The sequence below is a fragment of the Convolutriloba macropyga genome, unplaced genomic scaffold (genome assembly GCF_964194025.1).
Source record: "Convolutriloba macropyga unplaced genomic scaffold, txConMacr16.3 SCAFFOLD_213, whole genome shotgun sequence".
Taxonomy (NCBI): Eukaryota; Metazoa; Xenacoelomorpha; order Acoela; family Convolutidae; genus Convolutriloba; species Convolutriloba macropyga.
In genome coordinates this window covers 42,525-114,613 of record NW_027450457.1, presented here as the reverse complement: position 1 = coordinate 114,613, position 72,089 = coordinate 42,525, and the positions used below count along the sequence as shown (strand labels likewise).

The 72,089-nt window shown below is 37.2% G+C and overlaps 1 protein-coding gene across 1 annotated transcript; it reads left to right on the top strand.

Annotated features, from left to right (window-relative positions):
* Positions 1-33,009: 33,009 nt before the first annotated feature.
* Positions 33,010-51,039, top strand: LOC142355913 (two pore channel protein 2-like). The gene is made up of 6 exons (XM_075407932.1): positions 33,010-33,662; positions 39,349-39,857; positions 40,637-41,155; positions 48,848-49,084; positions 50,090-50,245; positions 50,485-51,039. The coding sequence occupies exons 1-6, from the start codon at positions 33,059-33,061 to the stop codon at positions 50,950-50,952; spliced, it is 2,493 nt and encodes an 830-aa protein (XP_075264047.1). The 5' UTR covers positions 33,010-33,058; the 3' UTR covers positions 50,953-51,039.
* Positions 51,040-72,089: the final 21,050 nt, after the last annotated feature.

The following is a 72,089-nucleotide window of genomic DNA, read 5'->3' as shown; positions in this document are numbered from 1 at the left end:
CAGCACTTTGGAGGTGAAAGGAATCCTCTACTACCACAATCAGAGCTTCTACGATCTCATTTTTGGCCAACAGCGAAGTTATCGTGGACGCTTGTCTTTGCTTCGTGCAAGACCTTTTGGCTTGTATTTTTGCCACCCATTTGTCCATCTTGAACTGTGTAAAAAAGTAGAGTCGATGGCATCTACGAAAGTCGCTGTGCTACAAGTGGTTAGAGGGAGGGAAACACAGTGAAAAAGTGAGACGAGACGCCGCTGCTAAATTCACAGATATCATCACCACAGTGGCGAGAGGGGAACACTGCTGCAAAAAAAGCATTGCAGATTGTCCATATACAATGTACTTGCTGTTCCTAGTGCATTTTGGAAGTTTAAAAACATAAAAACGCTAAAATTTGAAGAATTTTGTACATTTTCTCAACTTAAAAATTTGTACTTAAATCTTTGAAAGAAATCACTTTTTTCAACTTTCAGACCTCTTCCATGGCAGGAAAAGGTTGGTGTTGGTCCCCTGAGAGAAGCTAGAACAATTTTAGTACCAAAGTTTATGACCAAAACAACTAGTTGAGGCTGGAAAATAAGCATTTATCAGCGCGGTCTGCTCTCACTAGTACCAGAACTCCCAGATCAGTACTTTTTCTCAGATAGTGTTGCTTGTGTTGTTTTTTCAACCTAATCTCATACAGTAGTCACATACGAGTCTTTTTGGATAAATTGCATGATACAGGAACCCTTTGATAGGTAATGATGAGCGAATTAGAGTTCACCGGCCATTACTTTTTTGACTACTAACTCAGGCCACCCCCCCACAGTGCCTAAAACAAAACCAATCGAAGTTTTCAATAGCGCCCTAGATCCTTCACTAGCAACCACGTTGATTAGGCCATATCAGTTAACTCCAAGAAAACGGGTTTAAAAATCTCCTGTCATTGCAGGTTTAATTAGGCATAAGCGCTACAGCTATTCTTGCTTCCACAGCTCTGTCCTATTGTTTCCAAAGTGCCTAAATAGGCGTATGGAGTCGAAAAACTACCCTAGTTACTGTTCGCAGTCTCAAATTTCCCCCTTTTTGGGGAAAAAAGGCTCAGGAACGATTTAGCAACAAAAATTTAGCACGGACCCCGCTGTCAGCCTACCTTGATTTTTAAATGAGTCAGGAAAAGGGTAGAAAAGGATCAAGAGGAGACATTAATTCAAATGTTGGGGCTAGATCTTTTCTTCTATTGAGATCAGAATTAGAGACCAATATTTCAAGTGGATAAGTGCAAGAAGTGGGGTGACTACCCAGTAGTGGCTATCAGTAGGCTACGTGATCAATTTTTTGATGAATTTTTGTGTCAGGTGTCACTGTTATAAGTGAGCACAGATTTCGCTCAGAGGCTTGTAGAAACTTTTTATACTTTCTTGCAGTGTCCATACAGGTAGGTTGTAGCTCTAGACAGTGAAAAACATGTTGTGAATCAACAACATGTTGAAAATGAGAGAAGTTTTTATCTTCAATATTAGCAGTAGGCTCCTCTCTCTTTCCACAACCACCGCTATGTAGGTACCACAAATAATGATTTTAGATACCTAATTCCTATACTAGGATGTCTTTCTAGGCCAAAACAATGATATTGGTGCAAAAAAAGTCATCCAAAATGTAAATTGGGAATCTCACACACGTATAAGCACTAGCAGCGTGGTCTGCTCACCAACCTACTACTAAAAAGTTAGCCCATCTTTATAGCTTGAAATTTGAAAAAGCCGAAAACACAAATTGTAGTGGTGCTAGAGAGCTTTCAGAAAAACTTTAGATCACTTTCAAGAGCCTTAGGAATGTGCAGAAATCAGCCTATGGAAAAATATTATCACTCACGTCTGTGCTAAAAAGGGGTGTAGCAGCTAGGTCTGATCACCCACGATATTAGGGTCCACTACTAGGCCGGTAGTGGGCATTTTTCCGTCCGGCAAGTTAAATGTTAAGGTCTTATCTAATAGTAGCGATGTTGAGCTACCCTCCCAGCCAGGTTTCCGCTGTCTAAGGCCCCTAGTCTAGGCTCTGCACATAGGACGTAGTTGATCACACTGAGGAGCGGCGTCTGGGACAGCCGCTGATACGGACCCCCGCTGCTCCAAATAGCACGAAGGTCCCGCGCTCATACTACTACTACTACTACTACTACTACTACTACTACTACTACTACTACTACTACTACTACTACTACTACTACTACTACTACTACTACTACTACTACTACTACTACTACTACTACTACTACTACTACTACTACTACTGTTTCAACACTTTAATTCCAAATATGAAATAAAGGCACGGTTGGCAACAAATACAAACAAAACAAGAAGAGTTATTTGTTTGGTTATTCTGTGAAGTGCTGTACGACGAAATTGTTGAAGGCATTTTTTGACCTGGTTGCTGCTTTCTCCTGCAATCTGGTGAACGATACTTTGTTTCGTACACAGTCTCCTTCGATTTGACTCATCCACGTTTTCCGTTGCCCCCCAGGAGCGCGTCTAGCATGGACGTATTGATCGGGCGGGTCCCAATCGAAGGCACTGCGGGCTAATCTTCCTGGTTCCATTCTTTGGATGTGTCCGTACCATTTTATCCGTTTGAGCATGATCATCGTGGATAGTTGGGGCATTCGTGATCTTGACATAATTTCTTCGTTCGTTGCTTTCTCCAGATATGACACACGTAGAATTCTCCGAAGACAACCACAGTGGAAACTCTGAAGTTTTCTCTCCATCAATTGCGAAAGAGTCCAAGTCTCTGAGCTGTACAGCACGGCTGATAAAACGAGTGCTTTGTACAAATTGCACTTGAGGTGCAAGCTGAGCTGCTTGCTCTTCCAGAGATTTTGGAAGTTAGCAAACCGTTGTCTACCTTCTGCAAGTTTGCAATTGACTTCCTGCAGGTCTCCATGCTTGAGGCTGACATATGATCCGAGATACTTGAACGCTTCTATGTTTTCAAACTCGTTTCCGAGAAAATCTTGTACTTTGCAGGAAAACACGCGTGTGGCAACTGCTTTAGGTTTGCCACAGTTTCTCGATTGGTGAACTTTTCGGCCATTGACTGTTACTACTACTACTACTACTACTACTACTACTACTACTACTACTACTACTACTACTACTACTACTACTACTACTACTACTACTACTACTACTACTACTACTACTACTACTACTACTACTACTACTACTACTACTACTACTACTACTACTACTACTACTACTACTACTACTACTACTACTACTACTACTACTACTACTACTACTACTACTACTACTACTACTACTACTACTACTACTAGTACTACTACTACTACTACTACTACTACTACTACTACTACTACTACTACTACAACTACTAATACTACTGCTGCTGCTGCTGCTGCTACTACTACTACTACTATTACTACTATCACTACTGCTACTACTACTACTACTACTACTACTACTACTACTACTACTGCTGCTGCTGCTGCTGCTACTACTACTACTACTACTACTACTACTACTACTACTACTACTACTACTACTACTACTACTACTACTACTACTAGTACTACTACTACTACTACTACTACTACTACTACTACTACTACTACTACTACTACTACTACTACTACTACTACTACTACTACTACTACTACTATTACTACTACTACTACTAATACTACTACTACTACTACTACTACTACTACTACTGTTTCAACACTTTAATTCCAAATATGAAATAAAGGCACGGTTGGCAACAAATACAAACAAAACAAGAAGAGTTATTTGTTTGGTTATTCTGTGAAGTGCTGTACGACGAAATTGTTGAAGGCATTCTTTGAACCGGTTGCTGCTTTCTCCTGCAATCTGGTGAACGATACTTTGTTTCGTACACAGTCTCCTTCGATTTGACTCATCCACGTTTTCCGTTGCCCCCCAGGAGCGCGTCTAGCATGGACGTATTGATCGGGCGGGTCCCAATCGAAGGCACTGCGGGCTAATCTTCCTGGTTCCATTCTCTGGATGTGTCCGTACCATTTTATCCGTTTGAGCATGATCATCGTGGATAGTTGGGGCATTCGTGATCTTGACATAATTTCTTCGTTCGTTGCTTTCTCCAGATATGACACACGTAGAGTTCTCCGAAGACAACAACAGTGGAAACTGTCAAGTTTTCTCTCCATTAATTTCGAAAAAGTCCAAGTCTCTGAGCTGTACAGCACGGCTGATAAAACGAGTGCTTTGTACAAATTGCACTTGAGGTGCACGCTGAGCTGCATGCTCTTCCAGAGATTTTGGAAGTTAGCAAACCGTTGTCGTTGTCTACCTTCTGCAAGTTTGCAATTGACTTCCTGCAGGTCTCCATGCTTGAGGCTGACATATGATCCGAGATACTTGAACGCTTGTATGTTTTCAAACTCGTTTCCGAGAACATCTTGTACTTTACAGGAAAACACGCGTGTGGCAACTGCTTTAGTTTTGCCACAGTATCTCGATTGGTGAACTTTTCGGCCATTGACTGTTTTGAACTTTCTTTCACACTTGTCACGGGTAAGGTTCGCCTCTAGTTGCTCGAACTTTGACTTGTCGACGACATTCTTTGACAGACCGGCTTTGCAGAATCTTGTTTGGTGCACTTTGCGTCCGGTAACTGTACTGAATTGCCGCTGTCAATTCTGACATCTTAAAGACTCTTGGTCAGCCACCACTGACCGACTCTCATTTTCTAGCGACTCTGAATCTGCTACCGCAGATTGTTGTTGTGAAGCTACCAACGCTGGCTTAGCCACCGCTAAGCTTTTCAATCTTAGCTTCCGGCCATCTTGTGTTTCGAACCAGCCCGCTTTCTTTTTCCTTCCCAGCAGCACCTCCGTGCTGATGGTTAGTCGTGACTGGCTAGATGTCTCTGCCAGGAGTCCTAGTCTGCCTTTATGTGTTCCAGTGAGTATCTCCACGTTCTGTTGGATACTAGGCACTGCAACAACATTTGGGCTGTCGCATTTTACGCCCATATTCTTTGTTTTGGCCACATTAATCTTCAGACCAGCGGCTTCCGCAAGGGCCTCGATTCGATGTAGGTTTTCTTGCACCTCACTGTCAGAGACCCCCACGAGAGCAACATCATCAGCAAAATCTAAGTCAGCCACCAATCTCCCAATGTCTAATCCTCCATGCACCGAGTTAGCCAAAATGTAGTTGATGACAAGGCCGAATAGGATTGGGGACCACACATCACCCTGCCTAACGCCCGTTCTGACATCAAATAAGCGTCCTTTCTCACCTTCGGCTTTGACTCGACATTTGAATCCATCATAGCAGTTTCTTATGATGTTTATCACTTTTTGCGGAAGACCATAGTGTTTCATTATCTGGTACATCTGCTCACGATCGACAGAATCGAATATGAAACAAAAGCTAATATCCAATTGAAACGCCATTGATTTCTCTATTGAGAATAACGGAAGCGAACACTACTCATACTACTACTACTACTACTACTACTACTACTACTACTACTACTACTACTACTACTACTACTACTACTACTACTACTACTACTACTACTACTACTACTACTACTACTACTACTACTACTACTACTATTACTACTACTACTACAACTACTACTACTACTGCTACTACTACTACTACTACTACTACTACTACTACTACTACTACTACTACTACTACTACTACTACTACTACTACTACTACTACTACTACTACTACTACTACTACTACCACTACTACTACTACTACTACTGCTACTACTACTACTAATACTACTGTTTCAACACTTTAATTCCAAATATGAAATAAAGGCACGGTTGGCAACAAATACAAACAAAACAAGAAGAGTTATTTGTTTGGTTATTCTGTGAAGTGCTGTACGACGAAATTGTTGAAGGCATTCTTTGACCCGGTTGCTGCTTTCTCCTGCAATCTGGTGAACGATACTTTGTTTCGTACACAGTCTCCTTCGATTTGACTCATCCACGTTTTCCGTTGCCCCCCAGGAGCGCGTCTAGCATGGACGTATTGATCGGGCGGGTCCCAATCAAAGGCACTGCGGGCTAATCTTCCTGGTTCCATTCTCTGGATGTGTCCGTACCATTTTATCCGTTTGAGCATGATCATCGTGGATAGTTGGGGCATTCGTGATCTTGACATAATTTCTTCGTTCGTTGCTTTCTCCAGATATGACACACGTAGAATTCTCCGAAGACAACCACAGTGAAAACTCTCAAGTTTTCTCTCCATTAATTTCGAAAGAGTCCAAGTCTCTGAGCTGTACAGCACGGCTGATAAAACGAGTGCTTTGTACAAATTGCACTTGAGGTGCACGCTGAGCTGCTTGCTCTTCCAGAGATTTTGGAAGTTAGCAAACCGTTGCCTACCTTCTGCAAGTTTGCAATTGACTTCCTGCAGGTCTCCATGCTTGAGGCTGACATATGATCCGAGATACTTGAACGCTTCTATGTTTTCAAACTCGTTTCCGAGAACATCTTGTACTTTGCAGGAAAACACGCGTGTGGCAACTGCTTTAGGTTTGCCACAGTATCTCGATTGGTGAACTTTTCGGCCATTGACTGTTTTGAACTTTCTTTCACACTTGTCACAGGTAAGGCTCGCCTCTAGTTGCTCGAACTTTGACTTGTCGACGACATTCTTTGACAAACCGGCTTTGCAGAATCTTGTTTGGTGCACTTTGCGTCCGGTAACTGTACTGAATTGCCGCTGACAATTCTGACATCTTAAAGACTCTTGGTCAGCCACCACTGACCGACTCTCATTTTCTAGCGATTCTGAATCTGCTACCGCAGATTGTTGTTGTGAAGCTACCAACGCTGGCTTAGCCACCGCTAAGCTTTTCAATCTTAGCTTCCGGCCATCTTGTGTTTCGAACCAGCCCGCTTTCTTTTTCGTTCCAAGCAGCACCTCCGTGCTGATGGTTAGTCGTGACTGGCTAGATGTCTCTGCCAGGAGTCTTAGTGCAAAATGATAACAACTTTTCCGAGTTTTCATTTTCTTCACCCATTCCAAACGGGCCTCTGCAGCTCATGGTGTCATTCAACTGGTATCCAGGCTCTGCATTGAGGTCACCGATGACACAAATACGCTCCCTATGTTTGAAGCTGGAAACTAGGTCTGAAAGTTGACTCCAAAACAAATCCTTCTCTTGTAGACTAGCTTCATTCGTAGGTGCGTAGCAGACAACAACAGCTAGATTGGCTCTCCTCCGAGCCGCGAACTTGACGTAGCAAATACGTTCACTTAGAGCCACTTGTTCTACGATGCTGTTTATCAATGACTTCTTTACAGCAACGCCCACTCCTCCTTGTCTCGACTTTACACCAGACAACCACGAGTCAGACAGGTAGAGCTTGTGGTCTCCGAGATCAATTTCTTGCTCCTGCAATCTCGTCTCCTGCACTACCACAATATCCAACTTGAATTGCGCCAGATCCATTTTCAAAGCCTCTAAAGATCCGGCTTGGGTCAGTGTTCTGACGTTTAAAGTTGCAATTCTGAATTGGTTCCTCGGGAGATTCTTAGCACCCCTTACCCGGGACTCGGGGCCATGGTTGAATGTACTCATTGCTTTGGTGTTTCAAGGCTGAGATACGACTAGTTGCGCCATAAACTAGAAGACCAGTGCCTCGTTAGCTCGACCATGTGAGCGGAGAGCCGCAGCACATGACCTACCACCAGGGGACACCACGTGGAGGTGAGGTTGGATTTTGTCCCCCGCTATTACTAATACTACTACTACTACTACTACTACTACTACTACTACTACTACTACTACTACTACTACTACTACTACTACTACTACTACTACTACTACTACTACTACTACTACTACTACTACTACTACTACTACTACTACTACTACTACTACTACTACTACTACTACTACTACTACTACTACCACTACTACTACTACTGTTTCAACACTTTAATTCCAAATATGAAATAAAGGCACGGTTGGCAACAAATACAAACAAAACAAGAAGAGTTATTTGTTTGGTTATTCTGTGAAGTGCTGTACGACGAAATTGTTGAAGGCATTCTTTGACCCGGTTGCTGCTTTCTCCTGCAATCTGGTGAACGATACTTTGTTTCGTACACAGTCTCCTTCGATTTGACTCATCCACGTTTTCCGTTGCCCCCCAGGAGCGCGTCTAGCATGGACGTATTGATCGGGCGGGTCCCAATCAAAGGCACTGCGGGCTAATCTTCCTGGTTCCATTCTCTGGATGTGTCCGTACCATTTTATCCGTTTGAGCATGATCATCGTGGATAGTTGGGGCATTCGTGATCTTGACATAATTTCTTCGTTCGTTGCTTTCTCCAGATATGACACACGTAGAATTCTCCGAAGACAACCACAGTGGAAACTCTCAAGTTTTCTCTCCATTAATTTCGAAAGAGTCCAAGTCTCTGAGCTGTACAGCACGGCTGATAAAACGAGTGCTTTATACAAATTGCACTTGAGGTGCACGCTGAGCTGCTTGCTCTTCCAGAGATTTTGGAAGTTAGCAAACCGTTGTCTACCTTCTGCAAGTTTGCAATTGACTTCCTGCAGGTCTCCATGCTTGAGGCTGACATATGATCCGAGATACTTGAACGCTTCTATGTTTTCAAACTCGTTTCCGAGAACATCTTGTACTTTACAGGAAAACACGCGTGTGGCAACTGCTTTAGTTTTGCCACAGTATCTCGATTGGTGAACTTTTCGGCCATTGACTGTTTTGAACTTTCTTTCACACTTGTCACAGGTAAGGCTCGCCTCTAGTTGCTCGAACTTTGACTTGTCGACGACATTCTTTGACAAACCGGCTTTGGAGAATCTTGTTTGGTGCACTTTGCGTCCGGTAACTGTACTGAATTGCCGCTGACAATTCTGACATCTTAAAGACTCTTGGTCAGCCACCACTGATCGACTCTCATTTTCTAGCGACTCTGAATCTGCTACCGCAGATTGTTGTTGTGAAGCTACCAACGCTGGCTTAGCCACCGCTAAGCTTTTCAATCTTAGCTTCCGGCCATCTTGTGTTTCGAACCAGCCCGCTTTCTTTTTCGTTCCCAGCAGCACCTCCGTGCTGATGGTTAGTCGTGACTGGCTAGATCTCTCTGTAAGGAGTCCTAGTTTGCCTTTATGTGTTCCAGTGAGTATCTCCACGTTCTGTTGGATACTAGGCACTGCAACAACATTTGAGCTGTCGCATTTTACGCCCATATTCTTTGTTTTGGCCACATTAATCTTCAGACCAGCGGCTTCCGCAAGGGCCTCGATTCGATGTAGGTTTTCTTGCACCTCACTGTCTGAGACCCCCACGAGAGCAACATCATCAGCAAAATCTAAGTCAGCCACCAATCTCCCAATGTCTAATCCTCCATGCACCGAGTTAGCCAAAATGTAGTTGATGACAAGGCCGAATAGGATTGGGGACCACACATCACCCTGCCTAACGCCCGTTCTGACATCAAATAAGCGTCCTTTCTCACCTTCGGCTTTGACTCGACATTTGAATCCATCATAGCTGTTTCTTATGATGTTTATCATTTTTTGCGGAAGACCATAGTGTTTCATTATCTGGTACATCTGCTCACGATCGACAGAATCGAATGCCGCTCGAAAGTCTATGAAACAAAAGCTTATATCCAATTGAAACGCCATTGATTTCTCTATTATTTGACGCAGGGCAAAGAGTTGATCGGCGCATCCTCTGCTTTCTCTGAAGCCGCACTGCTCTTCCCTTAAGACGCGATCCACTGAATCTTTGCATCGATTGAGAATAACGGAAGCGAACACTTTGCCTGGTACTGACAATAGAGAGATCCCTCGGTGGTTCGAACACTCTGACCTCTTTCCTTTACTCTTGTATAATGGGACAATTTCTGCTACCTTCCAGTCATCGGGCAGAACTTCCGTCGACCAACACTTATCTATAATGTCCCAGAGCCACTCGACAATACCCTTGTGTGCTTTCAACATCTCACAGGAAATGTTATCGGGTCCACTTGCCTTGCCATTCTTCAACCTGCGGACAGCTTCAAGCACTTCTTCAAATTGAATTGGGCTCAGGTCAATCGACAAGCTTTCAGCTGCTTCTTCGGGATCCAATCTCGTACTGCAACTGGATGTTGAGGGATTCAGGAGTTGACTAAAATGTTCCGTCCAGCGTTCAAGTCGTTCCTCTTTCGTCCGTAAGTTGACGCCAGTGCTTGAAACTAATTTGGTCAACTGGGGACTCCAGTTTCGGCAAATCTGCTGTGATGCCCCAAAAACCTCCTTCAAGTTGCCTCTGTCCGCAAAGCTCTGCACTTCTTGGCCTTTGCGTTCAAGCCATGCCCGTTTGTCTGCACGTAGAGCTTTTCTGACTTCCTTACAGCAGTTTGTGAACTCTAACAACGCCACCGCGCTGCTGTGTTTCTTCAACTGTAGATCAGCTCGTTTCCGGATAAGTTCCAGAGAATCTGGAGAAATCCAAGGTTTGTTCACTCGCTTGTCCGGAAGGAGGCATTTCACTGCTGCTTGGTTCAGGGCTTCTCGAAAATTGTCCCAAGACTGCTCTTTATTCTCGAAATCGCCGCTCTTATCAAGATGTAACTTGACCTCCTGCGTGAATAAGTCACGCGTTGTTTCATCTTGCAGCTTTGCAGAACTGATTCTGGGCGTGAAACATGGCTTTTTAGACAAAAGTTTCATAGATACTTCCGCAATGACCAGTTAGCACCCCTTACCCGGGACTCGGGGCCATGGTTGAATGTACTCATTGCTTTGGTGTTTGAAGGCTGAGATACGACTAGTTGCGCCACAAACTAGAAGACCAGTGCCTCGTTAGCTCGACCATGTGAGCGGAGAGCCGCAGCACATGACCTACCCACAGGGGACACCACGTGGAGGTGAGGTTGGATTTTGTCCCTACTACTACTACTACTACTACTACTACTACTACTACTACTACTACTACTACTACTACTACTACTACTACTACTACTACTACTACTACTACTACTACTACTACTACTACTACTACTACTACTACTACTACTGCTACTACTACTACTACTACTACTACTACTACTACTACTACTACTACTACTACTACTACTACTAATACTACTACTACTACTACTACTACTACTACTACTACTACTACTACTACTACTACTACTACTACTACTACTACTAGTACTACTACTACTACTACTACAACTACTACTACTACTACTACTAATACTACTACTACTACTACTACTACTACTACTACTACTACTACTACTACTACTACTACTGTTTCAACACTTTAATTCCAAATATGAAATAAAGGCACGGTTGGCAACAAATACAAATACAAATACAAATACAAACAAAACAAGAAGAGTTATTTGTTTGGTTATTCTGTGAAGTGCTGTACGACGAAATTGTTGAAGGCATTCTTTGACCCGGTTGCTGCTTTCTCCTGCAATCTGGTGAACGATACTTTGTTTCGTACACAGTCTCCTTCGATTTGACTCATCCACGTTTTCCGTTGCCCCCCAGGAGCGCGTCTGGCATGGGCGTATTGATCGGGCGGGTCCCAATCGAAGGCACTGCGGGCTAATCTTCCTGGTTCCATTCTCTGGATGTGACCGTACCATTTTATCCGTTTGAGCATGATCATCGTGGATAGTTGGGGCATTCGCGATCTTGACATAATTTCATCGTTCGTTGCTTTCTCCAGATATGACACACGTAGAATTCTCCGAAGACAACCACAGTGGAAACTCTCAAGTTTTCTCTCCATTAATTTCGAAAGAGTCCAAGTCTCTGAGCTGTACAGCACGGCTGATAAAACGAGTGCTTTGTACAAATTGCACTTGAGGCGCACGCTGAGCTGCTTGCTCTTCCAGAGATTTTGGAAGTTAGCAAACCGTTGTCTACCTTCTGCAAGTTTGCAATTGACTTCCTGGAGGTCTCCATGCTTGAGGCTGACATATGATCCGAGATACTTGAACGCTTCTATGTTTTCAAACTCGTTTCCGATAACATCTTGTACTTTGCAGGAAAACACGCGTGTGGCAGCTGCTTTAGGTTTGCCACAGTATCTCGATTGGTGAACTTTTCGGCCATTGACTGTTTTGAACTTCCTTTCACACTTGTCACAGGTGAGGCTCGCCTCTAGTTGCTCGAACTTTGACTTGTCGACGACATTCTTTGACGAACCGGCTTTGCAGAATCTTGTTTGGTGCACTTTGCGTCCGGTAACTGTACTGAATTGCCGCTGACAGTTCTGACATCTTAAAGACTCTTGATCAGCCACCGCTGACCCACTCTCATTTTCTAGCGACTCTAAATCCGCTACTGCAGATTGTTGTTGTGAAGCTACCAACGCTGGCTTAGCCTCCGCTAAGCTTTTCAATCTGAGCTTCCGGCCATCTTGTGTTTCGAACCAGCCCGCTTTCTTTTTCGTTCCCAGCAGCACCTCCGTGCCGATGGTTAGTCGTGACTGGCTAGATGTCTCTGCCAGGAGTCCTAGTTTGCCTTTATGTGTTCCAGTGAGTATCTCCACGTTCTGTTGGATACTAGGCACTGCAACAACATTTGGGTTGTCGCATTTTACGCCCATATTCTTTGTTTTGGCCACATTAATCTTCAGACCAGCGGCTTCCGCTAGGGCCTCGATTCGATGTAGGTTTTCTTGCACCTCACTGTCTGAGACCCCCACGAGAGCAACATCATCAGCAAAATCTAAGTCAGCCACCAATCTCCCAATGTCTAATCCTCCATGCACCGAGTTAGCTAAAATGTAGTTGATGACAAGGCCGAATAGGATTGGGGACCACACATCACCCTGCCTAACGCCTGTTCTGACATCAAATAAGCGTCCCTTCTCACCTTCGGCTTTGACTCGACATTTGAATCCATCATAGCTGTTTCTTATGATGTTTATCACTTTTTGCGGCAGACCATAGTGTTTCATTATCTGGTACATCTGCTCACGATCGACAGAATCGAATGCCGCTCGAAAGTCTATGAAACAAAAGCTAATATCCAATTGAAACGCCATTGATTTCTCTATTATTTGACGCAGGGCAAAGAGTTGATCGGCGCATCCTCTGCTTTTTCTGAAGCCACACTGCTCTTCCCTTAAGACGCGATCCACTGAATCTTTGCATCGATTGAGAGTAACGGAAGCGAACACTTTGCCTGGTACTGACAATAGAGAGATCCCTCGGTGGTTCGAACACTCTGACCTCTTTCCTTTACTCTTGTATAATGGGACAATTTCTGCTACCTTCCAGTCATCGGGCAGAACTTCCGTCGACCAACATTTATCTATGATGTCCCAGAGCCACTCGACAATACCCTTGTGTGCTTTCAACATCTCACAGGAAATGTTATCGGGTCCACTTGCCTTGCCATTCTTCAACCTGCGGACAGCTTCAAGCACTTCTTCAAATCGAATTGGGCTCAGGTCAATCGGCAAGCTTTCAGCTGCTTCTTCGGGATCCAATCTCGTACTGCAACTGAATGTTGAGGGATTCAGGAGTTGACTAAAATGTTCCGTCCAGCGTTCAAGTCGTTCCTCTTTCGTCCGTAAGTTGACGCCAGTGCTTGAAACTAATTTGGTCAACTGGGGCCTCCAGTTTCGGCAAATCTGCTGTGATGCCCCAAAAACCTCCTTTAAGTTGCCTCTGTCCGCGAAGCTCTGCACTTCTTGGCCTTTGCGTTCAAGCCATGCCCGTTTGTCTGCACGTAGAGCTTTTCTGACTTCCTTACAGCAGTTTGTGAACTCTAACAGCACCTCCGCGCTGCTGTGTTTCTTTAACTGTAGATCGGCTCGTTTCCGGATAAGTTCCAGAGAATCTGGAGAAATCCAAGGTTTGTTCACTCGCTTGTCCGGAAGGAGGCATTTCACTGCTGCTTGGTTCAGGGCTTTTCGAAAATTGTCCCAAGACTGCTCTGTATTCTCGAAATCGCCGCTCTTATCAAGATGTAACTTGACCTCCTGCGTGAATAAGTCACGCGTTGTTTCATCTTGCAGCTTTGCAGAACTGATTCTGGGCGTGAAGCATGACTTTTTAGACAAAAGTTTCATAGATACTTCCGCAATGACCAGTTCGTGATCGGTAATTGTGGTTTTCCCTCTTCTGGACCTCACATTCGTCAGACATCCTCTGTATCTCTCTGCAAACAGAATGTGATCCAGCATCTTTTTTCGACAACTCGGATCGGGAGGGTTGAAGGTGTACCGATGCACTTGTCGATGCTGGAACCATGTACCACCTACGAGCAATTTGTGTGAAGTGCAAAATGATAACAACTTTTCAGAGTTTTCATTTTCTTCACCCATTCCAAACGGGCCTCTGCAGCTCATGGTGTCATTCAACTGGTGTCCAGGCTCTGCATTGAGGTCACCGATGACACAAATACGCTCCCTATGTTTGAAACTGGAAACTAGGTCTGAAAGTTGACTCCAAAACAAATCCTTCTCTTGGAGACTAGCTTCATTCGTAGGTGCGTAGCAGACAACAACAGCTAGATTGGCTCTCCTCTGAGCCGCGAACTTGACGTAGCAAATACGTTCACTTAGAGCCACTTGTTCTACGATGCTGTTTATCAATGACTTCTTTACAGCAACGCCCACTCCTCCTTGTCTCGACTTTACACCAGACAACCACGAGTCAGACAGGTAGAGCTTGTGGTCTCCGAGATCAATTTCTTGCTCCTGCAATCTCGTCTCCTGCACTCCCAGAATATCCAACTTGTATCGCGCCAGATCCATTTTCAAAGCCTCTAGAGATCCGGCTTGGGTCAGTGTTCTGACGTTTAAAGTTGCAATTCTGAGTTGGTTCCTCGGGAGATTTTTAGCACCCCTTACCCGGGACTCGGGGCCATGGTTGATTGTACTCATTGCTTTGGTGTTTGAAGGCTGAGATACGACTAGTTGCGCCACAAACTAGAAGACCAGTGCCTCGTTAGCTCGACCATGTGAGCGTAGATCCGCAGCACATGACCTACCCCCAGGGGACACCACGTGGAGGTGAGGTTGGATTTTGTCCCCCACTACTACTACTACTACTACTACTACTACTACTACTACTACTACTACTACTACTACTACTACTGCTACTACTACTACTACTACTACTACTACTACTACTACTACTACTACTACTACTACTACTACTACTACTACTACTACTACTACTACTACCACTACTACTACTACTACTACTACTACTACTACTACTACTACTACTACTACTACTACTACTACTACTGCTACTACAGCTATTACTATTGCACTACTACAGAGTTTGCAGCATTGATTAATAACCAAAGTGAAATAATTGATAGCAAAGAAGGAATTTTTCGTAAACCGTTGCAAAATGATTGACAGATGCAACATTTAAAAATTACGTCGAATAGCAGTACCTTTTTAATCGAGACTTTAGCAAATCTAAGCGAGAAGTTTAAATTGAAATGTTTTATAAATTTGAAAGATTACGTCAATAATGGAGTTTTATACAAAAATAGTTTTATGGGAAAAATATCAAAAAATGTCGTTCTGTTGAAAAATAGGAGGAATGCAAAACAAGTGACAGAGAGAAAATTCACAAAAATAATTTCAAATTTTTGAATTTGAAAACAATTACAAAGGAAAAACAATTGCTGTGGAAATGGTTAATTTTCGGCACAAATTAAAAACCTTTCACTCTAGAGCATTTAAGTTGAATGAGAACTCTCAAACTATCGATAAATTACCCGAGAAAACTACCGGGTCCTGGATTTTCCAAAGCAATGGGCTCTCAAAGCTAGAATTACTGATTTGGATTGCATCTGCACATTTTTTAACAAATGTATTCACACTGCTGGTTTTCCACATAGATTTAAAAATGCATCAGTTACATTTTTCCGAGGGAAAGGAAAAACAACCATCTTAGCTGACTATCTCCTTTTTTTTATAAATACCGAACGGAAACTTTTTTCGAGAATACTCACCCTTATAGAATATGTGAAACAATTGGATAGAATATGTGAAACAATATGTGAAACACCCTTATAGAATATGTGAAACAACCAGTAGTGGTTCAGACCTATCATGTCCACATTGCTCGTCAACAGTTGATGAAACTACAAATTCTATTGGGTGCGACAAATATGGTTGCTGGGTACACCACACATGCACAAAGATTCCAACTCAAGCGTTGACATTTATGTTCACCGAAGGCGTCTTCTGGTTTTGCAATGAGTGCATGCACTAAAGCCGTGAAGAAGCTTGTTAAATTGAAGACAACCACAGAGATGGAAATTAAGGAAAACAAAATCAACAGTCTACAGGAAATCAAATCGACACTCTCAGTCCTGAAAGCTAAGTTAACTACTCATGTAATTCCTCCCCAACCAAACTTGCTTAATGTCAACAATGAAAGCTCCCCAAAGATAGATACCGGATTCGAAATCAAAACTTCGGGTATACCAAATTCAAAATATTCGGACATTGTGCAGCATGAGATTAAAGAGACTAAGCGAATATTGATTTTCTTGGAGAAAATGAAAACACAGTTTCGAATATCAGACGATTAGGTAAATTTACCAAATCAAGTTCCAAACCAAGATCGCTGCTAGTGACTTTCAACAATTCCTGGACGGTAAGAAAATTGATCGCAAAGGCTCATAAAATTTAGTACTTTATTCAAGACAATGGAACAAAGATCTTTTTTAGCAAGTCTCTGACCTAGGAAGAGCAAATCAAAGAGAAGGAATGTCTGATCAAACGGTATAAACTGATTAACGAAGAAAGATACCTGCGCAACAATTTTTGAATCTTCAATCAGAAACTTTTCTATGATGGGACTGAAATTGAGGTTTGTCAATGGTGACTAAATGTTAAACAGGAGTCCGAGGAATATCTCGAGTCATTTGTATTCAACATACGTAGTATAATCAATCGAGATAAACGAACTAAACTTGCTAACTACGTAAATTCGAGAAGTGTAGACTTCTTCATACTTACATAGACTTGGCTTCATTGCTCATTTCACGATAACGAACTCTTTCTTCCCAATTATGCAATATTTCGATCAGAAAGAAAAGCTGATAATAACACATCGAAACACGGAGGTGTTTTGATTGCTATCAAGAATACTTTTGTCTCCAGACAAATTCTTCTTTATACAAGCGTTGATGGAGGCGTCCTAGCATTTTCTCTCAGTTTTAATTCTCGGGATATTTTACTTGTGTGTTTTTATACCCCACCGAACTCATCATGTCCCAGTCCTTACGCTATATCACCTCAAGATCGTTATCTACTGTTATCTACTGTTTGAGGAAATCTTTACGCTGTCAAAGTCCTTCTATTCAACAATTGTGTATGGTGATTTCAATTTGCCGGAAATTGATTGGCACGATTACTCAGCTAAGAACTCAGATACACAGAAATTTGTTTACCTAATTAGCTTTTACAGCTTTCAGCAAATCATTGATTTCCCTACTGCAGCCTCAGGTATCCTCGATCTCGTCTTAGGAAACCCAAAAAGAGAAGTTATATCCTGCAAGAAAATTAATCGGGACATTAGTTTGTTATCGAATCATGATGCAATTACCCTTAAAGTTAGAGTCAGAAACCTAAGCTCCTCATATCTGAGGGAAACAAAATCAAAGATAGTTTACAGCTTCTGTAAGGCTAGATTTGATGAAATGAAAAAACTGATAACTGAATTACCTTTTCATGGATTTTGTTTGAGTAATATTAATGCTCTGCTTGAACAGTGGCACGATTGGATTAGACCCATAATATTTGAAAACGTTCCAAAAAGGACAATGCATCGATCTCAATTATCACTTTGAATTAAACCGCCTACGGCAAACGCCATTAAGCGCCTTGAAACAGCTGGAAGGAACAATGCAAACAATAAAAAGAAAAAAGCAATGCTAGAGGGCTTTGCTGAAACGATGATTGAAGAAGACGAAGCAAAGTTTGAATCAAATTTAGCAGCATCCCGATCCACTGAGAAACTTTTCAAATACTACAGAAACTTCATGTCGACCGCCATTCCAAGCTCTGTCTCCTTTAAGAACGAAATAGCCAATGATCCTTTTCGTCAATGCTCTCTTTTCTCACAATTTTTTGCTTCAATTTTCAAAATTTCTTCCAGCTTCGTGCCAAACAATTCGCCTCCGTTGCTACCTTTATTTACAAATTTTGACATTTCCCAACAAACGATTGAAAAAAAATGCAAAATTTTAGATGTTCACAAAGCAAAAGGTCCGGACTAAGTTCCTGCAATTGTATTCAAAACATGTTCGAGGGCAGTCAGTAAAGCCAAGATTTCTGCAAAATAAAACAAAATATTGTTTTTCCTGGCAGCTGCAAAAACTCAATAGTCGTTCCCACCTACAAAAAAGGTTGTAAGTCTGATGTAGAGAATTATAGTCAGGTTTATCTTCTTACAATTGCATCTAAAATTTTTGACCGTTGTTTGTTTACATGTCTTTACCGGCACTTAGAGCCAATTTTCCATCAAGCTCAATATGGATTACAAAAAGGTCGCTCTTGCGTCGTTCAACTCTTAGTTTACCTAGAATCTATCTATGAAACAATTGATTCAAAAGAAAGTAATGACATAATTTATACAGACAATGAGAAAGCGTTTGATAATGTCGATCACGGTATTCTCTAAACAAAACTATTCAATCGTGGTGTTCGCGGAAAAATTATCAAACTGTTGCAATCTTATTTAATCGGAAGGACGCAAAGACTTAGAATCAACAGTCATTTTTCTGAAAGCGTTAAGCTTACAAGTGGAGTTCCGCAAGGATCTCTTCTGGAAACTCTCTTCTTTGTAATCTACGTCAACAATTTACCAGAAACTTGCAGAGCTGTTGTTCTTCTCCTCTGTGCCGACGACGCTAAATTCATATCAGTTAACAAGTCCAGTCTAATCTGTCAAATGGATCTTACTAGAGTGATGAAATGGAGTGAACAACACAAACTTCCCTTAAACGTTGAAAAATGCTCTCATATCTCAATGTCTAATTCCATGCATCACTTCAGTTTCTCCGGAACCCTGATAAAAAAATACACATACAGAAGGATTTAGGAGTTTATGTAACAAGGGATCTCAAATGGGACATCCACATAAAAAAGTCCTTGAGCAAAGCGCTCGGAGTTCTGTTCATATTAAAAAGAAGCTCACCACGCCTAACTCCGTCAGTTAAGTTAAACTTGTTTAAATCTAGAGTATTGCCCATTTTGCTATACGGAAGTGTTTGTTGGTTTGCTAATGTAACAAACAGAAAAGTACTCGAAAGGGTTCAGAAAAAGAGTTTGAAATGGATCAACAACACGAGCAATAACAATTATAAAGAAGAACTTTATTTTAGCCGTTTCTTACCGCTTTCTTTATATCTACAATTACAAGATTTTCTTTTTCTTTCAAAATCTCTTACGGGTCATTTCAACTTTAACATTGATCAATTTGTCTGCATGAGGAACACCACACGCTCATTACGTAGTGACAACGATCTGAAAATCGACTATTCCAAACCACGTCTTGAAATTGAAATTTGCCAGCAAAGCTTCTTCTATAGAACTTTTGCTCTCGTGAACAGACTTCCACAGAGTTTACAATTTGGAAATGCAGCGGGTTTGAAAAGTCGACTGCTCAATTTTCTGTGGCATCATTTTGAAACGAGTTACAATGAACTAGTCAGCGATACGTGGAAAATTTAACAGCAACCATGGACAAAGAAAAGGGACACGGTCCCCGCGTCCGACGACATCGAAAGGCCAAATCCCTACTACTACTACTACTACTACTACTACTACTACTACTACTACTACTACTACTACTACTACTACTACTACTACTACTACTACTACTACTACTACTACTACTACTACTACTACTACTACTACTACTACTACTACTACTACTACTACTACTACTACTACTACTACTACTACTACTACTACTACTACTACTACTACTACTACTACTACTACTACTACTACTACTACTACTACTACTACTACTACTACTACTACTACTACTACTACTACTACTACTACTACTACTACTACTACTACTACTACTACTACTACTACTACTACTACTACTACTACTACTACTACTACTACTACTACTACTACTACTACTACTACTACTACTACTACTACTACTACTACTACTACTACTACTACTACTACTACTACTACTACTACTACTACTACTACTACTACTACTACTACTACTACTACTACTACTACTACTACTACTACTACTACTACTACTACTACTACTACTACTACTACTACTACTACTACTACTACTACTACTACTACTACTACTACTACTACTACTACTACTACTACTACTACTACTACTACTACTACTACTACTACTACTACTACTACTACTACTACTACTACTACTACTACTACTACTACTACTACTACTACTACTACTACTACTACTACTACTACTACTACTACTACTACTACTACTACTACTACTACTACTACTACTACTACTACTACTACTACTACTACTACTACTACTACTACTACTACTAAACAACAAAGAGTTTTAAACACAAAACAAATCAGTTTTCAAAACAAAAAAAAACAGTCAACAGATGCTGTACTAGATCGCATACAAGTAATGGAGATTTTTTTGTCCTCTAGGCTTTCATTTCTGTTTTCGATTGCTTTATCTCTGGAGAGGCAGATGAATATATTTCCATGATCACACATTGTTGAAATTGGTTGCACTTTCTTCGCAAAACTTGCAGTCAATCATGGCGTTCTTCAAAGTATAATTTTGGAAACTTCTGTTTTATTTATATGCTCATGGCATCTTGCAAAGATATTTTTTTATAGTATTGTCACAAGCGATAATGTGAAAACAATTTTTTTACTAAATAGGAAAAATACTTGCAAGCAAAAACAGCTGACATTGATTGCTGATGTGACGGCACTGATTTGTTTTACAAGCAAAAACGCAGCACTTCTGGAATTTTTCATACAAAAATAAAATTTTGGGATGCAATGCCTGGTATCTGGTTCCAAACTGTCTGTGGAAACTAATTTAAACACCTTCCTGAGGAGCATGACCATATCTATATGCCCTTTTTTCCGTAACTTCTTACATCACACCATAGACGAGGTCGAAAATACTCAATTTGATCGTTCACTCTCAGTTGTTTTTACAATCTTTGTCGGCACATTGAAAGCGTATAAATCGAACGTCAAATTACCCAAAAAGTTTGTTAAATGATCAAAAGAATTTCTTGACTGCAGAGATAGCTGACCAGATTAAAGAATGATAAATTTCAGAAAAAACTAGCACATTGGTAATAGAAAATTTCAATTCGCATGTAAATTGAACGGAACAGGAGAACGAAACAACTTATTCTATTGAATCAATCAAAAATCATGGCGAAAAAGTGTTTTTGTGGAAAAGAGTCCTAGAAGGGAATAACATGCATGTAACAGAGGTTAATTGGTTCAGTTCTAATTAATCTCAACATTGATGGATAAAATTTTTGGAAAAGCAGCAGAAAGTGTTCCATTTAATAGAAAGTTGGACAACCAATGTCATATTTTTTGTATTAAATTGAATAGCCAAACATGAATTATCCTTAAATTTTTGTTCCGACCCCACCACTTGTGAGGGGAGGAATTATATACTCAAATGGGTTTTCTTTGTTCAGACAATTTTGGCCGACCGATATATTCATCGTAGAGAAATGTGAGTGGTAACATTGAAAAGCTCGTGCAGCGTAGAATTCGCAATTAACAAGATTTTTTTAATTTTGTTTTTTTTTCGAGGAGTTATCGAGGATTGAATTTTTGTATGAACGCGGGATATTTGGCATGATTTTGTTCATATTTAGTGTACTTTTCCTTTTAGTGTAACATTTCACGCAACAAAATAAATCAATTTAGTGTTCCTAATAGACGAAAGGCTATGAAGAAGACTAGTTCTGGTCTCATAGAAAGTTTACTATAAAAAAACGAATTCTATTTGAAAGCTCTCTTCTTTTAGAAAGCTTTTCATTTTTTTAAATTTTTTAAGTCACCTAGAGACTAATCACTTTTCATATCGAGGTTCTATCAATCACAAACCTCATTTACAATCAAGTGAAGCCCAATGAATGGGAAATTTGTTTTCAAGGAATCACTCATGTCATGGCTTCGACTCTGAGTTTTCGTTAATTTAAATGAAATTTTGATGTTCTTTTTGAGGTTTTACAAAATTTTTGGAGTCCTATGTTATAAACTCGATAACTTAGAAAGCAAAAGATTTTGTAGTGAGCATTAGGCGAATCTATCCAGTGCTTTGAGTGGACAGCTAATGACTTTTAAGATTTTAAAAATAATTTTTGAAACTTTTTTAATATTAACCGATCATAAATTTAATTTTGTAAACTGTAAGTCAGTCTCAGTAATGACAGGTCTCTTTTTTTCTACTGAACCAAAGTTAAACTGCTTAGCTGTCTTATCTTGTAACTACTGGTTATATGACTTCAATCCCATAAGATTTCAAAAAAAAGTAAAATTTTTGTTTGTTTTCGTTTCACTGGTTCTCTTGTTATTTCATCCTATATTTACAATCTTATCACATTATCCTTACACTAATAATGAACATTAGTTGTTAGACGAAGATCAATGAATCATAGATAATTTTTTCAGAGCAAAGCTTAAGGTTTAGATGGCTTCGACACTTTCTTCTCGCACTTTTCTACTGATTTTTAGCCTGTGTTTGTTGTTGTTTTCATAGTTATAAGACTTACTCTGATGTCATATTGATGTCCTATGCCTGACAAGCATCCTTGTGCATTCATAGAGGAAAAACTGAGCGTCTTTATTGACTTCTGTTGAAAGCTACTGAATTTAATGCCTGTTTAGATTTTGAAAACTATATTTAAAAATTTTTTTTGGTCAATAACCAATCTTAAGCTTTTTTTCGTGAACTGTGGGTCAGTCTCAGTAATAACCGCATCCTTTTTTCTACTTCAACAAAAAATAATCTAGAAACCGGCTTTATGTTCTAACTGCTGGTTTTATGACATCGATGCATGAGTTTTCAAAATTGTGTTAAATTTTTGGATACTTTTTTCGTGTCTTTGGTTCCTTTTGAACTCTTATCACATTATTGTATTGATGATAGTTCTCATTGTCTTAGAGATGACGTTCAATGGATCGTAGATAACATTTTGGGAGAAAAACTTACGGTTTAAATGGCTTCCACATTTTTTTCTCGCACTTTCCTAATGAATTTTTGGCTTTAGCCTGTATTTGTTTTCTATTTCATAGTCAATGACTTATTGTACTGTCTCATTGATGACTTATGAATAATAAAAAACATCCCTGTCATCCCATTGACGCATGACTGAGCGTCTTTATTGGTTTCTGTTGAAAGCAATTAAATTTAATTGCGTTGATACTACAGGTTTTCTCAAAATTTTCGTGGTTTTAATGTATTTGTTCAAATTCGTTTTTAAATTCATATTGTGAAAAAACAAAAACATTGTTTTTAAATTAAAAATCAATTGAAAATAAAGAAGTTTCTACTGAAGATTTCATTTCTTAATAGCTTCGATACTTCTCGCCCAATTTTTACTGAATTTTCTGTTTTCGCTTATCTTTTTAATTCTTCAGGTAGCCGTAAAAACTGAACGTCTCAACAATTTGTAATTGAGTATTGAGTGAATGATGTTACCCGAAGCACTCAGTTTATAGCGAATAGCCCAAAAGTTTATGATAATGTACATTTCTAATGATTTTTCGAACTTTTCAGTTTTTGTTGTTCTTATCGTCAACTTGTAACTTATTCTCTCCATTGAGAGGTCCAATCCATTTCTTTGTATTTCAAAAAGTAACATGTCGACTGATCTTATGTTGTAGCTGTTTTTTTGTTTGTTGGATAATATGCGTTTTCATATACGTTTTGTGAGTGGTCTATATGTGTTTCTTTTTCTCTTCTTTAGCACTTAAAAGATGTCTACATATTTTACAGAGATCTTTTTCAATTTAGTTATCTTTTGATGTGTTTTCACATTGAGTGCTTTTGCAAAGAAAATCCGCGAGTCTGCCGCTTAAATTTCTATTTATTCGACGTTTTATTTAATACCAATTCTCACATTTCTCGAATTCAGTGGCCTTGCTAATCCAAGCCATAACATTATGATGATCGGGTCATCTTAGTTTCCAAATTTTTGTTTCTCCAAAGCTCATTTCATCCACATGACTTAGTTTTTTCGAAATTTTTTCAACGAAACATTGAACAAGATTAGTGCCAAGGAATTCCCTTTTGCCAAACCCTCTCTTTGACTGCACCGCCTTTCCTTACTTTTGCAAAAAAAATTAGAAGCTTAACTGTTGATTTTTCAATGCCGGGAGGGATGTCATTCGAAAAAAGCCTGCATTGGGAAACTCCGATAGCTTTTGAAGCAGAAATTTTGATTTAGAAGTCTCAACTTGAGGCTTCCGACACTTTTCGATGATGAATTCCGGCACTTTTTCAGGAAAAGGAGTTAAAATTTTGCTTAAATTGTGTTGTTGACTTCCCGGAATAGAAGAAATGGGGCTTGTTGGCATGTTTTCTTCTTATAATTATGTCATTTTTTCAAGTTGTGCTTGCGATGTCCACGTTGTTTCTAAATTTAAGTAATTTTTTCTGTAATTATCCCTTTTTTATACATTTTTGGAAAAGTTCCGTAAATATCTTTTTTCTTTCGTGATGATTATTCCGTCATTTGGTACTTTTATCTTGGAAAATTGAGGGAAGACCAGTATTTGATTGCTTTTTTTCGCTAGTTATTTGGTGTACTTCAAAAAGAGAATCAGGTACTTTCAACAAAGTTATCATTAAATTTTCAGTTTCTAGAGGAATGTGTTCCACCTCGAATGGTGTTTTTCATCGAATGGTGTTTCCTTGAAATTTTTTGCGTTCCAATTAGTGGCTGCTTGTACCTGACAGTGTTTTTCTACCCACACATTTTCTTGCATACTATTTAATAATATGTTCAATTCTGCTAGAAAATTAGTTTCTATTATTCTGTCTTTTTTCTATATTTTTGCCAGAGTCATAGAAGGTCTTCAACAAATAATGTAGTTCTCTTCTGTCTAGAGCTTTGACTGCGTCGTTGCTTTCTTTTTAACGTATATGATGACGTTGAAATTGTTTTCCAAGTTTTAGAGTTAATTCTTTTGAATTGTTTTTCATCAATATGCGAAATTTGTGCGACGAAAAAGGACTACAGAGGCCAGACAATTATTATTAGGGGGCACCTGAATTTTCGCCTAATAATTTTTCTTCTTGTTTCATAAGGTCAACTATGTTAATTTCAATATTTTTTGAGCTCGTCGTTTTAAACTCCGCGCTGAAGTAGTTACGTGACTCTGCTTTGAGTCACTGAGAACTTCCGGCGGTTATTGTCCTTAGATGAGAATAAAATTGCTGACAAAGTTGCTGTTGCCTTGTCTGCTAAAATCGGTACTGAAATACCAAAAATTATTGAGCTAACATTGCCTAATCATATCAAGGACAATTTCGAAAAAGTTTTCAACGAGACTTTGCCATCTTTTCGTGATGCTGTTCTAACGAATAAGAAAATTAAGGGGCACAAAACGGCTAATGAGCCAATGCAGTTTCTGATTAACGGTCTGCCCGAAAATGCAAATTCTTATAACAAACTTATAGAGTCTGACACGAAGCTTCTTGACGAGGTTATCACTTTTATGGGTCTAAAATCAGACGGAAATATTGTGCAAGCAAGACGCCTTGGAAAGTTCAAAAACCCTGCTAACAATGAAAGACGCCTTTATAGACCAATTCTGATTACAACAAACAGTCCACATTTCATGGAAAATTGTTTTGCACGCAGCCATTATCTAAAAGATTTTCGCATTCCAGTGTATATCAAAAAGTTTTTGACGCAATCCGATCGGGAATTGGAAAAGAAGATTCTGTCAAAGAGATTTCAGATGATCGGTGAAAGCAAAAGTAAAAAGGATTTTCGAATCAGAAATTTACAACTTTTCTACCAGGGAAACCTGGTGAACTTGAATGAATCGGTAAATTGACTAACAACGAATGCTAATTGTCTACTTGTAAATTGCCAATTTAGCAATTGTCTTGAAAAACGTTTAAAATTGCTGAAAGTAGTGCCGTTGGAAAAAATTAGCTTAATATTCCTTACAGAAACTTGGCTCGATAACCAGATCACAGATTCTGAAATATTTCCTGGTGGATCACACACACTGTTATTTCACGCTTAGACAGAAAAAAAGGTGTACATGGCGGGGTTTTAATAGCAGCATCGTCTGCTATGTCCCATCTAGTATTTGATTTATCAGAAGACAGTTACCCCTTTTCAGCTGCTTGTGCAGTTGTCAAAATAGAAAAAGCTGTGTTCTTTATTGTAGTGTACAGACCGCAACCGTCTTCGAAATTCTTCTTTAGCAATCATATTTTGATGGAATCGATTTCATTTTATATCAACAATTTTAATACATTCTGCCTTAAACGTGGTTTGAATTCAAATTTTGAGCTCTATGTTGTAGGTGATTTTAACATGCCCAAGGTAGCTTGGGCATATCTCTCCTCGTCTAGTTCTTCAGATAATGTTTTATTGGATTTTTTCACGAACTTAGGTCTAAATCAAATAAATAATGAGGCTACGCACATTCGTGGGAACTGCCTAGATCTCATTTTCACTTCTCTAGAGTCAATTCCATTCCATCTCCCAAAAGAGCCTTTCTCAGATCACTTTCCAATAATTTTCCAAGTCCCACTCATCAATAATTACAGAAGTATACGCATCTCTACTTACTCGAAATCAACTTTCAGTATTCAAGCGTTTAATCAAGAGCTTTCTTCTCTGTACGAACTTCTAACTTTCCAAATTAAAGCCTCTGATTTCTTTTCATTATGGTACTATGAGCTAAAAAAAGCGTTCTCGGTTTCGATAGCTAAAAAATGCCAAAGGCGTGTATCAGCTCCGTTTTTCTACTCTTCGCAAACCATGCATTTGTTAAATAAAAGCGAGACGATCAAGAGAAGGCTGGAAAAAGATTGGACACTATCGGACTCATTGAAAATGAGGGAAAGTCAGAAAGAGCTTTCAGAGTCAATTGAACTTGACACGAGTCTTCTTATTGAGAAATGTAATTTGACGAGCAGGAATGACTGTTTCAAGCTACTCAGGACTCTCAAAGAGACTAGCGCTTTTCCGCCTGTGATGAATTATGACGGTGTCAGTTTTTCAACTGACGATAAAAAGGCAAATATATTCAATGATTTTTTCAGCTCTCTCTATAGTTGTAAAATTCTTGAAAATGTTCCAACAGCTTTAGATTCGAGTATTAAATTCCAAGATGTTACGTTTTGGAGTTCTGGAAATTGAAAAAATATTGAGCAAATGTGATGACAGTTCTTCCATGGGCTCAGATCAAGTACCATCTTTCTTGCTTCGTGATGGCTGTCAAGTTTTAGCCCCAGCAGTTATGGCATTATTTCAAGTTATTCAAAAGTCCTCGCATTGGCCTAAGGAATGGAAAACCTCATATATCACACCACTACACAAAAATTGTTCAACAAGTGACGTTAAAAACTATCGTCCGATCAGCTTGCTTCCAAAGCATTCTATTGTTTTTGAAAAAATGTTCAATTTTTTGTATCCACTAGTTAGGCCGCTAGTCACAAACGCTCAGCACGGTTTTATGAAGAGACGCAGCACAACTACTCAACTTATTTCGATGTTCTTTACAACAATATTTTGATGTTCTTTACAACAACCTTGACAAAAATTTTCCTTGTGCTAGCGTCTATTTTGATATCAAAAAGGCATTTGATTCCGTTCCGCATCATAAATTACTAACAAAACTGGCAGCATTTGGGTGTGACGACGCTTTTCTTCATCTTTTTTTGGATTATCTCGAAGATCGACACCAAATTGTCCGTATAGGATCTTGTTTTTCTAGGCCCTCCGTTGTAACATCTGGTGTCCCACAAGGAAGTGTCCTTGGACCACTTCTGTTTATCTTGTACATGAACGATCTTGTTGACCATGTGCAGAACTCCCATGTTTACTTATATGCCGACAACCTAAAGCTGCTATGCGTTAATTGTTTCGAAGGTCTGCAATGTGACATCAATGGTATTTATGAATGGTCACGCAAAAATCAACTTGAATTTCATCCAGAAAAGTGTAAAGCGATGAACTTTAAATGCAGCCAGTCTCCCTTATTTCTAGGAGAAGCGGAAATTCTTTTCACTAGAGAGATTATGGATACGGGAATGCTAGTTACTGAAGATCTCTGTTGGACAACAGATGTTAAGACGAAACTTGCGAAATGTAATAAAATTTTTATTTTTTTTGAAAAGAAGCATACCGTTTCAAGTTTCTATTCTCCGCAAGAAAACGTTGTACCAAATGATGATTTTATCTGTGCTACTTTACTGCTCCCAAGCTTGGTGTGTTACAACTGGTATTTTGAAAGTGTTAGAAAAGTTTCAGCGAAAAGTATTGCGCTGGGTTATTAGGTCTGAGGATTACAAAGAGACACTTTCAAAACTAAATTTGTATCCAATTTGCTATCAAATTGCGCGAACTGACCCTATTCTACTATGGAAAACTTGGCATGGAACAATGGAGAGTGACTTAAAGCTACATGTCAATAGTACGACACTCAGCTCCCGAGGATCAGTCAAAACCTTTTTTGAACAACCGTTGAACAAAAATTCAAAACTGACAACTGTTTTCTTAGTCGAACTATCCACTCCGCCAATTACTTAATTTCTATCAACGTCAATGACTGTAGGTCATCTTTCAACGTTTTTCGTAAGAATTCAGATAATTTTCTCATAGCCAAAACACGTTCTTTTAATTACTATCGGCCATGTACATATTTTCCTAAATGTCGCTGTGTGGACTGCAGATCTTAATTTGCTACTGTGCTTTGTTAATTTGTACTGTCATGTCTTTCTTTTACTATGTATTCCTCTTGTTGGAATTTAAGTCTTTTGCTACTACTACTACTACTACTACTACTACTACTATTGAGAACAGCAAAGAGGATCAAGATATGAAGTCAATTTTAGAGTGATTTCTGCAGAGTCACGTAGCCATGCTTAAAACACGAAAAGCGCAAGTTCTGAAATGACGAAAAGCAACAGAAATCAAATACTGACTAAGAAGGAACTTCTAGCATCTTTAAATGTGGCACCGCAGACTTTTGGCATTTTAAAATGTCTAAGTGAGTGTTTTCAGTTTTAAAACCGTCAACTCGGAACAGCCATTTTCTGGAACACAAAATTCTAAAAAAAGTCCGGAAGTAAATCATAATCCATACATTTTCGTTTTGACAGCTTTCAAAATTGTTTTCAATTCAACATAACGCCGACTCCACAAGTTGTGTAGCCAACTTCGGGCTAGAACCATGCTGTCAATCAAAAACATTCAATCAAGTAAATAATCGTAAGATTTCCTCTCTGGAAATGGAAAATAAATTTAACGAAAAAGCTAGCTGAAACTGCTCACATTGTGAATAGGAAGCAGTTGCAAAAGCACTGCGAAAAATAATTAGATAGACACTTTCAAGAGTCGAATCGGCCGACCGGCGTCAAAAAATCTACAGATTTTTAAATTTTGTGTCGCAAAAGGTTCAGCTGTAAAACTTTGTCTTGTCTAATCATAAAAAATTAGGTACTTAATTGCAGAGAAAGAATAATTCTCAATCAAAAACAAAATTTGATTTCCGAAGCCCAAACGTTATTGAACATTGCGATTACCGTCAGGTTTACTTTAAACTGATTCACAGTCGAATAAAATTTTTTACAAATTATATATACTTGACAATGACCATCATTATTGAATTCTACGAAACGAGAGAAAGTAGCAGCGATTTTTTGATAAAACATTTTGGACATTTTCTTTAAATTTAGAACACTAAAAATTTAAAATCTTTTTTCTGGAGTTTATGAAATTCCAAAGTATTTTATTTTCATTTCCAGAAATGGCTTTCTTACTCTCATTCCTATCTCTTGTTATCATTCAATTGTTAGTGTTGACAACATTTCGAAATACCATGTACCCGAAGACTTCTTGAACTTTAAGAGTCAATATTTTTACTTTTGAACTAACTCATCAATAACAATTCCCAACTCCGCTACTACTGGTGCGTTTTTAGTTGTGGCTTTAACTATTTGATGTAGATCGATTCATTTTGCTAGTTTTGCAACCCGCAGCATGCCTTGAAAATATCCCATTCAATGTTTTGCACTGCATCACGACATACATCAACGTGCTGATCTTTCTTTGACTGTTTTGAAGTTCTAGACGTAAAATGATGGTTGGCTTGGCCAACATAGATGAAATTGTTTCCATAACTTGTGACTCTTTATACTTTATGTGATTTCAATTTTCTATCAAATACTTGATTTCAGTTAGGGCAACCAAGTTCTTAATTTTCTCGTTTTAAAAATGATTTGAAGGTCTCTCAAAATTTATTGTCTACTCGCAAATTTTTAGTCACATTTTTTCTGTATTGAACAAAATACATTAGTTTAATGTCATTTTTGTTGAGACTTTTAAATTTTTTGAGATGTCGTTTTTTCTCGAATGGTTTTGCGGTAACCTTGCCCTGCATTCGTTTTGTGCTAGGGACGATAAACCAGACATACCTAGGACAACAATGAAACTTCTGCTTGAATTAGCTGTCTCAAACGTCCATTTCAAATGCAAAGAAAGCTGGTACTGTCTGAAAGACAGGTTTGCAATGGGTGCCTCTTTGGAAGTGATTTTGGCTTACCATTGGATGACACCTAAACGTAAAACCAAAGCACAATTGAGCAGCTGTCGTAATTGCGAACACCGTGTAATCACAAGTTCCAAGGGTGTTGAGTGTGAAATTTGCAATAGATGGTTCGACCCAAAAATTCAAGAGTCAGTAACACCGAATAGGAGAGCATGGAAAACAGGTTCTGGTTGTCCTCATTTTGCCGTCAAAATGATATGACTGACATTAACCATTCGTGCGAAAGAAAAGTTATTCTAAGATTTGTTGACGATATTGTGAAAACAGTTAAAGGTGAAACCAAAGAGCTGTTAGATGCCGTCAATAACCTCAATTCAATTCTTCAAAATACATTAGAAACAACGGATGACAAAACAAAAACAGTTTGCATTTCTTGATATGTCAATTAAAGTACAACTGCAGGGCACAATTTTCTGCACACGGTATCAAAAACTATCACATACACGAACGATTCTGAATTATCGTAGCTGTGCGTCCCTTCAGCATTAGAAAAGCATTATTCAGAGAACAAATCTCCGTTGGTTCCGAGGCACTGGGAATTCGGAAGCGTTCCAAGAAGCATTGACAAGAAAAAGAAAAAACTTGAGAACGTAATCAATATCCAAGGCATTGGGTAGGGAACATTGTCAAGGATACAATTAACCAGCTGCAAATGAAAGAACAAAGAATATCATATAACGCTGGCGTAGCCTTATAACCACAGAAAAATACTGAGAAACAAAAACTTGTATTACAGTACAGAGGCAACATTTCTATAGAATTTGTTAAAAAGCTGAACAAAATTCATCGTGTACAGACAATTTTTAACACTCGCAAACTTAAGAGCTGTTTACCTAGCCTTAAGTCTGGCTTTGATAAAGACCTCAAATCCCAAGTGACTTATGAACTCACTTGTAATCCTTCTATGTAGGTCAGACATGCCGAAATTTTACCACAGGGGCTGCAGAACATGCCAAGGTGGACTCACCGATGGGAATACATGCAATTGAGTGCAACGGTGATAAAACAGCTTTCCAGTGGAAGGAAGATATTAGACCAGTGCTGCAACCAATATATGTTAATAACACTTGAGGCGCTTTATATAAGAACCTTGAAACCAGACATCAACACGCGCGACGAATACCGATTACAAGAATTTACACCGAAAGCTTTGGATACCGGTTTTTAGTCGCGATCTCCAGATTTTTATTAAGAGCTAGATCAAAAGATTACACACCACTGGTGGCATTGAAAATCCTATGTACAGTCCCTCGAATCACATTTTTCTTAAATTTTAACGGTGAACAGCTACGGAGAATTATGACAGTTTCGGTAGATTTTTGGTACCAATTACTGCTATTTTTTCTGTTAACGTTTATGTTCAAATCTAGGAACGCCATGTTTGCATTGCAGTTGGGTGTCTCAAGAGTGGATTTTAAGTTTTTGTGAAGAGAATTTGCCTACTCAATGTACTCTAGCGGACTCCCCTTAACACTGCCCACTTTGTCAACCACATGCCTCTTGAATAATTTAATTCCTGCGTGTCCTCTGTTGTACCGTTTTCTGCACAATAGGAACAGATCCATACAATGTTGTGCATGTTTTTATATTCCGTGTCATTAATACCTTGGCGTTTTGCATGAAACCAGCTCTTAGATTGTTCATTTCCCTCGTAAAGTAACGCCTCGGTTACAATCAATGCACATTCCCTTCATGTCAGGAGTTTTGTTCTCCCTTCCCTCATATAGTTTCTGCAAGGATTTTTCAAAAGATTTTATCCACAAATTTGACAAAATTACGGCCGACGAAGCACCCATGGCTAAACCGTCCAATTGTGTACCACTTTTTAATATATAGTTAGGTTAATTACCTAACAACGGAATCGCTAATTTCTGTTTAATTCAATCTCGAAAGAAGTTTGAAGCAAGTATTGTAAACGTTGGTCTTCATGAAAAACTTTTGCTTGACCGTTTTGAATTTTTAAGTGACGTGTGCCTGGGGGGTGCAAATAATATGCACCCACTAAACTGGGGGCCACAAACGGAAAAGATCCTAAAAGTCAAACAAAAATTGCGCCGAAACTCGATTTTTTACATTAATTTTCATCAGTGGTTATAGTGTTGTATAATAACCTCTATTGACGTCACTTGAAGCCCTTTTTGCGGTTTTTGTTACTCGTTTGACAGCAATTCATCCGACGTTAATTTGTTATGTTTTTTCAGAAGCCAATGAAATTTTAAATTACCACAATGATCAGGCAACGCATTGCTGCTCTTTTTAATCATTTAACAGGGTACCTTTACGATGAAATACGGGAATTAGAGCTAGCTGCTGTAGTTTTACTTGAAGATGGCTTAAACTTTCGATCAATTCATCACAACCTCAGTTTAAGATCTCTGACATATTACAGATTTTATAAGAAACGATATGTCCAATATTTTATCAACCTTTCTATCCTTGTATTGCTATTAATGGTGTTCATAGAAATGCCAACAAGTTGGACGTTATCAAGTGACCCGACGGTAGAAAATCACAACAAGTACAAATTTGAGATGAAACGGGAATCTGCGGAGCTGTTGGAGATGATGCTTCTTATTTTCTTGACCTTAGATATGGTGATCGAGTACTACATACAAAGGGCAGGCTCGCAAAGAAGGAAATATTGGCTGATGTTCCACCTATTGTTTGCAACACTATCATTCGCTGAACTAATTGCAAATGAGTTGACTCCTAACTACAATCTGATGTATCGAAAAATGCTCAGGCCTTTTTTCTTAGTTCGGCGTTCAACTTTAATAAAGAAGATGATAAAATGTTTAGTCAACTCTGTACAACAACTTGTCACAGTTTTGCGTGAGTAGAAATTTGTGTCTTTTGACCCCCCCCCCCCCCCCCAACTGCTTGGAATATTTAAGGGCTAATTTATTGAACTGTTAAAAAATAGAGCTTAATATTTATTTGCAACATGTTGGTCTTTTTGGCTGTTACAGGTTAATATTCTTTTAATTGCTCTCGAACTACGTTTGAAGCACTTATTGTAAACGTGCATGTCTTTTTGCTTAATCATTTTTGCGTTCTTGTTCTATAGCATTCTTTGACTTTTCCACCTTTCTCTTCTTAATTTATGATCGATCTCAATTGCTCTCATCTCAAATTTTGTCGCTAAAGTAAAAACGTAGCATAGGAAATAAAAAGGGCCTGATAGCCGAGTGGTGAATACCTCTGTCGGGGACTCTGGCGTTGGCTAGTTCGAATCCCATCAATGGCGGATGCTGTTGCTCTCATAAATTCATTTAGGCTATAGCCCTTGAATTAAATTGCCACGCCGGTTGTTCGAGAGCAATATGTCCGACGTTGTTTGGCTTAGGTTGGAAGCTAGCACGACCAATTTTTTGGCTCTTCAATCAGCTCTTAAATACCCAGATTTTTTCAGAAGTCATTTTTTTTGGAATATGTAGCAGAGGACGGATTTTTGGATGATAGAAGACGGATTTTTTGCGCAGCGACTGGCACCCTGTAAGGCAAAAGAAGCGACTTCAAAGAAGAGCGAAACTGATCTTAATCCAAATGACGCGACCGTAGTAAGTTTCCTCCAATAATAATATATTCATTCCAAATAATATATGCATTCTAGGAGACTATTATTATCTTAAACCAATAATAATAATAATCCCCCAGAAACACGTGCCATCTTTTTAGATTATGATTTAACATGTAATGACACGTGCACTGTAATTGGGGGAGCATAGCGTACTTGGGGTGGGGCACAAACGGAAAAGATCCCAATGTTGATAACCGCTGTCTCAAATGTGCTGTAGCTCGACATGACGTAAGCCATATTTTCATCTGCAGTAAGAACGCCACGGACCTGGCATTGATTGACCTGTGTGAAAGACCAGTAGAGGTAGCCAAATGGCTGGACTTAATACCATCAGTCCTACAAGACCACACTGCACAGACTACTCCGCCTTCCTTGCCCCTTTCCCCTTATATTGATGATGCCCCTGCTGGTCGCCCTAATCCGGGGACCGCATGTCATTCACCATGGCGGAGATGCAGAAAGATCGCCGCACCACAAGCAAATTGTGGATAGATAGTCACCCACTACTACTATTATATCTATGTGGGGTACCAGCTAAAAACGGCAATAAGCGCCTATATCCCTCCAAAATTACCTGCGAATTGCAGCTCTGTGCGACAGCTACAATAACAACAACGCTGCTAGACTTCACATCAAAGCTACAGGTCCCAGCGAGAATTCTTTTGTCAGAACTCTTCGAGGTTAAGATCTCCAACCCGCTTGCAATATCTTCTAAAAGCTTGCGATATTCATTCAAATTTATTAGAGTATTTTAGAAAATAAGAACATCGCATTTTTGATGTAGAGCACAGCAATCAACCCATTAGTGTTTGTCTTCACCGGCAGCTTATTACCCACAGAAACAAATGCTCTCGAACAGATTGCAGTTAACATCAGCCAAAAATATAGAGGAAAGTTACGGCCGCGTCATTTGGGCTAAGATCTGTTTCGCTCTATTATTATTAGGGGATGCAAATAATATACACCCACTAAACTGGGGGGAGCACAAAACGGAAAAGAACCCAACATTGGCACAGATCCTACTCAAGTAAGGGTTTAGCAGGGGACAGTATCCAGTTCTCAGTTGTCCTAATTGGATATGTGCAATTCGTGGCAGCGTTTTTCTGCTATCTTTGGTGGAGGTGTACCTAGTTGCTTGCTGTCTTTGTTCAACTGAGTATAGAGCGTGTGTCGGTGGATACTTTTGAGCGCATTTTTGTATTCTTTGCAATTTAATTGCCTTTTATTAGTAGTCGCACAGCGATAGCTGGGGCTATTATTGGCCTTCTCTTGGTTTTTTAACGACTCGAAGAGGAGTATTGGTTTTCTTAAGGTTTTTTTTTTTACCGGAAGTACTATTCGTTCAGACGCTGTTTTGACCTAAAAGCGAAAGTGAGAAAAATTGCCGTGTGAACTAATTTTTTCTGAGCAAGAGAAGTTTTTTGATCATGCGCTGCGTTTAGTGAATGACTTTTTGACTTTGAAAAGCAGTTTTTGACTGTCTGGCACTAAAAGCAAAATTGCATGTATAAGGGACATTTTAAGAGCACGTTTAGGAGCTACCGAAGAGCAAGTTAGGAGAAGTTTAGGAGCTATTGCAGAGCATGTTTAAGAGTTCTCTAGCTGCATAGTTACGGTAATTTAAAGAGGTCGACGACCAAAAAATGCTTTGTGAATAAAATTGATTGACCGAAAAGGCTAGATTCAAAATTGAATAATGGAAAAGGTAAGGCTGCAAAAAGGTCAATAACCAAAATACTCCAAAGAGGCAGAAATTTCAAACGTTTTTAATTTCAAATTTTAATAGCCGCGAAGCGATAGCTGAGGCTATTATTGGCCTTCTCTTGGTTTTTTACGACTCGAAGAGGAGTATTGGTTTTCTTAAGGTTTTTTTTTTTACCGGAAGTACTATTCGTTCAGACTATGTTTTGACCTAAAAGCGAAAGTGAGAAAAATTACCGTGTGAACTAATTTTTTCTGAGCGAGAGAAGTTTTTTGATCATGCGCTGCGTTTAGTGAATGACTTTTTGACTTTGACATATAGATAACCGTTTTTAGCCGTTTTTTCGTCTAAGTGGCCCATTTTTTTGCTTGTAATTTGGTTTTTTGTAGAAATGATTTTTATTCGATGCTATATTGAAATGTAAACCTTGGAAATTAATAGCACAGTGTTTTGCAGAGCCTGAAAACGCGTTTCAAGTTCAAAATTGGCATAATTTTCTTGATTTTTTAATTATTTTTTGGCTTTTTTTCCTATTATTTTCTTCATTTTTGGATCTTTTAGCCGTCTTTTTGTCAAAAATCAGTCAATATGACAACATCCCGTTGACAATTCATATACTCAATGCCTCTTTTTACCTCGATGTAATTTTGTTTTATAAAATTGTACATATGCTAATCCGATTTGGTAGTTTTTTTTCCTATTTTTCTCAGTTTTTTATCTGTATTTTGGTTTTATTTACTAGAAATATTCTTTTTGTGCAACATGAGGGGCTTTAATTTCATTTCAATAAAAATATCAATAATTTTTTAGCGTCGAATTTTTTTTATAAATGCAGTTCTAACAATTTTTTGACCTTTTTTTGCAAAATGTTTCAATGTTTCGTATGTTTGATTTCTGCTTTCTTTTTTTGATCTGTTCAGGAGGATAGATTCTTGTCTCGGATGAATCGTTGTCTTTCCTATGTCTCCAATGCTGAAAAATGAAATGGTGTTAGTTTTTCTTGTTTTTTAAATTTGATTTTTAAACTTTCAAAAATTTAAAATTTGATTTGAACTTTCAAAAATCAAGAATTAGTCTTTGTTAGGGTGTTCCTTACATTGTGTCCATATTGTTCACATTCTAGCTTGTATCATTCTAGCTCTGTCCTGGCACCTACATTTATACTGGTTTCATTGATTTTTTCAGTTATTAACAAATTGATTGATTTCGGCTTTTTCTTAGATTTTCGTCATTTCTTTGGGTTGCAATTGATTTCATTCAACATAAGGCAGTACTAAGAGTTTACTAGAAAGCCTTTTCCAGAATTTCCACTTATTACTTTTTATCGTATTTTTTTCCGACCTTGGTATTGTTCTTAAACATTTTTTGCCTTTAAATAAAACTCTGTTGCTTTTCTATGATTATTTTAATTTTTGAATTAGTTTGAAATCATGTTGTCTAGCATATATACAAGAAGAAAAAAGTATATGATGTTTTTGTCTTAATTGCAGTGATGAGAAATCTAACTGTAATAGTTTTCTGATTCTTAACTTTGAGCATTATTTTTTGAAAAATTTAATTTAGTTTCTAAGTTATTATTATCTGCCGTTTGCTTTAGCGATCTTTTTGAGATTAGAATCATGAATTATTTGAGGGCAGTTGATAGCCCTGTCAGCTTTTTTTAAAACTATCAGTGTTTTGACTATCCTAATTATTTTGCACTTATCCTTACCAAACGTTTTCAATAATAAATGTTTTTGGGGCATTTTGTTTCTCTTGGTGACAGTGGTTTAAATTTCACCAATTTTTAGATCAGACCGGGGGGGGGGGGGATAACTAGTTTATGGTTTATTAAAAAAGGTAATGATTTCAGCTGCAATTAAAGTTTTTGTCAAGTTTTTACGCTTCGAGTCGCTTCCGGAATCCTTCCGGCTATGTTTTTTATTTCGTTTGCGATTTTTGTTACGACCATATGACGTCACAACCACTTCAGCTTTATGTTCATTCGTTCACGCAGTTTAAACTGAAGTGTATGTGAAGTCATTTTTCGCTCTTAGTGGAGCGAGTTTTTTGTTCATTTGCATGATTAAATTTTTGGTCACACTTGACTTACCTCACTCACAAGAATGACTTCCTCTCTTCGAAATTGACTTTTATTTACTTTAATTCAAAGAGACAAGGTCAAATGGGTTTGTGTCACTCTAAATGAAGGTTATTAGAGAGCAGCTAATAGAGGCAGCAAAAACTTATACAGATTTTTAATCAAAATATAACATATCAGCCTTCAATGAAAAGACAATTTTTTTTGGTCTGTCTTTTTTACTGTTTTTTGAGACTGTTTTTTTTTGGCTATTTTCTGGCAATCTGCCAGCTATGTTTATTTGTGTGTTGAAACAACACACAAACAAGTCTATCATTGTCGTCAGCAGTGTTTGAGTTATTAGGAAGGTCCTCGCCTTTGAACGAATAAATATAGGGCTTGAGCTGAATGTCGTGGAATATTCATTCTAGGAGGCTGGTAACTAGGAGACAGGTGTCTCTAATGTGTTTATAACGCAAATGTATAACGCATCTTCTGCGCAATAAGGGCAGTAGTCACTGGCGAAATGTTACCGCCGGCACATTTGCTGGATGCGTTCAATCCATTTCTCAGGCATGGGCTATATCTGAAATACTGATCATTGAGATCGAATTGGTATTTTACAATTCCATTCTGAAACATTTTTAAATGGCGTATTATAATATTTTAAATATTACTCCTCTGATTCCTATGAAGAGCGTAACTTATGCAAAAATTTTGTTACTTTATTGAAATTGCGATGCAGGTTGAAGAAATTAACGCTATTCGATTACTTGGTTGCGCTGTAATGCAAGTTTAGATGTTGCAGCTGAAGGGGGAAACTTGCTTTTGTAATTTTTGTTCAATAATAGTAATTCAAAAATGTGGTAAAACTCACGCATCGCCAATATTTCCAAAAAAATGAGATGGTAATATTGATAACTGCTAATGCCTTTAGTATTAAACCGAGATAACATAATCTACCGCCAATTTGGGTTTATTATTTTGTTGGTTTTATGGATCATACACCGTGCATATATACGCGATCATACGCATTAAAACTTACGTGTCTGTCGGAAAAATTTGCCTGACCTGAATGTTTGTCTACCAATTATGTCTGTTTTTTTTTTTTAAAATGGTTTGTTGCATATGCTTGATTAGCCAAATTAATTGTTCCAATGATTTAATTCTGTTTCAGTGATGCTGGTCGTCACGCTCATAGCTTTCACAATCATGGCTCTTCTCCTCTTCGGCCACGCGAGCACATTGGATTCCAAGGACAAAAATGCCGTGAATGAGGGAAGCCAAGTGTTCCCTAATTTTGTCACAGGAATGGAGAACCTACTTGTTCTTGCGACCACTGCCAACAACCCAACTGTCATGATGCCTGCGTTTGCGCAGAACCGACTCTACGCTCTATTCTTCATGTTTTATCTACTGATCTCTTTAGTTTTTACCAATATTTTGATAGCAATCTTGTATCACCATTTCAACACGTTCTTCCGAAACAGCGTTGGGAGTTCAATTTTAAGGCGTCGTGTGGCTTTCAGAGCGTGTTTTTCGTGTCTTCAGGAGTTGGAAACCAAGGTTTCGAATTTTTCAATGGATCCGGATGATGTGATATCAGTTGAAATCCAGCCTGACGACGCTGAGCAGAAAGTGCATTCTTCGAAAATTGAGAATTGCATAAGAAGCTGTAAGATGAGGGTAAGCTGATCCTGAATATTGAAGGGTTCTCATTACTTGGGTATGTTTCACTTCGTGTTTATCAACATATTACTGAGTTGCGATATGAAGACCATAAAGTACTTAATAGTGAGAGCCCAAAAACTTAATAGTAAATTGTTTTTTTTTGTTTGGATCGGATTTGACACTATAGCATAATCTCAAGTTACAAATGCTCAACCGCTTCTCCACTCGTCCACCCCCGATACCTCATTCAACTCGTAACCCCGCGCGCTCGATTTTACTCCCCCCCATTTCCCCTCCTCCACCTCATTCCACCCGTTACTCGCACATTCTGCCCCTTGAGACCATCCCACTCCGCTAATCTCCTTCAATTGAGCTTAATCTAGTTTCTTTAAGCTGCAGCAAACTGCTGACGAAGCCAACCGCCTGACAGTTGTTTTTGAGCAATTCTCCGGCGTGATCTTGTCGATCACGTTTTATACTCCAATTGTCAGATAATAATAATAATAAATTCTTTCCGTCTTTTTAAAATTTACTAATTAATCATAATTTTTTGATGTTTATGACTGGGAGAGCACTTTGGGTTGATGGGTTGTTGTCAAGTGTCTTAGATAAATAATTCTGATACTATTCTAATAATCTGAAAGGAATGTTGACCTGAACAAATTAGAAATAGCCTTTGCTTCAATTATAAACAATGTTCTCTCATTTTGTCTTTAATATTAAGCTGGCAGTAATATAAAAGCTGATTTTTGTCTTAACTGTATAATGGGAATGTTCACGCCAATTATAATTAGGATACTCGGAGAAAGATGAACATACTGAAAGCAATGCGGAAAACTCCAGCTCACTGGTACGATTATGACGACTTCCTCAAACTACTCAAGGACCACTTAGAAGCTCCAAAGCCATTTAAACCGAAAAGCCCAATCAAGGAAACCCAAATTCCGTTCAAAATTGTCCAGAAGCTGCAAGTTTTTGTGATAACGGAACCTGGAATTGTGTTCGGTCAACTGTTGTCATTTGTCTACTTCGTCTTCGTGACAATTAGCTCTAGCGATTACTCCAGCGAGGGTCTTCATGGGGCCTCAAACGCTGAGAAAACAGAGATGTTGATTGGAAATACAGTTTTGATGTCCCTCTGTACTCTTCAGTCGGCTTTGCTTGTGTGGGGCTTTGGTTTGAAACGCTTCATGGAAAGTCCTAACAGGGTTCTAGATGCCATCTCAACCCTGGCAATTTGGGGTTTTTCAATCGGCGCCTTCCTTGAGATCATGCTTGGAAGCTGGGAAGTTAACACGCTTGATAAACTGAGGGTTTGTTATAGTTCAGTTGTTTACTTGAAGTATTACTTTTTCACATGATTTTTGAAAGTGCAGAGTGTAAAGCTATTTTTCTCTTTTTGAGATGTCGTTTGCACTACCCTTTGGTAATGAAGATCATCACTTTGCAGTGAACGTAATAATGCTGAATGGGACAATTAAGGTGTATAATTGGTCCAAAATGATAATCTGATGTGTTCTAGCACCCCTAATCCTTTATATTGTTTGTCTGGCTCTAAAAGCAAAATTGCATGTATAAGGGACATTTTAAGAGCACGTTTAGGAGCTACCGAAGAGCAAGTTAGGAGAAGTTTAGGAGCTATTGCAGAGCATGTTTAAGAGTTCTCTAGCTGCATAGTTACGGTAATTTAAAGAGGTCGACGACCAAAAAATGCTTTGTGAATAAAATTGAATGACCGAAAAGGCTAGATTCAAAATTGAATAATGGAAAAGGTAAGGCTGCAAAAAGGTCAATAACCAAAATACTCTAAAGAGGCAGAAATTTCAAACGTTTTTAATTTCAAATTTTAATAGCCGCGAGGCGATAGCTGAGGCTATTATTGGCCTTCTCTTGGTTTTTTACGACTCGAAGAGGAGTATTGGTTTTCTTAAGGTTTTTTTTTTTACCGGAAGTACTATTCGTTCAGACTATGTTTTGACCTAAAAGCGAAAGTGAGAAAAATTACCGTGTGAACTAATTTTTTCTGAGCGAGAGAAGTTTTTTGATCATGCGCTGCGTTTAGTGAATGACTTTTTGACTTTGACATATAGATAACCGTTTTTAGCCGTTTTTTCGTCTAAGTGGCCCATTTTTTTGCTTGTAATTTGGTTTTTTGTAGAAATGATTTTTATTCGATGCTATATTGAAATGTAAACCTTGGAAATTAATAGCACAGTGTTTTGCAGAGCCTGAAAACGCGTTTCAAGTTCAAAATTGGCATAATTTTCTTGATTTTTTAATTATTTTTTGGCTTTTTTTCCTATTATTTTCTTCATTTTTGGATCTTTTAGCCGTCTTTTTGTCAAAAATCAGTCAATATGACAACATCCCGTTGACAATTCATATACTCGATGCCTCTTTTTTTACCTCGATGTAATTTGTTTTTATAAAATTGTACATATGCTAATCCGATTTTGGTAGTTTTTTCCTATTTTTCTCAGTTTTTTGTCTGTATTTTGATTTTAATTACTAGAAATATTCTTTTTGTGCAACACGAGGGGCTTTAATTTTGTTTCAATAAAAACGTCAATATTTTTTTAGCGTTAAATTTTTGAAAATTAGGTAAATTTTTTTTATAAATGGAGTCCTAAAATTTTTTTGACCTTTTATTGCAAAATGTTTCAATGTTTCGTATGTTTGATTTCTGTTTTTTGATCTGTTCAGGAGGATAGATTTTTGTCTCGGATGTATTGTTGTATTTTCTATGTCTCCAATGCTGAAAAATGAAATGGTGTTAGTTTTTCTTGTTTTTTAAATTTGATTTTTTAACTTTCAAAAATTTAAAGTTTGATTTGAACTTTCAAAAATCAAGAATTAGTCTTTGTTAGGGTGTTCCTTACATTGTGTCCATATTGTTCACATTCTAGCTTGTATCATTCTAGCTCTGTCCTGGCACCTACATTTATACTGGTTTCATTGATTTTTTCAGTTATTAACAAATTGATTGATTTCGGCTTTTTCTTAGATTTTCGTCATTTCTTTGGGTTGCAATTGATTTCATTCAACATAAGGCAGTACTAAGAGTTTACTAGAAAGCCTTTTCCAGAATTTCCACTTATTACTTTTTATTGTATTTTTTTCCGACCTTGGTATTGTTCTTAAACATTTTTTGCCTTTAAATAAAACTCTGTTGCTTTTCTATGATTATTTTAATTTTTGAATTAGTTTGAAATCATGTTGTCTAGCATATATACAAGAAGAAAAAAGTATATGATGTTTTTGTCTTAATTGCAGTGATGAGAAATCTAACTGTAATAGTTTTCTGATTCTTAACTTTGAGCATTATTTTTTGAAAAATTTAATTTAGTTTCTAAGTTATTATTATCTGCCGTTTGCTTTAGTGATCTTTTTGAGATTAGAATCATGAATTGTTTGAGGGCAGTTGATAGCCCTGTCAGCTTTTTTTAAAACTATCAGTGTTTTGACTATCCTAATTATTTTGCACTTATCCTTACCAAACGTTTTCAATAATAAATGTTTTTGGGGCATTTTGTTTCTCTTGGTGACAGTGGTTTAAATTTCACCAATTTTTAGATCAGACCGGGGGGGGGGGGGGGCAATGAGTTTATGGTTTATTAAAAAAGGTAATGGTTTCAGCTGCAATTAGGGTTTTTGTCGAGTTTTTACGCTTCGAGTCGCTTCCGGAATTCTTCCGGCTATGTTTTTTTATTTCGTCGTCAAGATTTTTGTTACGAGCATATGACGTCACAACCACTTCAAATCTGTTTTTCGTTCATTCTTTCATTCAATTTCAACTGAATTGCGTGCGTGACGTCATTTTTTGCTCTTAGTGGAGCTAGTTTTTTTGTTCATTCGCGTGATTAAATTTTTGGTCACACGTGGCTTACCTCACTCTGAAAAATGATACTTCCTCACTCTGAAATTGAATATTCTGTGCTTTAATTCAAAGGGACTTCCTCACTCTGAAATTGACTTTACTGTGCTTTAATTCAAAGAGAGAAGGGCAATTGAGTTCTTGTCACTCTAATTGAAGGTTATTTAAGAGCAGCTAATAGAAACAGCAATAAATTATCAAAATTTAACATCTCAGCCCTTAGTGTTTTTTTACCTTCTTTTTGACGTTCAGATCAGGAAGCTATTGCGGCTATTTTTTGGCAATTTGCCAGCTATGTTTTAATTAGCCGGCTGTGGCTACAAACCATGCAACCATTTTACCCTTAATTATGTCAAATTGCTTCTGGCTTTTAGCTTCTGTGCGTGATGTCGTACTTACTTTGTTAGCGTAAATTCTGATCGTCAGACAAAAGAACGATTTTTTCGCTCATTCTGGACGTACCAAAAAGGATATTTAAATTCTGGAACTCAAATGTACTCTTCAGAAAACAACTCTAAGCTGAAATCAGTTTAGATTGTATAATGTAGAACTAGGTGTACCTTTCGAAGAGGTCTTTTATCTCATGCATCTTTATTCATTTCAGAGAATTTTATAACACAAAGATAAGTAAAAAAATTGCCGAAGTTTTGGAATCTCGCATGTGCTCTTTTATTCCTTTCTAACTTTTCTTCTGCAATATATATTTTTTAATTTTTGAATTTTTTTGGCCTTTGCGCTTTTCGCTTTTAATTGGGTTTCCTTTGATGCTGATTTCTTCTTTTTCTGTACACTTCATTTTCTTTTTCTTTCTGAGATTCCTTTGTTTGTCTCTTCCTTGCGTTTTGTTCAACTTTTTTTGCTCTTTCTATTCCCTTTATTTCTGGTTTCTAAATATCTTTTTCTCATTCAGTCAGCAAAATAAGTGACGTGAAGCCAATACTGGCGAAATGGCACCCTAATCATTTAAGTTCTTCCAAGTTTGCTCGTTTTGTGAGCTGGGCTAACTAAATTTTTTTTTCATGTCTTATGGGAATGGATAAATATGACAGCTATCAGAGTCCCCTGTCCTATCCCACCCTTTTGCAATATAGTGTTCATTTGATTACAAGTCGATTAGTTACAAATATCTCAAAAATGAACAGTCGTTTTTCCGAAGGTTTTTCTGCCATCTTGCAGAATACTGCACTTTTGCCAAATCTTCGTCCGCAGAGGGTTAGATTCATTTTTGAAGGAAAAAGCACACTAAGCCCCTTAACAGCAAATTTGAACAATTTGGCGCCGAAAATCAACTTTAATTTTTTCAAATACTTGTTTTTTGTTCCGACCCCACTTTTAGGGGGGGGGGGGGACTATATACTCAACTGGGTTTATTTTTTGTTCAGACAATTTTGACCGATCGATATAATCATCGTAGAAAGTTGAAAGTGGTATCATTAGAAAGCACGTCCAGCGTAGAATATGGAAATAAAAAGATTTTTTTGATTTTAGATTTTTGAAGGGAGTTATCGAGGTTTAAAGTAAAGTTAATAGTAGTCGATATTCCGTGGTTTTTTTTCACATTTTCCGTATTTTTGACCAAATTTTCGTTAGTCTTGCTAAAATATGTTGAAATTGTTAACGGTAGTTTTATTGGTCTTATCTTGAAAGATAAAGGGGGTTGCTGAATTGTTCGATCTGAGCTTTTTGGCTAAAATTTCTGCTAAATTTTCGACTTTTTTCGTCGAAAATGGGACGAAATATGCTTTTTATGCCCAATTTCTCTGAATTTGCTGAAAGTACAGAATTTGCTTAAAACTGCAGCCATATTCATTGTAAGCTTAAAAAGGGAGCTAGTTGCACTTCCGCTGGCTTTATGATTCTTCTGAAATTGTAGTTTTGCCAGACTTTTGCTAATTTAATTTCGATATTTAAACGAAATGCATTACTTAATTTTGATATACTGAAAAATATTGATTAAATAATGATCTATTTCGCTACCATTTAAACAATTGAGTGTTTTTGTAGCCGAGTGGAAATATCAAGGCTGATATTGATCTCACCATGGATCCGTACGTTAAAAAAATTAGATTTTAATGGAACGCGGCCTTTTTTAAAAAAATATTTCCGCATTTATAGTTTTTTATGCATATCACTGATAAGAATTTCAGATCAGGACTCTTTTATTGAGAGATACTATTTTCATAAATTCAGGCCTAACGACCATAAATTATGGTCTCAGAGTAAAGCTCGTGGTTTTTATGGCTCTGATCAATTGCTTTCGTAAAATTTTGGTTTTCTTATGTTTTCCATTCATTATTTATACTTTTTGTAGTCCAACGACTCAGTCACCCCAATCAATGTTCCAAATGGCTTATTAGGAGGTATAAATGACAAAGACAATGCTTTCATTTGTTATCTAATGTCTTCTATAACTTTCAATTTGTTTCCACAAAATTTTTTACACTATTCTCTCTACTTCTCTAAGCTTCAGGCCTTGTCTCAGTAAAAAGAAGCGAAAACCCATTTCCTGTTAGCTAAAAAATTAACGTCTGTAGCGGTTTTTTTAAACTAATGAATCTCGATTTTGACACTACTAGTTTTCTCATTTTTTTCCATTTTTGAGCCTAATTGCAGATTTTATCTGTTCATTTCAATTTGTTGTCGAATTATCATATTATTGATAAGTGCTTTTGAAGATAAGATTATTTTGGAAAATGAAAAGGTTTGAGAGAAGGCGTATCTCAATATGTTGATTGTTTTTTTTGAATAGTTTGCGCTTTTGGGCTGAGACACTGATCTCTCGCAAAATTTAATTTTTTTTTATTTTTGCGTATGTTTCTTTTGGTTGCGGTACGACATATACCTAATAATAATAGATCTCAATTTTCCCCAGGACGTATAATAGCCTGTGTAAACCTTTCAGTATATAGCTAATTCTTTTAATGGTTTTCATTTTTTTTTTTCAAATTTTTTTTCATTTTTTTCCTTTTTGGTTTGATTTTCGTCAACATGTAAGTGATTCGCGCGAATTAGAAGTCTCAAAAACCTTTGTTGTTTCAAAAATTACTTTCTGAGTTGGTCATATCTTTTGATTGATTGCTTGGACCCTTTAGTAACACAAGATTTTCGAGATTTCTTTGATAATAAATTTTCGGGTTTCTTTTTGTTATTTGCGCGAATTGTTAGATGAGAACCAAGTGATGACACACAGCTCTTGCAGATAACATTTTATAAATACTATGGTGTCTTAGGTGTTTGTGAAGTGTCGGCTTCTGCCTGTATCCGTTGTTTTGCGGTCTCGTGACTTAGTATCAATAATGACAGGTCCAATTGGCTTTCTGAAGTGTTGCATCTTAATCGGTCTCTTTTTAATGAAATCGTATGTCTGTTATGAGTGTGTGAAAAATTTTATTTTCAAAAACATAATTGGATTTTTATGTTTCGACATTTTTTAAACTGTTTTTGGTCGATTTGTAGCTTAGTCTCTGTAAAGACATGTCACAACCCGTTTCTAGTGAGCTCTAATTTAATTAATAACCGTTTTAGTTTAAACCAAATGTTACTCGGCTTTGTTACTACTGTTACTGCGAAATTTCGTAACATGTTTGAGATTTTTTTATTTGTACATTTTAAAAGGACTTTTGTTCCCTTTTTAAATTGTAACTTTAATGGTAGGTCCCATCAATATTGAAACATAGCGCAAATAAACCTTTTTGCTCTTAGTTGCAATCTTATGGTTTTAACGGATTCACTGCCATTTTCGCGGAAAGTTTAATTTTGCCGGTATTTGTCCTTCTTTTTGTATGACGTACACTGGATAATGACAGGTCTCAATTGCTTCGTATGGAGATATAAATGACGTTTTTATTGATTTGAGTTAAAATCTAATGATAATAACAGGCAATTTTGAAATCAATTGTTTTCAAAAATAGAAACCTATTTCTGATGTTCGCACCACCTATTAAAAATAAGTTTTATCGGCTCTCTAGCGTGGCCTTATTGTATTCCGTTGGTGGTTTATTGAACAATATGTTTTTGAAAATGTTCTATCTGTTGATCATTTGGTAGCCAATTAAGGCAAGAATGTGGATGAGCGGTGTCGGAACATTATGTGCGTACGCACATTACCGAGCCTCCTTGTTAAATTTCTAAGTTTAAATACACAACTTAAAAGCCAGAATAACAAAACGCTTTTTATCGCGCCATGAACCAGTGGAATGAAGCAAATTGAGGTTTGCAACAGTCTGCCCACACTTCCTGCTCTTTAGCAATTGCTTCCCAAACTGTTCATTGGCCAGTTTTTACAAAAAAAATTGTTAAAATCCAACGGTCGGGTAGCCCATTTTTTGCTTTTGATTTTTTTTTTCAAAAATACGTTAAGAGAAAACTTGGGACTTAACGTTTTACCGAAAAATTAACAGTTTATGTCCTCCCTAAACTTTTTAAAAGGGAAACTTTTGACTTTTCATTACTGTGAAGTTTTTCGTTACTTTTTTTCGGTTTAAATAACTAGAAATTGTTTTACTGACTGTACATTGAGTTCCAAATGTGTTCCAAAAGATGTGTTCTGTTCCAAAAGATGTGTTCACCGTTTCACTGGTAAAAAATATATTTTAATATCAACAGTCCCTGCTAGTGGGTGCTAGATAGCTTGGCAAATATCAGGAAGTTTGAGTTCAAGTCTTTTTAATCATACAATGTGAGAATTTAAACAGACAATTTTTTTACTGCTGCTGCTCATGAAGTGGCAAATTGTGAAGTTTCTTAAAGTTCTACTTACAAGGTTTTCAGCGGTCCGTTATGGGGATAATTAGCCATTTTTATTTTTCCTGGACCTCTGGTGTTCCTGGACCTCCTAGTTTCCAAATTTCTTTCGAATTTTTGAAATTCCAAAATTTCGAATAATTCTCTAACTGAAATATACAAATTGACTGATGTAAACTAGCTAGATGTAAACCAGCTAGATCTCTAAGGACTTGGTTCAAGGGAGTCGTGATAAGCAAATACCCAAAATTTTCTTTAAATAAAAACTTAACTACTGATAGTAACATGTACAATTTCACTGATTTGAAACGTAAAATCTTTGTTTGCTCTTTTGCCGTGTCATGGTTGAAACTGGCGATATTCCATTCAGCAGTGTATTACATTTCAGACGGTGACAGTCATTTTCAAGTTTGGTATCAATATGTTCCACCTGAAGCAAGTGCGCGTGGTGATTGAGACGCTCTACGATCTCTCTACCAACCTGATCCCCTTTGCAGCTATCATGGCGTCTGCCTACTACATCTTCGCCATCCTGGGCATGATACTCTTCCAAGACGACATCGGAGGCCTCAACAGGGCCAACGCATCCATTGTGGCCGAAGTTGTCAATTTGACATATGTGGAGGTGGGTAGATATATAACTGCTGTAACCTCTCAACAGGAACTCAACACAATATGACTAACTCTAACTGAAATTTTGTAATTACGCAGTGGTGTATTATTGAAATACTAGCGAAAATAGTCTCTTAACAGATAGTCTCTTAATAGTCTGATGCGGCAGATGAAAGAAAATATTGACTCCACGACAATAACTGCGCAAAAATGGGAATCGCATTTGTTCCCCTTGCAATTGAAGTCCTTGGCGGAATATCGGCAACCTTTAAGAAAACACTCAAGCGGTTGGCTGTGTTAAGTGACCACTGTTCTTTCCAAGCGCAGGGGTTGTATGTAGCTTTCTGTAAACTGATGCAATCCTCGTCAATCACCGCTATTCGGGGATCAGCGGCTATGTTGTTGGCACGGGCTCCCTAGTTGACTATTTTGCTTTTTGGGTGCGCGCGCGGTCGGAGGGGGCATTGCTTGGTCCATTTTTGTCGCAATCATTGTCGACAGCTTTGATCAAGGGACCTGCTTCAGTGATTTTGGCTCGCTCGTTTTGACCAGATTTAATTACGAGTTCAGAATAAGAAGATTCCAGATTGGTCTTTTTATGATGAGCCGCCAAAACGATTGCAGCGAACGGGAGCCTTATTAATGTAAATTTCTCCCAATTTATTCTTAACTGACCAAAGTGGGGAGAACAAAAACAAACATTTTACATGTGGAAAAATAAAAAATGCTGATGAAATGAGATTCATAAACTGTTGATCTGTTGTATTGATAACCACCGTTATGTTAACCAAGTTAATTGTCAATTAAATTTCATTCAATCTCTTAACGTGGGCTTTGCAAATCATCGTTGCATGCAAAAGACAAAGCTTTCACATAGGCCAAGGGAAAGAGTTGGTTAATGGCGAAACGAAACAGATCCAAAAGATTCGAATTTGCGCCATTTACATGTCTGGAAGAAATGTAGTGCTCGGATTGTTTTATTTTGCTTCCTATTTTAGCAACATAACGTGCGTTTTAGCCTCCTGCTGGAAGTTATGAGCAGCTGCAGTACTGGGCGACCAACTTCAATGACTTTTACTCCTCCTGTGTACTACTATGGGACGTCATGATCGTCAATAACTGGAATGTCTTCTTAGACGTCTACAGTCGCTACAGCGGCACCAACTATGCAAAAGTTTGTTCCTCTTTTTGTTTGGCCAACTTTGTGTTTCGAATAATAGGATAGTTCTGCTCTTATCAACTGCCTAGATGTAAACAGGTCAACATAATGGGAATGCGGGAAGTTTTACATATAGAAACTCAGCTGTGAATACCAGAGAACTGCCCCCAAGATCATTATAAAGGCACATTAGTTGGTTCTCATTAAAGTAAAAAGGGTGAGCAGAAATGGAAATTGATGCAGCATTTGTTTAGGTCTACTTCGTCGTCTGGTGGCTAATTAGTCAGGTCATTCTCTTCAACACTCTAACTGCTCTCACTCTTGACTGTATGCTTTTCCGATTCAAGCTAAGCAACACTGAACATAAATCACATGACAATGCTGACAGTCAAGCGCACGATCCGCGTCGACAATCGTTTATTCCAGTCGAAGTTCTTAGAGAAATGAGTGCGGTACAGCAACGGGCTTTTGCTGACTTCACTCGAACTCACAAATACGAAACTTTGTATGACCTTTACCGCGCATCTGGAGAGCTAGCAGAGCCAACATTAGACAAGGTGATCAAAGAGGTCAGATCTCATAAAGGGAAAAGTTTCAGACATTTAGAGGATCCAGTGTCTACCCCGGTTCCGGTAAGCGTAGGTTGCAATGGGACCTCATCACCGGACTTTCTGGGCCTCCCCAGTCAGATCACTATTAACACAACCTCGCCTGTGCTTTAGATGGATGTCTCTGATGACAATGTAAGAAGTCATCAAGATATGCCTCTGTTTCTTTTAAAAAGTTTGCTATCTATTGATTCGAACGCCAGCTACACTCATAGATATTTTCTCAGATTTTATTTGTTGAGGCGGTAAAATGATCATCGTTAATTAATTGCCATCGAACCAAGTTGGAAGCAATTATTGAAGACTTGTGTCAGTGGAGCTGAGTGTTTAAATCTCTCATAGTCAACCTCGAGGTCCGGTGTTTGATTTTTTTGCATCTATAAAACGTTTCTAAGGTACGACCCATCTAAATTAAATTACCCCCGTCTGGCGTTCGGGAGCAATTGACCCGAAGTTTTGAAATACTGATTAATAGCCACACTCATTTTTCAGCCACCCTTATTTGGGGTAAATCCTAGGTTGAAAATTTGGTGGGGTTTCTAATCTTAACCAAGTAATTAAGTCCATCTTACTGCTGAATGTGAATATTACTCTAAGTTTAAGTTGTTAGAAAATCGGCTACTTACAGTTGGTGCACTGTTTTCCCTCTTAGCGAAGTAGAAGAGTATTTGCTCTTAAAGCAGAGGGAGAGAGAGAGAGAGAGAGAAATATTAGCTGAAGAAGAGCAGCTTGAATCGCGCTGGTTGAGCTGAGGTAGATTTCCTTCAACAGCAAGCTCTAGGCTCGTACGTGCTTGAACTTGAGTCAACACGACTTTTAATCACGAGGCTTATGACAAGCTCCGAATTAATTCCTAGGTTTTCGTGGAGCCGACTATTATTCGTCTTTGGTCATAAATTCGTTTCGGACTGGCTGCTGTGAAGAGCGACCTGGATATCTTCAGTATCCTTCACTTTGTACGCGTATTAATTATTAATATCGGCAGTGAATCAACAGCCTTGGCCTAGTCAATATTGTATTAAATAATACACGGCAGTATTGGCTATGAATAATGTATGCTTTCGCTCAACACATTTCAAGCAAGGTAGCTCTTTTAATATTCCCGTCAGTTTAGACAAAGTGTAAAGTGTTCGCAAAGTCAAGTAAATAATTATATTATCTCTGTAGTATCGGTAATTGCGGCGACAATTGTCCAATTAGCAATACTTTAGCTCACCTCGGTTTAAAGAAGAGAAAAAAATGTGCTCTATCGTATAAATTTTACATTTAAAGTTATAAGGGAAACATTGATTACTTTTAAAAAAGAGTTGATTGATGATCAAATTAATAAGTAATCAGTCGAAAAGGTTACAACGTTGGTTTAAAGATTAGTACACCGGTTATGAAACTAATATGCGATAAATGTATTGAGTTACAAAACTGGCCTTCAAGCGACAGATTTTTAAAGTTGTTTACGCAGAGTAGCAGTTATAAAATGATTAAATATGATTTCAAGAGAAGTAGAAAATAAGCATAAGATCAAAGCTTATGTATAACAAATGGAGGGATACTAATCAGGCTCTTTGGGATGGGTTTTGAAACAAACTAACGACGTTTAGTTTGTAATTAGAGTAAGGCGGTAGAATTAGTTTTCTGAAGTTCTTTGTTCTCCTGTCTCAATCTTCTAAGTTCCGACGCCATCTGTTTATTTGCTTCAGTAAGGGTCTCAGCTCTCTTTATCAGCTTTTGTTGACTATCTTGAATTTTGATCGTTTGACTCGCCAAGATGCTTTATTTTCGGAACTGTTCCTGTTCTTCATTTGCATTAATTGCGAGGCGATTTCGAGCTAAGTGACAGAGGACTCCGAGTTCCACAGTAGTCGCCTGAAATCATGGTTCTCCATCAGAAGTTGGTCAGCGGAGATTGTTTCTATCGGCGCGTCTTGTGAAGGGAAAGCCGTGATCGTCTCGAAAGGAACGCTAATGCGATTATGGATTTCCTTGTTTTCAATTTTGCATTTCTTTGACTCAAATCTCAGTTTCTGAGCCTTAAGTTCAATGATTGGACCAAAGAGAAGTCTGGTATCACGGGAATTACAGACGAGGGTACTGAGATTTTTCTTCCTGTAACCTTGTTTTGAATGATATAATGTTCAGAAAGGCACAACTTGTTGGATTCTGTCCTGAGGGAGTAATCAAGCGACTTGACATATTGCGGGTCTTTTGTTAGAGGGGAGTTGTTCTCGGCAAAATTGTTCAAGGCCTTGTGATTTTCTGGAAAATCACGACCTTTGGGAAGTCCGTCATCAATAAGGCTTTTAAGGTTTTCGGAAGGTGGCTGAGATTGCTGTTCGTTGGGTTGTTTTTCGTGTTGTTGCGGGCGATGTCGTTGATGTTGTTTGTTGATATTACCACGCAGACGTGTGTGGATCGCTCTTGGTTTTTTCGTGACTGGTGGAAGGTCACTCATCCAGTTTGAAATTGGGATGTACTGTTCTGTTGGCAGTGTGGGGAATGTGTTGCTGTAGGCTCGTTTAGACATCTTGTCAAACATAAACAGGAATACACTTACAAATATTGGTTTTGAACGAGATATAACTGTGCTAAAAAAGAAAACAATCGAACTTTTTTAAGTACCAACAAAATCGTACTCTTAGAGTGTAGGTCTACAATCGCATTATGTGCAGAATCAATTTTAAGAAGCTCCCACCGGGGTGGAAAGAAAGAAAAGAAAAATCAAAGTGAAAAACCTAAGAAATTGAATAGGAACATTGAAAACAATCTCCGTTTTTAAAATCGGATTGTCTTATTAATCAAAAACTTAATTTTTAAGAGGTTTTGTTCAGGTTGTTTCAGATTTAACTGACTAAAATCGGGTATCAAATCGCGTGGCTCTCCTCCGTGCGACGACCCGCGCAGCTGGGTTTTTGTGTTGTAGTATATACCTGCTTGGGTTTAAGGATGATCAGAGGAGAAGTAGGAGTTCGACGCGGAGACCAACAGAAAGGGTGATGATAAAGGAAAGAAGGATAAAAATCGGAATACAAAGTTGAGGCATCGATTAGAAATTATCTGTCCTAATGTCGTGGGGGTTAATATTCTACAAGCAAATGGAGCAATTGTTCTGTTCTTTGGCAAAGAAACACACACAAATTGTCCTAGTTTTTGATGACATTTTATGTGAGAGTGAGTGGAGGAGGTGTTACACTTCTTTACATGAATACAGGAAAAACATCGATAATAAAAGCTAAGGGGTAATGTATAATTTTAACAAAGGCAGAGGGGGCGTTTTAGTTGGGAAAAAAGACAGGAGAGATTGATTCTACAATCGTGGGAAACTAAATGGGGTGGTTGATCTCCATCAGGGGAGTTTGTTTCTTCCATCAGGGGAGGGTAGGAGTTTTTTCCTACAGGGAGTATTATTTAGGCCAATGGGGCATTCATTACGGTATTCAGGGTGCGTGTTGAATTTTTTAGGGTGAAAACTACTTGAATGAAAGACAGTTACCCATTACTAGAACTCACGAGTGGGGTAGATCGTATGGCCGCTGAAATTGGCTAGGGGGTTTAGTTGACTGTTTTAGCTTTCGGGATTTCAGTTAGGTTTTTTTGTTTGTCAGTAATTCTAAAATGAATTTCTAAATTCAGTTTATTGTCTTCTGTCGGGAAAGTTAGCTCACTTAGACTGATTCTCAAGGAGGTAATAAAAGTAGTTCCAATAAGCAAATGTGGGATATACTGAAAGTTTGGATTGCTTTTGGGTGTTAACGTTTTTAAGGTGCACTAAATAAAAGCTTGAAGAGGAGGTTGTTTCGAAGGTTTTCTCGAAGCTACAAATTTTGATCTAGAATAATGAAATAGGGTACTTGATTGTCAATTGAGCGTTTGAATAGAGGATAGAATCAGGGCTATTTCGAGTATCTAGGGGTGACTTATTTAAATTTAAAAAAATGATTCAAGATGCTATGGGTTTGAATATAAATTAAAGGAATTTTGGGTGCTAGATAGTTCAAGAATAGTGTATACTGTGTTTAATTTAAGGGTCAAGGATCTCTTCTGCACGTTAATTATTACCAGTTTGATATATCAACAGAGGTGTGGTCTAAGTTTTGATCAGAGAGCATCAAAAAAGTTCGAATAAGGGGAAAAGGCTTGTATGGTGTTAGATCCTTCCTCCCATGTGTCAACAAAATCAAATAAAACTTCTAAAGCTGGGTTTACTTGTTAGGGGAAGAGTACAGTGAAGGAGCGATTTATTTGATAAGGTCTTACTAATCGTAATAAAAGTTTATTCTGGTACATTTTTCTCGTGTTGGTGAAGTTCGAAGTGCTTGCAATATACTGTGAATACGTTTGGTTCACTGAAATGTTTAGGAAATATAGGAAAATTAGTTCAGATACGAAAAATGGCAAATAAAATAATCAGATCCCGAAGGGACTTTTGAAGATCGAGGTGCATCATTTTTTTTAGAGAAAATGGATGTTGCTTCCTAAATAGAGCAGACCATATTAACAATCATGTAAAAAAATCCTCAAGTGTATGAAAATTTTCGTGGTCTGAAATATTGCTATGTTTACTAAGTCGGAATATTTGGGTGCGCGGACTTTTTATTGTACTAACTTTTTATAAGCAAGTACAAAAGAGTAATATATGTCCATAAAATTCGTGAATTTTAATAAATAAACATTTATGGCACTCAGATGAAAAAAATATTTTTAATGTTTTGCTTCTCAGAACATAACGCTGCGACGGTTAAGTTAGGCTAATAAGAGTGGATTATGTGAGATTATTTAGGTATAAAAAGACAAATTGGATGAATGTATTAAGGGGGAGCAATTGCATTTACTTCTTGTTCAGTAGGAACTTCAGGGTAAGTAAGCGGTTTTTCTAGCATAAGAGGTGCTAGTACTTCATTGGTAGTGAGTGGTGACAACTCTATTTGACTTTTTGTTGTGGCAAATGTTACTATATGATGTATGTTTGAGGTATCGACTTCTATTTGGTTCATTGTTTGTATTGTTATCAGAATTTTTTATCATCCTTAGGTGTTTGATAAATTGATGTTGCAATAGAAAGTAGGAACAAATTGTATGAGACTCCTAGTAATTCCAGAAACAAAGTGTTTTTAGGTATTTTTTGTATCTCGAAAGCTCTTAGAATAAAACTGACAACATCGATCAGAAACTTTATTAACATGAAACATGCAAACAGAATTCCGGCTCTTTCTATGTAATAGAGAATTTCTCCAAAAGTACTCTTAAAGTGATCAAGGAAAAAAGATGGTCACAACATTGAATCTTCATATAACTGATTATTAAGACCTGCGGCGCGATAGATGTAGCGTTGACTGTTGTTGGTGTGCGTTTTGAAGCAATGTTCGAGAAATCTTCATAAGAACTGAATTGGAAGCAGATTTGTGCAAAATTTTTCTCCAAAAATCTTTGAATTGGTTTACTGTGTAAATTCCTGAACGACAATCATAATCTGGAATTTTTTGAGTGTATGCAATTTGTTGTGGAGGAAATCCAGGGGGCGGCTTAAGAGGGAACTGGTGCCGGCATCAAGTTGAAACAAATTTTTGAAATTATCTGTACAGTTTATTTCATTAGTAAATGGAAATACATGGCTCTTGATAGGATTAACAAACAGTTTTTCCATCATAAAAGATCGGAGTACGGTCGTAACAGCGATCAAGTACTTCAAGCGGTGAAATTTATTTGGGACAGGTTTATAGGAAACCGGTTACACTTTCATTTTTTAAGAACATTGAACGGTTTCCGGTTAATATGTATCCCGCTAATCTTGTGTTTGTAAGACAATGCATTAATCATTTGGATTTGGGAGCGTCTGAGCTCGCACATATTTTGTAATATAAGGAACGCAGACTGTTCTAAATCACGATAGACTTTATAAAGCATAAAGTTTGCGATTTTACTCGACACATTACTGCCTCTGCTTTTCTGTATGATCTTTGATAGTGTCACCGTTGCGGGTGGAAGTTGATTGTTTTCAGGTTTAATGTTGCATTGGGCTACTTGGTTTAAAGCTTGCATTTTGCTTTCTTTCATTTTTGCAGAGTCATAATGAACAGTTTTTAATGCAGGGGAAATAATATCCTCCAGCTCATTCATAACTGAAGGTCTACAAAAATATACAATAATAAAGACAACCAAAATAGTTAGAGATTTATAAAAGAAGTTATTGTTTTTCATAATAACTTTATTTTGTTAGTGAGTGACTGAGTTTTTCGTTTTTGTTTTTAAGGGTAGATCTGGAATAAAGTTAGGGAAAAGTTATTTTTCCGATGATTTGAACCTTTTAAAGATATAAAATAAGATATAAAATCCCGTTTTTTCATTTGTCCCGAAATTCGACGATCTGTTCGAGATGAACGTTGATCATTGGGGTGACTGTACACGGGATTGGGATCTAAAATGGCTGCGTCTAATGTCAGGTGGATCTGCAAAACGAATATGGGCATTGTTTAGATTTTCTAGTTCTGCTACGACTACGATTATCGTGTGTTTGTGTATTGTCAACAGAAGTAGTAGAAAAAATTCCCTGAAATTTGGAGTCTGGTTTTGTTTTTGTGGTGTTTTTATCTTCAGGCGTTTTCTATGTTCATTTCATTTTTGTACACTGACTGAATTACGTTTAAAAGTGTGTAATGGGAGAAATTCAGTTTCAGTAAGAGGTTGTTGGAAGGAAAATTTATCAACTGGTTTATTTTTAAGTTTTTCAACTTGTTTAATCATTGGGTTTTCTTAGCGTGGTTGGAAGTTTTCTTTCCTTAGACCATAATAGACAACTAATTTTGAAATCGCGTTTTCAATTGGTAAATACTCAATTGGGCGATTTCTACGGGCAACTTTTTTCATATTTTTGTTTGTAATAAGTTCTATTTCGTAATTTACTTTTGTAATTCAATTGTTTTACTTCGTACGGTCCTGACCTCAGTCCATGTAACTGTTTGGGTTTTCCGTCTGCGGATAAATGCGTTTTTTAAAACTAGCTGCCCTATGTGCAAAGGCTTACCTGGTTTATGTTTGTTTCGGTTTTGATGTGCTTTGGAGTTAACTTGAAGGCTTCTGTTGTATGCAGTTTTATAAATTTGTTTGAATTGATTTTCACGAGCAAGCAATGAACTATTTAATTTAGACTGGAGGAGATTATCTATTTGGTTGTGCTTGCTACTTTATTCTGAATGTTTGTGGAGTGGTAAGTCTTTGCAAAATTCTGAACCACAAATTAAGTCCGAGGATCTTAATCCTAATTTTAGAGAAAGGGAAATTTGAGGCTTCTGACCAAAGACAGTCTCGGAGGGTGTTAAGCCTGTACTGGTGTTTGCTGTTCTGAGCAAACGCAAATTTTAGTCACTCCGATAACGATTGGCTTGTTCAAAAAAAATTCAATAATGTTTGCCAAGGTTCTGGGATTCAACTTTTCCGTTGGTCCAGAGAAAATGTGCCATTCTAGGAGCATGCGTAATTCCAAGTTCATGAGTAAAACTTGTGAACTCTTTGTTCATAAATGCTGATCCCATATCATAAGTTTTTGTGGGATTTCATAAATGCTGATCCCATATAAGTTTTTGTGGGATACTAAACGTAAGAAAAAACTTTAAGTGCTGATATTGTTTTACTAGCCGATAACGAAACGATAAACTTCAATGTAACGAGAAAAAGAATCGATTACTACTAAGCAATGTTTATTTTCGTTCGAAGGTGGATTTATTGGGCCTTTGTGATCTTTGTGTACCTTGTAGAAGGAGAAACGCACAGTTTCTGGCCATTTTTCAGGTGATGCTTCATTTTAGTCTTTGCGTTTTTGTTTGTTTTTTGACAGTCTAAAGAATTGGCTATTAGCTGAAAAACCCATTTGTATAAACCTGGCCAATAGAAAGTGTCTAATGCTTGCAACGTTTTATATTTTCCAGAGTGTCCAGAAAGTGAATCTTGGTGAGCTAATACAAAGATTTTTAATCATTGATTCAGAGAGATAATAGTTCGCTGATTTTGATTATTTGAATATTTGGATCTTCAGTTGGTTGTTTAACACATAAAATGTTTCCAATTAAACAAAGATTTTCAAAATTGTTGAATATGCTCTCATGGTTTTTGACTGTCGAAACTTTGTCTTTCTCATCTCTGGCTCCTGATGCAAAAAGCTGTCTCACAGTTTGAAAAAGTGGTTCTTTGAATTAATCCTGACTGATTGCTGTTATGTTTAAAATCAAAATCTTTAGCCAAAATAGTTATTTTTTAATGAGCTCTTTTCCATCTTAAATTTTGTTATTCTCAACTTGGTTTTGCTGGGCGAACACTTGCTGTTCTAGCAAAACTTGCTTTGCTTGCTTTAATTTCTTGCTCAAGACTCATGTCATCTATTTCTAAATCTGAAAGTTCAAAAGAATTTAGCAAAGAGTCGTCTTTTGTTGCAGAAATTTCTTCAAATTGTTTTTTTTTTGCCTAAATTATTATCAAGTTCTGAACACAAATCAGAGTAGTAATTTTGGCAGTGTTCTTGTTCGCATTAAATTCGTTCTTTTAGCCGAGACTTGTTATGATAGTGATTTATTGCATTTCCTGTTAAGGAGGATTCTGAGATGTCGGAAGTTGAACTAACTTGATCACGAGGTTTATAGTTTGTTTGAAAAAAATTCCTTTTCGAGATTAAATTTTTGAACTTCTTGAAAAGTTTTATTTCAATGGGATAGCAATCGTTTTTCTGTCCCTTTTCATTATCATGCAACGCAATATTTTTCGTTGCCTGACTCGTCGTAGAGTTTTATGTCTTTTGGAGTTTTTTTGTGTTTCAATTGATTTTTGTCTAAGTCTTGTATCGAGATGTTCCTACTTAGAATGTCTGGAAAGTCTAGGTTTTTGCCTTCTGTCCAGATTATTTTCAAGTTTTGGAATTGTGGCATGACAAGCTGATAATGGAAAAGTCGATGAAATAATTTTCCTCTACGTCCCCAAAGATACAGTAGGGGTTTGTGGTCTGTGCCGAGATAAACTGATTGTGGGGAACCTATTGTGTAATGCTCATAAGTTTGTTGAGAAATTGCAGCACAATTTTCTCCAGCTGTTGTACTCATATTTTGATTATCTTTTGTGTAAACACGAGAATTAAGTGACAATATCCGTTTTCTAGTTGGAAATTCTTGAACTAAGTTTGAACCAACGCCAATTGATGATGCGTCTACATGGAAATGGAAAGGGTACCTTGTGTCGTAATCGCTAAGACTGTATCTTCACTTATACGATGCTTAATTTCTCCGAACAGCCCTTGTTCATCTGTCCCATGAAATGTGGTTTCAGTTTTTATGAAATCGTAAAATGGCTTACTGTCTACATGCACTTTTTTAATATGCATGCTGTAGAATCCTAAACAATCTAGGTCTCGCGTTTCATCTCGATTATTCTCAGGTGTCTTTAAGTCTTTCAAATCTTCAACTTTTTTACAGGTTGAATCCCGTCTTTTCCAACGACATGTCCTAAGAATTGTACTTTACGCAAAAAGAATTTTGTTTTCTTGGGCTGAGCTTTCAGTCCTGCTTTGCCAAGCAATTGATGATACTTTTTGTTGAGTAGATTTGTCTGAACTTCAGTAAAATGGGTTGTCAATATCGTTCTGAAAAAAATTTGGTAATCCGCAGAGTCCGTAAAAAACACGCTGGAACGTGAATTGTTTTGAACCTATTACGAAAGTTGTCAATTATTGTGTTTCCTCCGTTTGAGGGACTTGATTTTTTGCAGAGCATAAATCGCTTGTACTGAAGTAATTTCTGTTCAATCTAGTCAATAAAGAACCTATTGGCTCTAGAGGCCATGAGTATCTACTTGGGTCTGTTATTGAAATTAGATATCTGGCGTCTTTTTACTAGTTTCACTGTTTCCTTTAGGAAGGATGATTCCTGTATTAATGAATGACAATCCCATTACGGTTCCGCCTTCCATTTCTCGCATTATTCCAGCTTTACAGAGCTGTTCTAGCAAAATTTCAAGTTTTTACTGATGCAATGGTACTCGTGATGGTCTTTGCTTCAAGGTTGAATTTGGTAGAGGTTTTAGGTTAAATTTTTGCTTTATTTTGCCAACGTCATACTTGTGTTGGGAGTAGACGTCCTTGTCTCTGGCAAAAAGCTTCATTAAATCTAGTAACTGCGCATCGTTAATGTCTAATTGGCTGAAATCAAACTTTTTAAGAACCTCACGGTCTGATTTGCTCAACATTTTGTTTTCTTAGTGGTACCTGGGAAAGTCGAATTATATTTTCTTTTGTTGCTTTTGGTTTTATGTTTTTAGATATTGACTAATATCTGTTTCGAGCTTATGGTGGTCATAAAAATCTTTAACTTGTATTTTTCCTGAGAATTTTCAATTTGTTTGATATCTGTTCTGTCTGTTTTCGGACTTTTTAAAATCTGTATTGGATTTTCAACATTTTTATTCACATGAAAGATTGAAATCTGTTTCTGTATCTGTTAGGACATCCAAGAACGCAATATTATCAACCAATGTATTTTTTTGTGGTTTTTGACGAAGTTCTCCCGAGGTATATCCTATTGAACCTTAATCTATTGTTACTTTACAATCACCAGGGTTGATGAGCATTATTGGTTATTCTTTTTGTTTTCTCACACAATAAATTTTGTATTTGTATAGATGGCTTTGTCTTGGAGGCGATTGTCAATAATGAATGTTATCCTTGTTTGAAAAATTGGTTTGATGGTTTAATTGTTAGGACTCCTTAGATTTGGGTGCTAGCTCGAAATGTCAAAACATACAAAAGGATAGCTTTTTGTTTGATATTTCGAGCGGATTGAAAGATTTGGATAAGTTTTCATGTTCATTTTTGGAGTTGTGAACTTGATTGATTTTGTTGCAAAATTCAAAAAGTCCATTCCAAGAATGTTCAGTTCGCAACCATTTTTCTCTGAAACCCATGTTTTCAGATCTGTGTAATCTTTACCCTCAATGTCAAATGAGATGGGAACATGAATGTACGCTAACAGTCTTTCACCGTTAACTGCACTTTTTTTTGTTTAGATTCAATTAGTTTAAAGTCAATCAGTGACTTAAGTTTCTGTAGAAAATCAAAATTTTTAAAGAACACAATGCTCCTGTGTCAACTAAAAACTGATTCGAAACTGATGTTTATTACTGTCTCAGACGGCGCGATTGTGCATTTTCATCTTGTTGGTTGTCCACAAAAAATCCGTTAACTTTTTCATCTCTGATTTGAACTCGGTTTGAATTACGTTCTCTACTCTTATCTGTAGAATTCTGATTGGAACTGTTACTTCTGCTATTATACTAAAGTTTTAGTGCTGACATGATTTCCAAATTGTTCCCATAATGCATGGGGGTTTATTAACAAAAATTTGTGCGCTTTTTGTTAATGCTGGAGGAGTTAGTCCTCTTACCAAAAACTCCATGCACCTAGCGCGCCTTTGAGCATCTGTGAATGGGTCTGGCCAACCTTTTTCTACTTTTTGTTATTTTGTGCACAACTTTATTAACTCTTTATTTTCTGTACTTGTCTTGTCTGTGAATCTGTTTCAGAAAACTGTCCTAACCGCATCCCATGGTTCTGCGGGGGCAAGGAATCGAACCATGGGGCTGCTGGTCCTCTTAGGACTGGGCCAAATAGTGCTTTTGTGCTTGCGTCATAGCCGTTTTGAGCGTCTCCTTCTCCGGGTCTAACTTCTAATGAAGGTTCAATTTTTCTCTACTAGACTTAGAAAATCTGCTACATCATCGCTTGGGTCTATTTCTTGTAATTTTATCAATAGAAATGTCTGGGTATGCTACAATGTTAACCATTTTTGTTTCAAGAGTGTTGTTTAAGAATTACTAAGTTTTTATATTAAAAAAATTTGTCAAACGCAGGGAAATCAAACGCAGCTTTAGCAAATGGTCCTATTTCAAAAACACTGGAGTCCGAAGAGCTAAAATTTGATTGAATTTTGGTTTGTTTTTTGCAAGTTATATAGCAAGCTAATCCTGGAAGGTTATAAATATCAATGAAATTGTACATATATTGCTTTTGCTTATCTAATTTATAAATAGTAGCTTTGCCTTTGTTATGACCATATGTGATAGTAATATTCAAAAAAAGTAGCGTCAGTATTCATTGAATTCAACTATTTTTTTAAAAAAAAGGTTAATTTTAAACAGCATTAGTTACAAAATTAAGCAAAAAATTTAGTGAACTAGAGTTCAAAATAAATATTGGGCGTGTGCAAAGCTTTCAAGTTTTTGTGAAAATTGGGATTACAATTTGCATATGTTATAAAACATTGTAAACTCGGGTCATTTATAAACTGATAATAAATAATCAGTGATTTTTTGTCGTTATTTAGTGTGTACCTTTCAACTTACTTTATCTTCGTGCAAAATGGTAAAATTTAGGTGCTGTGTACTAATATACATGAACTAAATTAATAAACAATAAATAGAGAAAATAATTTTTGTTTTGTTTTTAACTTTGTTTTATACAAAATTATTTGAGATTAAATAGTTATAAACTTTTGTTTTTTCGATGATAGCAACAATTTTTGCTTAGTCGTTGTTCTATCCAGAAAAATTTTCCTGCGTGACAAAACTTTGGTTTTTATTGTTTTCGGAGAAAGCTGTTGTTAAAATTGGCCTAAATAATCTGACTCGACAGCAAATGGTTTGGTCAACTTCAAATTTATAGAGCTTATTATCTGGCAAGGGTACTAATTTCGGTTTTTTCGGGTTATAGTTGCTTTCACTCATTTTTTGGAAGCTTGTGGTTGAGTGTACATACATTGTAGATCAATGATTGAGCCACGTTTATTTAATCTAGCGAACGAAGAACCTCAAGTTTTTTTCAATTTTAAAATTGGTTACCTGCCCAACTTTTTTGTTCTTTTAATACGGTAAACTATTGTCACGTGTGATTGTAGAACGTCGGTTACGTTTTTGAGGACTCGACAGTCTGCTGAGTTATTCGTAATACTTATTTGTTTGTCTCCTGCTAGATATTCCATACACTTTTTTCTAATAAGAATTTGAACTAATAATTTATTGAATTGTATATCAATGCAAATTTATACGTAACTAGTAAGTAGAACCGGACATATGGCTCTGAAAAACGAAGAGCAAACTGAAATATCAAAAAATAACATTAAAGACAACGATTACTTAAGAAAGTTGCACAAAAAGGTCGTGATATTTCTATTAACTTTGCCGTTTTGGTGGTTATCTTTTGGATAAGGGCTTTATTTATATAAGTATGTTAACTCAAAACATGCGTTGATAGGATTTTAACGTGGTGAATGACAACTTCACGCTATTTTGTCAATTTGTTCGTATGTTTTTGAGTTGATAATTGTCGGCCAGTTTTGGGAAATTTTTTTTTAAGTTTGAGACCAGTTTTGATTTTTTTCTCCCAATTTGTATCCAAAATAAGAAATTTTTCTGTTTTTTTTTATTCTATTTGGGCATTTTTTTACAAGTTTTGGGCGATTTTAGGATTATCTGGACCAAATCCAGGTCAATTTTGGGAAAATTGTGACAATTTGGTCAATTTTGATCAATTACATGTCAATTTAGACAAAATTTTGGTAAATTTTGACAATTTTCTATTAAAACCGGTTGTTCTTTTGATGAAACAAGGCAAAATGGGGAAACTTTTGGCTCAAATTTGACAATTTTTTGACCATTTTGAGCTAATTTGTCAATAATTTGGTCAAATCTAACAGTTTTGGTCGAAATTTTTTCCGATTTGGGGTTTCAAAATATGAATTGTGGTTAAAAATTACTAAATTTAGTCAAATACTGGTTAATTTAAGGTGAATTTTGGAATAAAACTTGACTTACTCATTTCGGTCAAATTTAGTTAAATTTGGCACCAAACTTCATTTTTTAGACAAAATTGGGTTGAGTTTAGGCAAAGACACACAATTTTATCACCAAACGGAGCTAAATTGCTCAAAAATCTGATAAAGTTTGAAAATTTTAATGTTTCCGGACAATTTCAGGAAAAATAGTGTATAATTGTTTGATTTTTGTGTGTATTCTCACTAATTTTTGTTAATTTAAGCAACAAATGGACAAAATCGGGCGAAAAGTTGATAAACATTTTTGTTCAACTGAAAACCGCAAAATTTTAAGCATTCTTGTGTTGAATCTAGGCGTTATAGTTCTTTAATGTGACGTTTGGTTAACAATACAACGTTTTTTGTTGCTATCAGAGTGAGTTGTTAACTCTTAGAGACAATAATAGATACACTATACATTTATGAGGCAGAACAACGTTAAACTAGGCTTATTTGCATGCTAGTCAAATTTTTTTTTGCAGAACTATGGGTTGGTAGAATGATAAGTTGGATTACTTAGACGATAAATTAAAAATAAGAGGTTCAAGACATGAGTTAATAACAATTTGAGAGCTAAATTAATGAATGTGGGTGCATAATTTCGTATATGGGACTAGGGGGAAAGTACAGTTTGTTATGCTGACAGTATAAAAGATTTGATGAAGTTGAATACAATTATTTTGTCTTAAAAAAACAATAATGTGACCTGTCTTGTCTGTTTTTTTTGCTGGGGGTGTGCGCATAAAATAACCAACCTACAGTGTCAAAAATTGGGTCTGAGAAGCGAAGAACCGTTCGACAAAGATACTAAATCAGTGGACTGTTTTGTGTGGAGAACCCGTCTTTTGGTCGGCCGTAATTAAGAAGTTTAAAATCTTAGAACATCTCACACACGTACTTGGATAGCGCGGTATGTGGCCCAACCATGGAACCTGCGTTGCCTCTGGGTTTTTGGTTTGGAAAGCTAGCCACAAAGCATCCACCGGGTCCTTAATTATGTGAGTAACCGATGTTGCACCCGTTTTTAACTTTTAGATGGTGGGGATTTTATTCGCTTGATCTTAATTACACTAGAGCTAAACCGCTATTATTTAAGGGACCTTAATTAAGTGCTAGCATAAGTCTCTCCATATGCTCCCAATGTTCTTTCCTAAATGCCAAACCCATGTTCTCTGCTAGAAACAAAATGAATAGGTATAAAGATTAAATATGAAACAGATAGAAATGATAGAGCACTATTTGGGTTGAATCCTACGTTGAAAATATGGTTATTCTTCTCTATTCATATATTCCTTTCAGACTTGCAGCTGTGAAGAGCGGCCTGGATGGCTTCAGTATCCTTCACTTAGTACGCGTATTAATAGCGGCAGTGAATCAACCGCCATAGCCTAGTCTATAGTGTATTAAATATTACACAGCTGTATTGGCTATGTATAATGTATTCTTTCGCTCAACACATTTTACGCAGCGTAGCTCACTTTTAATTTTCCCGTCAGTTTAGACTTTGTCTAATGTGTTCACAATGTCGACCGGTAAATAATTATATTAGCAATATTTCAAAGTGCTTGCAAGACAACACACCAGATCTTGCCTCAAGAATGTCTCCCTTTGCTGAGGCAACCAAAGAGAATGGGGTGCGCAAATGCAGAGGTGCTAGTGACAGTGAAGAGGAAGAGGATGGAGGGTATCTGTTGAAAGAACAGAATGACTACCTACAGAATGGAGATGGTGAAAACGTCGCTTCCCTGGGGTGCATGAAGGACATAACACACCAGATCTTGCCTCAAGAACACTATGATTTACTAAAGGATTCTAATGGACTCGCTCTAATGAGTCTTCTACAGATGCACACGTTGCATCCAATGTATTAGTGTCTATAGAGTATTTGGATATTTTTTCAAGTACATTTTTGGAGTTGTGAACTTGATTGATTTTGTTGCAAAATTCAAAAAGTCCATTCCAAGAATGTTCAATTTGCAACCATTTCTCTCTGAAACCCATGTTTGCAGATCTGTGTAATCTTCAACTTCAATCTCAAATGAGATGGCAACATGAATGTACGCTAACAGTTTTAGTCTTTCTCCGTTAACTGCAATTGTTTTTTGTTTAGATTCAATTGGTTTAAAATCAATCAATGAATTAAGTTCTTGTAGAAAATCAAAATTTATTAAAGAACGCGTTGATCCTGTGTCAACTAAAAACTTATTCAAAACTGTTATGTTTTTTATTCTCTCCGACGGCGTGATTGTGCAATTTATTAAGTGTTTGTCTTATTTTTTAACGGAGACTCGTCTAGTTTAAATTAATTTCATCTTGTTGGTTGTCCAAAAAGAATCCGTTAACTTTATTATCTCCGAATTGAACTCGGTTTGAATTACGTTCTCTACTGTTATCTCTAGAATTCCGTTTTGAACTGTTACTTCTTTTATAATGCTGTCTTGGACTGTTTCACTCACGATAGCTCGTTCGGGAATCGTATCGATATTATAGTCGTTCCCTGGAATAGTTCCTAAGGTCCTGGGGTCTACGATCGTTGGATCTGCTGCTATAGCGCCGATGTCGAGTCGCAAATATTTGTAAGAGATTTCTGAAGTTATTGTTCTCAGGATAAGGAGAGTATTGTCTACGGTTGTCGTGGTTGTAGTAACTGTTTCTCGGTCTGTAGTTTTGTTCGTATCTGTTCTAATTGCTATCATATTCACCCTCTTGGGCGACGTCCTCTTTAGCTTCGATAGTTATCTCTGAACTTATCTCTTTGCTGTGGTTGCTGTCTGTTTTGTTCTTTGTTTGCGTAGCAATTTGCTATTGTGTGCAAAATTTGCAAATTTCGGGTGTGATTTTGTTTGTTTCTAGGCTCATTCGGGTTGTAGGCTGCGCTTATTGTTATTTTTCATTAAACTTGCTAATTCTTGCAACTAGTCCTTTATACCATCTATCTTCATTTTATCTATACTGCTCGAAGTTGTGCCTGTAGAATCACTACTTACTGCAAAACTTAAGTTTTTAGTGCTTACATGATTTCCAAATTGTTTCCATGTTGCATGGGGGTTTTTGAACAAAAATCTGTGCGCTTTTTGTTTAAATGCTGGAGGAGTTAGTCCTCTTACCAAAAACTCCATGCACCTAGTGCGCCTTTGAGCATCTGTGAATGGGTCTGGCCAACCTTTTTCTACTTTTTTGTTATTTTGTGCACATAACTTTATTAACTCCTCTTGTTGTCTACGAATGGTTTCTATCTCAATTAATTTTCTGTACTTGTCTTTCTCGTCTGTGAATCTGTTTCAGATACCTGTCCTAACCGCATCTCATGGTTCTGCGAGGGGCAAGGAATCGAACCATTGGGCTGCTGGTACTCTCAGGACTGAGCCAAATAGTGCTTTTGTGCTTGCGTCATAGGCGTTTTGAGCGTCTCCTTCTCCGGGTCTAACTTCTAATGAAGGTTCTATTTTTCTCTATTAGACTTAGAAAATCTGCTACAAAATCGCTTGGGTCTATTTGTAATTTTATCAAGGGAAATGTCTGGGTATGCTACAATGTTAACCATTTTTGTTTCAAGAGTGTTGTTTAAGAATTACTAAGTTTTTTTATTAAAAAAATTTGTCAAACGCAGGGAATTAATACAAAGTTTATTCAAAAGGAATTGAAGCTATGAGAAGATCAGAATTTAATATAAAGTTAAAAACAATTTTTTGACAATTTGATATAGCAAATGGTCCTATTTCAAAAACACTGGAGTCCGAAGAGCTAAAATTTGATTGAATTTTGGGTTGTTTTTTGCATGTTATGTAGCAAGCTAATCCTGGAACCTTATCAATGTTAATGAAAATGTACATATATTGCTTCTGCTTATCTATTTTTTAAATAGTAGCTTTGCCTATGTTATGACCATGTGTGACAGTAATGTCCAAAAAAGGTAGCGTCAATATTCATTGAATTCAATTATTTTTTGTAAAAAGGTTATAATTTTAAACAGTACCAGTTACAAAATTAAGCAAAATTTTAGTCAACTAGAGTTCGAAATTAATATTGGGCGCGTGCAAAGCTTTCAAACTTTTGTAAATATTGGGATTACAATATGCATATGTTATAAAACAGTGTAAATGGGGGTCATTTATGAACTGGTAATAAATAATCAGATTTTTGTCGTTATTAAATGTGTACTTAACTTTTGCAACTTTATCGTCGTACAAAAAGGTAACATTTAGGTGCTCTGTACTAATATCCATGAAGTAAATTATTAAACAATAAATAGAGAAAAGAATTTTTTGTTTTGGTTTTAACTTTGTTTTATACAAAATTGAGATTAAATAGTTAATCATTTGTTTATTCGATGATAGCAACAATTTTTGGTTAGTCGTTATTCGATCCAGAAATATTTTCCTGCGTGACAAAAGTTTGGTTCTTTATTGTTTTCGGAGAAAGCTGTTGTTAAAATTGGCCTAAATACTGACTCGATGGTAAATGATTTGGTCAACTTCAAATTTATAGAGCTTATTATCTGGCAAGGGTACTAATTTCGGTTTTTTTGGGTTTTAGTTGCTTTCACTCATTTATTGGAAGCTTGTGGTTGAGTGTACATTCATTGTAGATCAATGATTGAGCCACGTTTATTTAATCTAGTGAACAAAGAACCTTAAGAGGTACTTTCAGTTTTAAAATTAGTTACCTGCCCAACATTTTCTGTTCTATTTATACGGTAGACTATTGTCCCGTATGATTGTTGAACGTCGGTTACGTATTTGAGGACTCAACAGTCTGCTGAGTTATTCGTAATACTTATTTGTTTGTCTCATGCTAGATATTCCATACACTTTTTGCTAATAAGTTGAGCTAATAATTTATTGAATTGTATGTCAATGCAAATTTATACGTAACCTATTCAATACAATCGGACAAATGGTTCTGAAAAACGAAGGACAAACTGAAATATCACAAAATAACTGAAAAGGCATTGTTTACTATATCAACTTTGCCGTTTTGGCGTTGAAATATCACAAAATAACTGAAAAGGCAACGTTTACTATATCAACTTTGCCGTTTTGGTGTTTATTTTTTGAAAAAAGGCTTTCTTTTTATAAGTATGTTAACTCAAAACAGGCGTTGATAGGCTTTTAACGTGGTGAATGCCAACTTCACGCTATTTTGTCAGTTTGTTGGGATGTTTTTGAGTTGATAAATGTCGGCCAGTTTTAGGAAATTTTTTAAGTTTGAGACCAATTTTGACTTTTTTTCTCCCAATTTGTATCCAAAATAAGAAATTTTTCTGGTTTTTATTCTATTTGGGCTTTTTTTACAAGTTTTGGGCGATTTTAGGATTATCTGGACCAAATCCAGGTCAATTTTGGGAAAATTGCGACAATTTTGGTTCAGTTTTGATCAATTACATCGTCAATTTAGACAAATTTTTGGGAAATTTTGACAATTTTCTACGAAAACCGGGTGTTCTCATGATGAAACAGGGCTAGATGGGGAAAATTTTGGCTCAGTTTTGACAATTTTTTGACAATTTTGGGCTAATTTGTCAATAATTTTGGTCAAATTGAACAGTTTTAGGCGAAACTTTTCCGATTTTGGGTTTGAAAGCATAAATTGTGGTTAAAGTTTTACACATTTAGTCAATTATTGGTTAATTTTAGGTGAATTTCGGAATGAAACAGATAACTTTGCGTGAAATTTAGACAAAAACTGCAATATTGTGGTCAAAATGGGCAATTTTAGGACCAAACGGTCTAAAACTGTCCAACTTTTAGGTAAAATTTGAAATTCGGTAAAAATTAGTGTATTTTAAGGCTAAATGAGCTTGATTTGGCAACTTTAGGGGACAATTTTGACTTATTTTGGTCAAATTTAGTTAAATTTGGCACCAAACTTCTTTTTTAGACAAAATTGGGTTGAGCTTAGGCAAAAACACATTTCTATCACCAAACGGAGCTAAATTGTTCAAAAATCCGATAAAGTTTGAAATTTTTGAATTGTTTCTGGGCAATTTTAGGAAAAATAGTGTATAATTGGTTGATTTTTGAATGATTTTTCACTAATTTTTGTTAATTTAGGCAAAAAGTGGACAAAATCGAGCGAAAACTTGATAAAACCAACGTTGTTCAACTCAAAATTGCGAAATTTAAGAATTCCTGTGTTGAATCTAGGCGTTATAGTTATTTAATGTGACGTTTGGTTACCAGTACAACGTTTTTTGTTGCTGTCAGAGTGAGTTATTAACTCTTAGAGACAATAATCGATACACTATACATTATGAAGCAGAATAACGTTTAGCTAGGCTTATTTGCTTGTGGGTCAATTTTTTTTGCAGAACTATGGGTTTGGAGAATGATAAGTTGGATTACTTAGACAATAAATTAAAAATTAAGAGGTTTAAGACACGAGTTAAGAACAATATAGAGCTAAGTTAATGAATATGGGTGTATAATTTCGTATATAAGACTAGGGGGATAGTACAGTTCGTTATGCTGACAGTATTTAAGGTTTGATGAAGTTGAACGCAATTATTTAGTCTAAAAGTAAAAATAATGTGACCTGTCTTGTCTATGTACTGAGTTGGGGGTGGGGTAGTACAAAGACGTGTTTTTATGGTACACAATTATCTACTAACGTGTGCGCTTAAAAAAACCAACCTACAGTGTCAAAAATTGGGTCTGAGAAGCGAAGAACCGGTATGCAAAGATACTAAATCAGTGGACTGTTCTTTTGTGTGGAGAACCCGTCTTCTGGTGGGCCGTAATTAAGAAGTTTAAAATCTTAGAACATCTCACACACGTACTGGGATAGCGCGGTATGTGGCCCAACCATAGAACCTGCGTTACCTCTGGGTTTTTGGTTTGGAAAACTAGCCACAATGCATCCACCGGGTCCTTAATGTTTGTGAGCAACCGACGTCGCACCCGTTTTTAACTTTTATATGGTGGGGATTTTATTTGCTTGATCTTAATTACCACACTAGAGCTAAACCGCTATTATTAAGCGACCTTAATAAGTCTCTCCATATGCTCACAATGTTCTTTTCTAATTGCCAAACCTATGTGACCTGCTAGAAACAAAATGAATAGGTATAAAGATTAAATATGAAAGATAGAAATGATAGATCACTATTTGGGGTCAATCCTACGTTGAAAATATGATTATTCGTCTTTATTCATATACTCGTTTCGGACTTGCTGCTGTGAAGAGCGGCCTGGATAGATTCAGTATCCTTCACTTAGTACGCGTAATAATAGCGGCAGTGAATCAACCGCCATAGCCTAGTCTATAGTGCATTAAATAATAAACAGCTGTATTGGCTATGAATAATGTATGCTTTCGCTCAGCACATTTTACGCAGCGTAGCTCACTTTCAATTTTCCCGTCAGTTTAGACTTTGTCTAAAGTGTTCACAATGTCGACCGGTAAATAATTATATTAGCA

What these genes read in the sequence shown, in the direction of transcription:
- LOC142355913 (XM_075407932.1), top strand. Translation starts at nt 33,059, where the DNA reads ATGATCAGGCAACGCATTGCTGCTCTTTTTAATCATTTAACAGGGTAC. An exon ending in TAAGAAGCTGTAAGATGAGG is followed by an intron (nt 39,858 to 40,636) that starts GTAAGCTGATCC and finishes AATTATAATTAG; the next exon opens with GATACTCGGAGAAAGATGAA. An exon ending in GCGGCACCAACTATGCAAAA is followed by an intron (nt 50,246 to 50,484) that starts GTTTGTTCCTCT and finishes GCATTTGTTTAG; the next exon opens with GTCTACTTCGTCGTCTGGTG.